This window comes from Podarcis bocagei (assembly GCF_964188305.1).
Source record: "Podarcis bocagei genome assembly, chromosome: 7".
NCBI lineage: Eukaryota > Metazoa > Chordata > Lepidosauria > Squamata > Lacertidae > Podarcis > Podarcis bocagei.
The window spans coordinates 13824568-13896656 of NC_138132.1; the positions used below are offsets into that span (position 1 = coordinate 13824568).

General features: G+C 45.4%; 1 protein-coding gene across 2 annotated transcripts; it reads left to right on the forward strand.

Annotated features, from left to right (window-relative positions):
• The first annotated feature begins 35825 nt into the window (after positions 1-35825).
• On the forward strand, positions 35826-53041 carry LOC308590564 (phospholipase A2 inhibitor and Ly6/PLAUR domain-containing protein-like). 2 transcript variants are annotated; one of them, XM_081200714.1, is made up of 5 exons: positions 35826-35922; positions 36487-36597; positions 42155-42301; positions 51961-52092; positions 52618-53041. In XM_081200714.1, exons 1-5 carry the CDS (start codon positions 35874-35876, stop codon positions 52779-52781), a joined length of 603 nt encoding a protein of 200 aa, XP_081056840.1. In that variant the 5' UTR covers positions 35826-35873; the 3' UTR covers positions 52782-53041. The 2 variants fall into 2 exon arrangements, 1 of the variants encoding a protein (XP_081056840.1); XR_014009791.1 differs by lacking the exons at positions 35826-35922; positions 36487-36597 and adding an exon at positions 39404-39730 and having other exon boundaries at positions 52618-53035.
• Positions 53042-72089: the final 19048 nt, after the last annotated feature.

Sequence of the window (72089 nt, forward strand, 5' to 3'; positions counted from 1 at the left end):
TCTTGTGATATTTTTTCTATTTTGTTGAGTGAATGAAACTTGTCAAGATCCCTCAGATTATTAGTGCCCAGTGTAAATCTTGTTTAATTGAGACTGAGGTGGAGAATGGATGTATATTACCAACAGTTTAACATGGACAATTCCATAGAAGCTAAAGAAGAGCAAGGAAAGCTCTCTAGCTGTTTAGCAGGTTGAAGGTTAGCTGTTGATGTTCTCAGTTCTGTCAGATGCCTGACTTCAATCACAGAAAGAATCACCTTCTATGCACTTGTTAATCTACGGGTCTCCATTTTGTGTGAGGTTTTTGTTCTCAAGCAGCCAAAGACAAAGGATGCACTCTTGGAGCAAACAGCTTTGGGTTGGAATGAAGGCCAATGGTGTCCATGTTCAGAGAGACAGATCTCTAATTTTTGGTCTGCTATAATGTTTTAAATATTTTTGTAAGAAGCTTAGCCTGTGCTAAGGGGGTTTATTCACCAGAAGGTGGAGCCTGTTGATGCTAATACAACTATAGGCTCTCTCCTAATGTCACCAAGGGTCGTGCCATGGCCTCCCGCCACACAGGCATCGGACAGGATCCACGACCGCTGGATTCCTTTAGCGGAATACCCAAAATTGTTGGGGAAGGCGATGGCCACACCTTGCCCCCCGAAACACCAACAACACATTCCAGTGCCTAACCGCCACCCGAGCCCAAAGGCTCGCCACCAATACCCTCACAGCTGCAACCAATCCCTAAGACTATTGGATACGTTAGCCAGCCATATGTCATTTCCCCGATCTGAAAGATGAACGCCGTCATCCCGGAATAGGGTCTAGTTGCCAATCCGGATATCATCATGAGATATAACTAGGCCATTCATAAAACGCACTTTGCATGCTACTGCGCAATTCCAGAGTCTCCTGGATTTCTCAATGGTCATAATGTTATGCGCACCTCGCCAAACCTTTCTCTTTAAGAGAGAGGACCAGAACAGGGTTGTTCTGGGAAATAAGGCAGCCAACTCATCCAAGTCCTTTCTCATGTTCCACAACAAGTCAACACTCTTCCTGCTAGCCCCCAGCTGAATGATTAGAATGTTAGGGGGGCCCTACAGTGCAGCTTTTGCCTTCAGCAGTGGCATGAGTTCTTGCCAGTGCATGCCCCTTCTTGAAAACCAGGAAACTCGCACCCACGATGGTAGCCCAGGTTAGGCATGAAGCCAGAACTTGCTGACCGGAGGCAGGCCCAATGCACGATACTGTGGCCGCAAATCCACACTTGACTACCAAAGACAGCTAAGAATAAAGAAATAACAGAAAAGACGGGTAAGCGGAGCATTCTCAGAATACTATCGGATGCAACTTTTGTAGGCATTGGATTTCCAGCAGCCCATCTCCTTGATCCTGTCTGCTGGGAGGCCCATGTGTGCAGCCGTTGTGGCCGCACCAATCCTAAATGAATGTGCTGCGTAGTCTTTGGAAGGGAAACCGCAGGCATCTATAGCTTTGCGAAGTACCCTGGTGAACTGGTGCCTCATCAATCGGGATCCATCCTCGTGAATAAAGAGCGGGCCAGGGCTGGGAGGTCTGAGGTAAAGGTATCACCTGGTGTCCTTTACTGGTCATGGGCCCTTCTGGCTGGAGGCGGTGAGTTGGACTATGGTGTTATTGGTTTCAGAACTCACAGGGTTAAGGAGTTCTGGTGACGTCTCTTTCCTGAGGCGTGGTTAGAAACTCTTATGGGAGTGGTTTGACTCTGAGAGTTTCAGTCTGGTTTCGCTTTTGCGGAGAGAGGATGCAAGATGTGTGCGTTGTCACCCGGAGAGATTTAAGAGATGTTTTACTTCATGATTAAAGGCTAACAAGATAAGGAACGCCTTTGTGTCTGCTCTGAATTTATTACCCACATGCTGCAATTGCTTCACCGCTGTGTTTACTCTGCTACTGGCAAGAGGCAGAGGCAGGAAGGACTTTTGGATCAGCACGGACAGGCAGCAGAGCTGCGTAGCGGAAGCGTGCCAGGCTCCATGTTTGTTTTTCTTGGCACTCATGGCAACTTTGGCCTCTCCGTTGCCATAGGTTATGGGTGCTTGCAAACGCTTTGAAGCTGTTGCCAGACGTACCGGTGTGTGGTGGAAGCCAGCAGGAAGGTTGCTGGGGCCAGCCGGAGCTGTCTTTGAGGCTGGAAGGAGCTCGCTGGGAGGAGAGCCGATCTGCCGGGAGCCGAAGGAAGCTGATGCCAGTCGTGAGTAAGCTTACCCCGGAGAGAGGAGGAGATGGCTCAGTCCCAGGAACATGGCTTTGAGCTTAAGCTGCCATGTGCGAAATTAACCACTCAAACGTGGCTGGAGTGGAGTTATTTAGCAGAGTTGTCCCTAGTTGGAGCCAAGCTCTGGGAATTGATCAAGCCGATGTCTACGTCAGCTGGGGCAGTTGCAAGCCAACGTGAAGCTGAGGAGCGTGTGCTTACTTTTCTGGCTGAGAATGTAAGTGCTGATTTAAGGCCTGTAGTTCTGGATGCACAGAAGCCTGAGGTCGCGTGGCTAGCTCTCCAGGAAGTGTGTAAAGCTGGGGGCGGAAGCAAGGGCCGGGAGATGGCTGCATCAGAACAGGGAAGGCAAGAGGGCACTAACCACCTTCGTGGAAGCCGGTGCACAGCTGGGAAAGGCTGTGGGACCCCTGAGGGGGGTGAATGGACTATTGCCACTGCTGCTGTTGCTGCCAGTTTTGCAGAGTCTAAAAGCTGCGTGGGTGATGCAACGTGTCTGCGTGAGGAGCTTGGAGAGAGGCAAGCTGCTGGGGGCCCTTTACCCATCACTGGGGGTGCAGGAAAGCGTCCTGGGAGCCCTGGGAGCAGTGGGGGGGGCGGTGAGCAGTAAAAGCACAGAGAAGCCTCTTTTTCCAAAGGCTGCCAAGAGTTGTTTGTGTCGTAAGTCGAAGCCTGGGAAACAAGAGAGAGCTGAATGCTTCAAGGCCAGACATCTGCTGCAGAGGGAGATAACGGCTGCAGAGTTGTCTGGGAACTCTGAGATAAGTCCAGTCTTCGGAGCAACGGGAGAAGTTGCGGTTTTTGAGGCTGCCAAGGACAGGAGGTGCAGCGGGACGTTTGTTGGCATGGCAACGCTACAGAACAATACCAGCAGGGACACAGCTGTGAGGTGGATTGTGGATTCGGGTGCGAGTCATCACCTCATTGGGACGCCATCTGCTGGGGAGCTGCGTAATTGCAGGGCTGTTTCAACTGGAACTACTGTTACATTAGCTGATGGCACAAAAATGACAGTTTCTAATGCTGCAAATGTATATGTTTTTGTTTTGCAGGCGGAGCTGGAGTATTTCATTGTACCAGGGATGAAGTGTTGCCTGTTATCGATACCTGCTCTCGCGAAACAGGGCTACAAAATTTGTTTTGAAAATGATACTTGTTCCATTTTCAGAGGGGGGAGACAACTTGTCAACGTGGCATGCAAGAACAATCTCTTTGTTCTGGAAACACCTCTGGAGGGTGGGGGGGAATGCTGGAAAAGCAGAGGCGCAGTGTGCTAGTGTTCCCAGCCATGATTCATGTGTTCATATATGGCACAAGAGAATGTCTCATGCTTGTTTGGAAGATGTTAAGAGGTTGCCCGGCTGCACCAAAGGTTGTAAAATCACACCATGTGAGGGATCCCTAGTGTGCAGGGCATGCAGCAAGGTTCAAAGGTGCAGGTTTCCCGGGGTAAAGAGGGTAACCACAAAACCTTTTGAGTTGGTTCACACAGACCTTACAGGACCAATGAAGTGTGAGAGTCTGGGTGGGGCCAGGTATCTGCTAACGATGGCAGATGATTGTTCTCAGAATTTATGGTGTTTCTCTCTCAGGTCACAGAGGGAGGCAGCGCAACTGATCCAGGATTGGGTTGCGGAGGTGGAACTAAGGTTCTCCACCAAGGTGCAAGAGTTCAGGAGCGACCGTGTTCACAGTTCACTGGGTCTGCTCTGAAGGAGTTCTTCAAGCAGAAGGGAATTCGTCACCAGGTGACGAGTGCAAAGTCTCCTCAAGAGAGAGGCGTGGCAGAGCACAGGAGTGAAGCACTGGCTGAAGCTGTCAGGGTTTTACTGTGTGACTCTGGGCTGCCTCAGAGCTTTTGGAGTGAAGCTTGGAAATTTGCCAGCTTTGTTTTTAACAGGTCCTACAATCACGATGTAGGTGACACACCGTATTTTCTGTTGCACAAGAGGAAGCCACAGGTGCATTTCTTCCGTTCGTTTGGTTCCAGGGCTTCAGTGCCAATACCAACAACGCAACGGAAGGAGGGTGGTCCTAGGTGCCAGGACATGATCTTCTGTGGGTATGATCCTGCAACAAACGGGTGGAAGTTTGCTTACCCAGAGGGTGATCAGACCAAGCTGCTGGTCAGCAAGCATGCTGAGTTCTTTGAGCAGGGTGGTTGGTCGCGGCCTAAGTTTGGTTCTGATTTTCTCTCAGAATGCTTGTCCGATTCTGAGGAGGAGGAAAGGGAGGAAGAAAGGGAGGAAGGAGAGGCAGAGGCGGAGCCTCTTGCTGAACACCAGGTTACTGATGATGGTCAAGCACAGGGGTGGGTTTCTCCACAGGTTAAGAGAGAACCCAAGAGCGAGCCTTCATCTCCTGTTAGCCAAGTGCAGGAGGCCCGAAGACGCAGCAAGTCAGAGGGGGAGTCTTTTGTGCTGGAAGACACACTTGCTGACCCCAGTGGGTCAGGAGGAGCACCCGAGGTTGTGCTCCAGCGGTCAACTCGCACCACAAAGGGGGTTCCACCTGAGAGGTTTCAGGTCACCAGTGCGTGGGTTGGTTTCGCACAGTGTGATTCTGGGAGTGTGGAAGGGATTCAACAATTGCCTGGGATAGATGCCAGTGGGAGGCAAAGGGCAATGGGAGGTGAGTTGAACTCAAAGAGGTCTGTAAATAGGGGTTCACAGTTTCCCTCAGGATTTGAGACGAGAGGGGGTGTTATTGGTTTCAGAACTCACAGGGTTAAGGAGTTCTGGTGACGTCTCTTTCCTGAGGCGTGGTTAGAAACTCTTATGGGAGTGGTTTGACTCTGAGAGTTTCAGTCTGGTTTCGCTTTTGCGGAGAGAGGACGCAAGATGTGTGCGTTGTCACCCGGAGAGATTTAAGAGATGTTTTACTTCATGATTAAAGGCTAACAAGATAAGGAACGCCTTTGTGTCTGCTCTGAATTTATTACCCACATGCTGCAATTGCTTCACCGCTGTGTTTACTCTGCTACCGGCAAGAGGCAGAGGCAGGAAGGACTTTTGGATCAGCACGGACAGGCAGCAGAGCTGCGCAGGGAAGCGTGCCAGGCTCCATGTTTGTTTTTCTTGGCACTCATGGCAACTTTGGCCTCTCCGTTGCCATATATGGTGCCCTTACCGCCCTGGTCCGTCTTAGACTGATGCACCTGCACCATCCTGCCTGAACTGGACACCTGCACGTCCTCCAGGAGGAGGCTGCGCGTTGTTCCACTTGAGGTAGCTTCTGCTACCACCTTGCCAACCCTAAAGGCACCAAAGAAGGCTATAGTGTATGCCGCAGAGAACAGCTGGACCTCAAACACCAAACAAGGCTATAGTGTATGCCGCAGAGAACAGCCGGGCCTCAAACTTTGACCAGCAAATTGACCTAAGTTTCATACGTTAGGGGAAAGGGACGATACTTTGGACCTGAAACCCGTGAAGTCGCACCATACTTTCTTATAAGACCTGAGGGTACGTAGCGGGGACCCTTCTGAAAATCACAGGTGGATGAAGCCTGTGATTGTGGGACTCGGCAGGCACCTTTAGCGCTCCCCAACCCAATAAGGAACCCAGAAACGGGCTCTGAAGTGAAGAGGGGGAAGTGGTGTTGTGCTGTGAGTTGACTGCTTTTTCTGCGGAGTGAAGCCGCATAGCCGTTGCCAGAGAGCGCTGCCTTTTTCCTGGGACAATTTGGCATTGAAAATAACTAACCGTGAGTACTGGAACGCTAAATAACTGGATTTTAAACAAGCATTGGCGAAATAAAAGGAACTTGGACTCTAAAATTTACTCTAGTTTGGTACTGAAACGGAAAGGGCTAAACAGGAAGTCACCCTTCCGTTTTCTTGTAGTCACAACAAAGCAAAGACAATGTAAACTAGAGCCTTAAAAATAACTTTTAAAGGATCTTCTTTCACCATTCAAAATTGTGGAACCCCCCTTCGGAAGCAGGAGAAGAAGGGGGATTTTTACTGAGTTATTTAAACCTGCGGAAATAAAGTTAAAGTAAAGTAACTTTCCACTGTCCTGACCCTGGAGCGGGGTGTCAGATTTGACGTTTGAAGCTCATTGACCAGAAATAAATGCTTTGACATATAGTTAAAAGGAGGGAAACATTGTGATTCCATTGTTTCCTTTCGCTTTTTTTAAAAAAAGAACAAATATGGACAAAATATCTTAAAGAAGAAACTCTGTTGCTATTGTTGTCAAGGAAAAGAACAATCAGAAGTCTCTCCCCCTAGAGGGGAACTATGAAATTGTAACTAAATCCTGGGAACTTGCGGCTGTTTACTGATTACAACTGTGGGAAAGAGTTTTGTGACCTTGCAGGACAATGCCTTCAGAAGCACTGTTAGGTGCTTTCTGTAATATAAGTGCCCTATTGGATCAGTTAAGTCAGAAGATGGATTTTATGACAAAAGCTGCCAGTGCCTTTGATCAGGTAGTGGAAAATTACATGGAGCCCACTCAGGAACTAAAACAGGAGTGTGCCACGACAGAACAACAGAAAGAAGAGGACCCTGCTGAATCTGGGACGCCAGGGATGGAGGGACTCTCGGCCCAGCAGGAAAGTGAGCTTTTGGATTTGGCAAATGAACTTGGAAAAAACCAGACTTGGAAAGATTTGGACTGAACTGGAAATGGGGGGTTGGATTGACCACTCTATGCAGGGATGTTTGGACTTCCCGAGTCTGGAAATGGGTCGCCAGAGGTTTGGAGCTGTTGGGACTTCCAATTTTGGAGGGAATCTGAAATATGCTTTAAAACATCATATGGAGCTTAGTCTGGACTATGAGAAAGGGGCTGATTTGTTGAAAAGGGTCAAAAACACTACAAAGTTGGAGTTCCCGCGAGTGAAAGGAAAATATGAAGAAGAGCTGCGAAAGGGACATGGAAGAGATTTGAAGGCCTTGGATATTAGGGCACCAGGTTAATGTGCCAGACTAATGGGGGAAAGAAAGGACTGACAACCCCGGGACCGGGGGGAGGGGACGCTGGAAGAAGATTGGATTGCTTTTATTTTATTGTATTTTCTTTTTTGTATTGTTATTACTAGAAATGTATGATGAATGTTGGGAAAATGTTGAAATTACTTGGCTCTTGCTAAAATGTTTAAAGAATTCGGTAAAAAGGTAATGGTTATGAGAAGTTGGTAAAAAATATTTAAGTTTTAAGCTCTAAGGCTGTTTTTATAAGACAAAACGAGAATAGAGTAAGGTAACGTAATGCTTAAATATTATGAATTATGGATTTAAGTTTTAAACATTAAGGTTTTTTATAAGATAAGATGATAATAGAGTAAGGTAAAGTAATGACAGAATATTATGAATTTTGAAAAGGATTTGCTGTGACAATTATTAATCAAGATACAAGAGATGGGAGGAGGAGGAGGTCATGGAAAGAAGGTAATGGAAATTGCAGAATTTGAAAAGGATGGTTCTATTTTTGTTTTTCTTCTTATGTTTTTGTTTTTCTCTCTTTTTTGTAATTTTGTCTTTTTTGGGGGGTATTTTTTTTTTTAAAAAAAATCTTTTGTTTCAATAAATATCATTATATATATATATATAAAAAGACCTGAGGGTAGAGGATGCAACAAACGCTAATGCTCCCTTGATAACTTCGCGTCTCCAAGGTTCCGTAGGTGATCCGGAAAGGGTTCTGGCAGCAGCTGAGCCCAAGGTGCTAACAACCGGAAGCAAGGCATTGGAGCACAAATGATCGAAGTAGGTGAGACCCCTCTTGGAACACAATGACTGCTAAGCCAGTATGTTAACCACCACCTGGTTATCAGTTCTGAAGCACACCCGGCGATTCCGGAACTCCTTGGTCCATATGTGAATAGCCACAACTATGAGAAAAAACTCCAGAAAAGTGAGATCCTGCATGATGGCCTTCCCTTGCCACTCTGCTGCCCATTGTTGTGCACACCAATGTCCCTTAAAGAACAGACCAAAGCCCAGGGACCCTGCCGCATTGGAGTGGACCTGGAAATCAGAGGCCAAATTAAGGATTTCCTGCCATAGGGAGACTCTGTTGTAGTGTTCCAGAAATCTGATCCACATCTCAAGGTCTGCCTTGACCGACTTGGGGAGTCTTACTCTATGGTGTGGATGCTTGAGGCCTGCTGACAGCCTGGCTATGCAGAAGCAAAATGGGCGGCCTGGTGAAACTACTCTACATGCGAAGTTGAAATGATCTAGCAAGGACTGAACCTGTCTAAGAGTGACATTTTTATTTTTATTTTATTATTATTATTATTATTATTATTATTATTATTATTATTATTAGGGAAGGGTTTGACGAATTGTTTCCTTAAGGGCAATTATTTTCTCCTCTGGCAGGCGGGCAGATTGAGCTGCTGTGTCAAGTTCTATACCCAGGTAAGTAAGATGCGTTGAGGGTCCGTCTTATCTGCCAGCTCCTGGTCCAAAGCTGAAAAGGCTTCCAGAAGGGAGGCACATTCGCCGGTATTGGGCTTCCCAACGAGTAGAAAGTAACCAAGGTAACGTCTCACCCCAGGTGAGTTGGTTCTGTAGCACAAGGCCCAGTTCCAAAAGGTGCTAAATGTCTCAAAGGCTGAGCAGGCTACAGAATAACCCATTGGCATAGCTTTGACAATGTAATATTTCCCTTGAAATTTGAATCCCAGCAAATGGAAGTCATTGGGATGAACCGGCAATAGACAGAAGGCTGACTCTATGTCACATTTTGCCAAGAGTGCCCCGTGACCAAAATTCCGGATAAGTCTTACTGCCTGATCAAAAGTGGCATATTTTACTGAACACAATTCTGGTGGAATGGCATCGTATACTGAGCCACTCTTAGGGTAAGAAAGGTTGTGAATTAATCTGAACTCATCAGGGGTCTTTTTGGGTACAATACCAAGGGGCAAGATGTGCAGGTTTGGGATAGGGGGGTGTACGAATGGACCAGCCACCCTCCCTGTGGCCACTTCCTTAGCTATTTTCATTTCTGCTACCTCTAGCCTTTCCCTTACTGACATCTGGTTAGGGGAAATCCTTTGCAATTAAAGAGTCGGTTACTGATATTCTGAAACCCTCTGGAAAAAACCCTTCCAAAGAAAGGATGCTGTGCTTTCGTCCGGATAGCTAGACAAGAGGTTGCGGAGAGGAGGGAGCTGGATCAGGAAAATGACTCAAATAAAATGTGTGTGCAATGGCGGGGAAGGCTGGCGCGGCCGCATTTGAATGGCAAGCCACGCCCCCTATTGGGTGCCCAACCGGGGAAGGGCGTGGCGGCCAGCCCCTGGAGTTGAAGCAGGGGGCGGAGTGCCCCCTGCATAATGCGGGAATCATTTCCCGCTCATAACCCCTCACCTCCGAGCGGAGGAGAGGCTCTTCTGCAATAAATCTTGGCCGGAATGTGTGTGGCCTGCAACTGGCAAACTATAATTCTGTCTTGTCACTCCTCCTGTTTTTGTGGAGTTTAACTGACGTATGTCTATGTTCTGCTGCTGTTGGTGGGGAGGGATTTTTTACCTATGGGCTGAAAATGTCAAAACATTTTTTTAAAAAACCTCATTTTTTCGTTCTTTGTCCTTAGAGAGGTTGAATCTTTGTTGCAACAAATAAATAACCAAATGCTTACTTAGCCTGCTTTGCTTTTTATATACCACTTTATTTCCCTGCTCTGACCGAGGGAACCTAGCAGAACATAGTGAGATTGTGTGTCTCTTAGTAGGGGGGGGGGAGGATTAGCTGTAGCAGCAATCCCGCTTTTTGTGTAACAAAAGGAGAGTAAAAAAGCCAGGGAGGAAGAAAAAAGTGAGTGATAATGATGTGTGTGCAAAGGAGACTGCAGAATAGGAGAGAAGAGAAGGGGAGGAAATGGGAGATCTGTCTGCAAGGAAGAGTTGAGGTAAGTAAAGTGCAGGAGAGGAAAGGAAGAGCAGCTGAAAACAGGTGTGTAAGGGGGGTTGTGAAAATGGGAGGCATAGCAGGCCTGGGGACATAGTGAATCAAAAGCAGGAGCATCGAAGAGGCTGCAGAATAGGAGGGGTTGGTGGCTTCATATATTGGAGAAAGGTGGGAAGAAGCCTTTGTAGTTGCAGTGTTAGGCAGGAAGTTACCACAGGCTGGTTTATCTCTGGGGGGTGGGTGGGATTGTACAAAAGGAGGGAGTGATAGGACATGGACATGGGTGTGAAGATGAAAAAGGATTACCCTTACCTCCCATGAATTTGCCCATGGATGGCTAGTAAACCTGATGGATATGTTCTACATCTGTTGTTGGGGCAGCATGGCTCTGAATGTCTGTTGCTGTGAACCAGTAGTGGAGAGAGTGGTGTGGCCCTTAGCTCCTGCTTTCAGGCTACGCACAGGCATCTGGTTGGCCACTGTGAAAGCAGTTTAGTTGAGCAGATGGCCTGATTCAAGAGACTGATGTAAGTTCTGGCCAGCTGAAGATTCTGGAAAATCTGCTTACAACAGCCAAACTCTTAATTGCCTCCAAGTGCTGTCCACACAGTGCACCTGCTGAAGAAGAGTCTTTCCATAATGTAGTTGCTGAAAAAGTGTGGTTTCAGAATTTCATCTCATTTGAGCCAACTGCTCATGTGGCTGAGTGTGGGAAGCCAAAAGAGAAAACAGGTTGAGACACCATGGAGCCCTTTTATAATCTGTACCTGGGGTTGAGAACCCCTGGCCTGGGAGTCAAGCGCAGCCCCTACATACCTATATACTACTTCATGTTTCATATTTCAAAGCAATCTCCAAGCGGCTTACAATATCATAAGGACATCACACAAAGTTAAAACAATACTGTACACCATGAAAGCACCCCCCTACTTATTAAGAGGAGAAAATTGAATAAAATTCTAAAACACAGTCCACTAAGGGCATTTGTAGCTGCCTTTCTGGAGATCTGCTACTCAGCACTAGACAGCCAGGGCAGATTACTACTGTTATGCAGAACTCTGGACAGCCACTGAGGGATTCAGGAGTCAGATCCCTGCTGGATCACCCCAAATGCCCATCTAATTCAACATTCTGGTAACACGGCTTTGGTGCACAGTTATTTGGAAATTTGCTACACAGCATTAGACAACCTGGGGAAATCACGATTATTTGATAAGTCTCTGGAAATGCACAGAAGGATTCAGGAGTCAGAGACATAAGAGGAACCCTGCTGGGCTTCCTGTTTCTGGTGGTGGGAAATGACTGGCTCCCATACGACCAGACCCCAGCCGTGCCGGTAATTCAGGGCTGATATGGGGGTAATTAGCCCTGGCAGACTCCCCATGTTGGGGGAGTACTGTCTCGTAGACCCACAGATTGTCCGAGAATGCCGACTTGCATCAAGGTGCAAGCAGCAGGACACTGGGTTGCAGAGCACAGTACGGCCAGCACTCTCCGATGCCATTCTCATAGCCGGGAACATCTGTTTGGAAAAAAATGAATAGATTTGGACAATAAACAGACATGGACTGTATAGAAGAAGCTTAAGAAAAAACCTGCAGAAGTGTACAGTCCTTGGGGGTTTAAGCTCGTACTTCAGAAACTTCCGGGGTGGCACCACCAGCAATAGCGGACTCCCTCTGAACTGGAGGGACCAGCTCCGCATGAAATGGGTCTTTCCCACTGCGGCGTAGCGGGGACCCTTCTGGAAATCACAGGCGGATGAAGCCTGTGACCGTGGGACTTGGCGGGCACCCTTAGCACCCCCCAACCCACAAAGGAACCCACAAACGGGCTCCAAAGTGAAGAGGGGGAAGTGGCGTGGTGCTCTGAGTTAACTGCTTTTTCTGTGGAGCGAAGCCACATAGCCGTTGCCGGAGAGCGCTGCCTTTTTCCTGGGACAATTTGGCATCTAAAATAACCAACCGTGAGTACTGGAACATTAAATATTTGGACTTCAAATAAGAACTGGCGAAATAAAAAGGAATTTTGACTTTAAAATTAACCCTAATTTGGTACTGAAACGGGAAGGTTTAAACAGGAAGTCACCCTTCCGTTTCCTTGTAGTCAGAACAAAGCAAAGACAATGCAAACTAGAGCCTTAAAAATACTTTTAAAGGATCGACTTTCATCATTTAAAATCACTGAACCCCCCTTCGGTAGCAGGAGAAGAAGGGGGACGTTTTCCTGAGCTGTTTAAACCTGCAGAAGTGAAGCTAAAGCAAAGTAATTTCCCACCATCCTGACCCTGGAGCGGGGTATCAGAATTGATGTTTGAAGCTCATTGACCAGAAACAAATGTCTTTGACAGATAGTTAAAAGAAGAGAAACATTGTGACTCCATTGTTTCCTTTCGTCTTTTAAAAGAACAAATATGGACAAAATATCTTTAAAAAGAAACTTTGTTGCTATTGTTTTCAAGAAAAAGAACAAGCAGAAGTTTTTCCCCCTAGAGGGGAACTGTGAAATTGTAACTAAATCCTGGGAACTTGCAGCTGTTACTGATTACAACTGTGGGAAAGGATTGGTGACCTTGTAGGACAATGCCTTCAGAAGCACTGTTGGGTGCTTTCTGTAAAATAAATGCCCTATTGGATCAGTTAAGTCAGAAGACGGATTTTATGACTAATGCGGCCAGAACCTTTGAACAGGTAGTGGGAAACTATATGGAGCCCACTCAGGAACAAAAACAGGAGCATGCCATGGCAGAACAACTGAAAGAAGAGGACCTTGCTGAATCTTGGGCGCCAGGGATGGAAGGACTTTTGGCCCAGCAGGAAAATGAGCTTTTGGATTTGACAAATGAACTTGGAAAAAACCAGATTTGGAAAGACAAAGTTTGGATTGATTTGGAAATGGGGGGTTGGACTGACCCCCCCCCCCTATGCAGGGATGTTTGGACTTTCCGAGTCTGGCAATGGGCCGTCAGAGGTTTGGAGCTGCTGGGACTCCCAATCTTGGAGGGAATCTGAAACATGTTTTAAAATACCACATGGAGTCTAGTCTGGACTATGAGAAACAGGCTGATTTGTTGAAATGGGTCAAAAACACTACCAAGCTGGAGTTCCCACGAGTGAAAGGAAAATATGAAGAAGAGCTGCAGAAGGGACATGGAAGAGATTTGAAGGCCTCGGATATAAGATCACCAGGTAAATGTGCCAGACTAATGGGTTAAAAAAAAAAAAAAGGATTGACAATCCCGGGACCGGGGAGAGGGGACGCTGGAAGAAGATTGGATTGTTTTTATTCTTTTCTTTCTTTTTATTATCAGAAATGTTTTATGAACGTTGGAAAAATGTTGAAATGAAATTACTTGGCTCTTGTAAAAATGTTTAAAGAATCAGGTAAAAAGGTTATGGTTATGAGAAGCTGGTAAAAATAAGACTTAAGTCTTAAGTTTTAAGTTTTTTTATAAGATAAGATGAAAATAGAGTAAGGTAATGTAAGGACAGAATACTATGAATTATGGAAAGGATTTGCTGTGACAATTATTGATCAAGATACGGGGGATGGGAGGAGGAGGAGGTCATGGAAAGAAGGTAATGAAATTTGAGAATTTGAAAGTGATGGTTTTGTTTTTTGTTTTTGTTTTCCTGTTTTTGTCTTTTTTCTTTGTAACTTTGTCTTTTTATTTCTTTGTAATTTTTTAAAAAAATCTTTTTTCAATAAATATCATTTTTTTAAAAAAAGCTCGGACTTCAAAATAATTCTCATGATGATGTTTGGATAACAGAGGTGTTTGGTATGGTTTGTTTCCTCTACTTAACATCTACAATTGGTTTTCAATGCCAAGCCTCATCAAGAACTTAAAAAAAAAGAAAGAGTACAGATGGACTTCTATTTATAATTAGGCATTTAATTGCAGAGCGTTATTTAATACTTGAAAGACTTGATAAAGATGGAAGAGGAGACAAGATGGCGCTAATATGACGCAGTATGGAAAAATATATTCCTCCCTTTCTCCAAGGAAAGCAGGAGTTATGTGCTGGCTGATTTTGCAATTATTTGAGATAACAACTTGGAACAATATGCAGTGCAGATCAATAAAATGATTAAAAGAAAAAAGAAAAGAGGACCCCTGCTGGATCACGTCAAAGGCTCATTTAGCACAGATTTTTGTTCTCAGGGAGTGGAAGCAGATGCCTGAGGGAAACCCAGAAAACAAGGCACAAGCCAAGTAGCCTCTCCCACCTGTGATCTCCAGCATCTGTTACTAAGAAGATTAATGGCTGCTATGTTGGAGGGGGATTTCCAGCTGGTGGCAGAGGACAGAGTGACTCCAGGAGACATAGGTGTAAAAACCCAAACTAAAACGAAGACTTTATTACTAAACAATAAACACAAACTCTGGTGAGTGTTATTCCTGCAGGCAGGCTACAAAACTCAGCTTTTTCCCTTTATAGCAATGGCCAGCTGTAGCTAATTAATCCCAGAAACTTCTTAAAGGTATACACCCATGTTTCTGTGCCGAATGTCCCCTAACATGCTATTCAGGGGGAAATATAAGCATCATGACTAGTTGCCTTCATTCGCATATAACACTAGAATTGGTGGGCATGCAATGAAATGGAACAATAGAAAATTCAGGATAGATTAAAGCAAAAATAGCCTCACACATTTAATTAATCTTGTGAATTTAATAATAATAATAATAATAATAATAATAATAATAATAATAATAATAATAATAATAAATTTTATTTATATCCCGCCCTCCCCAGCTGAAGCCGGGCTCAGGGCGGCTAACAACAATCAAACAATCAAACAGTCAAATAGTCACACAATCTAAAAATATTTCATTATAAAAATTAATTAAATCAAATTGATGGCAACCAATTAAGCAAAATTCTGTGCAGGTTGCCAGAGGAGGGAGTCAGGCTGCGCCCTGACCAAAGGCCTGGCGGAACAACTCTGCCTTGCAGGCCCTGCGGAAAGATGTCAGGTCCCGCAGGGCCCTAGTCTCTTGTGACAGAGCATTCCACCAGATTGGAGCCGCAGCCGAGAAGGCCCTGGCTCTAGTTGAGGCAAGCCTAGCCTCTCTGAGGCATGGGACCTTGAGGATGTTATTATTTGCAGACCGTAGGTTTCTCTGTGGGGCATACCAGGAGAGGCGGTCCCGTAGGTACGAGGGTCCTAGGCCGTATAGGGCTTTAAAGATTAAAACCAGCACCTTAAACCTGATCCTGTACTCCACCGGGAGCCAGTGCAGCTGGTATAGAACCGGATGAATGTGATCTCGCAGCAAAGACCCCATAAGGAGTCTCGCCGCGGCATTCTGCACCCGCTGGAGTTTCTGGGTCAGTCTCAAGGGCAGCCCCACGTAGAGCGAGTTACAATAATCCAGTCTGGAGGTGACCGTCGCGTGGATCACAGTGGCTAGTTCAGGGCGAGAGAGATAAGGGGCCAACTGCTTAGCTTGGCGGAGATGAAAAAATGCCGCCTTTGTTATAGCTGCAATCTGCGCCTCCATAGAGAGGGAGGTATCGAAGATTACACCCAAACTCTTCACGGATGATGCTGGCACTAATTGCACCCCCGCAAGAGATGGGAGTTGCCCCCTTGATCCCATATCGTCCCGCCCCAGCCGGAGGACCTCTGTCTTCGAAGGATTTAACTTCAACTGGCTCCCACGTAACCATCCAGCCACAGCTTCCAGACATCTGGTAAGTGTGTCTGGGGCCGAGTCAGGATGGGTGTCATCAGCATACTGACGGCAACCCAGCCCAAAGCTCTGGACAAGCTGGGCGAGGGGGCGCATAAAGATGTTAAAAAGCATCGGGGAGAGAATCGCACTCTGAGGCACTCCACACACCAAGGAGTGGCACGATGACAATTCCCCCCCAAGCGCCACCCTCTGTCTCCGACCAGAGAGAAACGAGCGCAGCCATTGAAGGACTGTGCCCTGGATCCCCACGTCGGCAAGGCGGTGGTCCAGGAGTTCGTGATCGACCATGTCAAAGGCTGCTGACAGATCTAGAAGAATCAGCAGCCCCGACCCACCTCGATCCAGCTGCCTGCGGAGATCATCTGTTAGGGCGACCAGAGCCGTCTCGGTCCCATGAGCAGCGCGGAAACCGGACTGGAATGGATCCAAAGCAGAATTTGGTAGCAAAAGAAGTAATGGTGGCCAACAACTAGGATATGTTAAATTTTGGATTACCTGTTTCCTCCATGAATATGTCTATAGGTGGCTACTAAACCTGATGGTTATGTTCTACCTTTGCTGTTGGGGCAGTATGGCTCAGAAAGTCTCTTACTGTAAACCAGCAGTGGGGAGAGTGGTGTCGTTCTCAGGTCCTGCTCGCTGGCTATGCACAGGCATCATGTTGGGCACTGTGGAAATAGTTTTCTTGAGTAGATGGCCTGATGCAAGTTCTGTCCAGGGTGATGCAAGTTCTCTCCAGCTGAAATTTGCAGGAAATCTGCTAACAACAGCCAGACTCTTAATTACCTTGAAGTGGTGCCCATGCAGTGCAGCTGCTGAAGAGGAGTCTTCCTGTAATGCACCTGCTGAAGAAGTGTGGCTTCATAATTTTATCTCATTCGAGCCAACTGCTCATGTGGCTGAGTGAGGGAAGCCAAAAGCAAGAACAGGTTGAGACACTATGGAGACCTTTTCTTATCTGCTCCTGGGGTTGAGAACCCCTGGCCTGGGAGGCAAGGGCAGCCCCTACCTACCTCTCTATCTTGAGTTTCACTAAACGAAACGAGAGGAAACTTTTATAGGCAACGCAGCCCCTTTATCATTGATATGAACCTGGACTGTTGATACTCCTTTTGTTATCTGGTTTACTTATTCCATTCTACAGGCTGGTTATTCAAATGGTTTGTCATAGTGTTTATCATGAAAGATTGCAGAGGAAGCTTCTATGTCATTGGATAAGAAGGCATTTTTAAAAACAGAAGAAGAATATTTACAACTTCGTACCAAATATAGCATGTATACGTATATCATACGACTTCCGTTCCACGCTTTTCCTGGTTCCTTTGCTTTTCTATTACTCTGTGTAATCCACATCTTTTTAATCATCCAATTTGTTATATATTAGTTACTCTATTTAAGTCAACTGTGCTGGATTTACTCTGTATTTGTCAGAAAGCCAGTTCAGCATATTCAAACATTATACACTGCCATTCTTCCTTAGAGGGTTCTAGCTGTGGCAGTGGCGTATAGTAATAAACACTTTCGTATACTGGGAACAACAACATCAACAGAGTTGTGCAGTATAGCCCACGAGTGGGGCACTGCCTTCCCACTGAAAATGCCAAACAATTTAAATGTGCTCTCAAATGTTAGAGGGAGTCCTTGAAGCACCCCACTATCGCCTAACCTTGACTCCCACAAGTTCAGGTAGGAGATCACTAGTAGGAGACTTCAGCCAGGAGATAGAAGCAAAACAGTGGCCTGTAGGTCCGATCTTCATGGTTGCAACAAGACTTCCAGCTACAACAAAGATGAAGCAACAAGAAGCCCAGAACAATAGTTGCATCAGTTTATAAAAGTTTCTCAAAGTTTCCCATATTACATTTCCAGAAGAATAATCAAACATTGTAAGTATGTCACAGAGAAGGTGAGGTGTCAGGGAGAATTCTGAGATCCAGACATGCCCCGTCATTCATGTTCAAGTACCCACTTCTCACAAGTTAATGAAAACATCTACATATCCTTTTGTCAGGAAGGCTTCCCTTGGTACCATTTTGGTTCTTCCTGGGTGTCAGTTCCTTCTCATAGCACCTAGTCTGGTCCCTTTGTCAGGGCTGTTAACACCTGGTTTGGCAGTTGAGCGGGGTATCCTCAGTATTTGATGGTACATCTTGAGGATTATGGTGTCCCTGCTCTATTCCTGCCACGAGTCAGGTCCTCTTCCCTTCATCATTGGATCACAATTTTATCACCTTTTGGAACCAAATAAAATCCTTCATTTGACGAATTTGGGTGAATTTCTGTGTTTCAGAAAGTGGTGTTTCCTTCCTTATTATGTCTAATGGAGGGAAATGTGTAGAGATCAGGGGTATCTGTAATATTACGTAGCAGAACCTTGTTTTGTTGTCATCAAAAGTTATGGTAGTGGGGTATGTGGCAACATGGGATGGGGAGCTCTCCAAATGGGTGACTGCATGGACCGCCTGATATTCAGCCCAGCTAGGAAGCCCAGGCTCTATCTGTTAGTATGAAACCTATCCAAAACAGGTACGAGAGGAGTCATGGCATACCCTCCAACATTCCTCAGATGAGAAGAGGAACATTCTCTTTTATATCAGTATCATGAAATCATAGAATTGTAGCCCTGGAAGGAAACCTGATGATCATTTAGTCCAGCCCCCTGTAATGCTGGAATATTTTGCCCAATGTAAGGTTTGAACCCACAAACCTGAGATTAAGAGTTTCATGCTTTACTGACTGATCTATCCTGCTGCTGGAGCATTTCCTGCTGGTTACAGAAACTTTTCAAGGAAACACAAAAAACCCACAGCATTTTAAGTACAGAAATCTTAAATAAAGGAAGAGACCACGGGGGGCAGAGGGACCCAGAGAAGAACGGTCAGGCGGAAAAGGTGGAGTAAGGCTAGGATATTAAGTTGGTGTACAGGAGGCGGGGACTCAGACAGAGCTTCGCCGGTCTAACCCTTAAGACGTAGAGCTGCACGCAGCCGCTTGAGAATGGAAAGTGTAACTCAATAAAGACTTTTACAAAGTGACCGCTGGCTAGCGTGATCCTCTGTGAGCTAGGATCTGGAGCAGCTCTGACAATTATTATTATTATTATTATTATTATTATTATTATTATTATTATTATTATTCTATTTCTGAGACATTCCTGGCAAATTGGGACACTGGGAGGGTATGGGATGGAAGAGTATCCATGTCTACTGACACCTCCAACTTTTGTGTTGATAGAATGCAGTCTCCTGTCACATCCATTACAATGGCCACATTTCCATTTTGCTCTGTCCAGCCTGAACATGTGGACCAGGATGATTGTTAAAAACTCCTAGCCAGTCCCAGGTGATGCCATCTTAAAGGTAAAGGGACCCCTGACCATTACGTCCAGTCATGACAGACTCTGGGGTTGCAGCGCTCATCTCGCTTTATTGGCCGAGGGAGCCAGCGTACAGCTTCCGGGTCATGTGGCCAGCATGACTAAGCCGCTTCTGGCAAAGCAGATCAGCACACGGAATCGCCATTTACCTTCCCGCTGGAGTGGTACCTATGTATCTACTTGCACTTTGGCATGCTTTCAAACTGCTAGGTTGGCAGGAGCAGGGACCGAGCACCGGGAGCTCACCCCATCATGGGGATTCGAACCGCAGACCTTCTGATCGGCAAGGCCTAGGCTCTGTGGGTTAACCATCTTAGGCAATGTTATTGACCAGTTGGTGGCCTGCCACTGATTTGTAATAATAATAATAATAATAATAATAATAATAATAATAATAATAATTTATTTGTACTCCACCCACCTGACTTGGTTTCTCCAGCGACTCTGGGTGGCTACCAACATATATAAAAACACAAGAAAATATTAAACATTAAAATGCTTCTCTATACAGGGCTGCCTTCAGATGTATTCTAAAGGTTACATAGTTACTCATCTCCTTGACACCTGATAGGAGGGTGTTACACAGGGTGGGCTCCATCATCGAGACGGCCCTCTGCCTGGTTCCCTGAAGCTTCACTTCTCTGAGTGAGGGAACCACCAGAAGGTCCTCAGTGCTGGCTTTAAAGGTCAGCACCAACACTTTGAATTGTACTCAGAAACATACTGGGAGCCAATGTAGGTATTTGGGGACCATTGTTATATGGTTCTTGTTACAACCACATCATCATCATCTCATCGTCATCATTTCATCATCAACCTTATGTTTATTATCAAAATCCTTAGTGTCTCTCCACCACTTTTTTACCTTCATTTTCTTTTAAGTGTCCTCCATCCTTGTTTTACTCAAATATCTGCCATTGTTAAAAACAAACACTTCCATTACTTTCAATGTCCCAATCTTCCTACTGTACCAAAATGTTTCACTTCCATTCCTCAGTTGCCTCATGTGTGTGAGAGACAAATGCGGTGGAGCACCCAAACATTTTATAGGACCAAATGCTTACTTAGCCTTCTTTGCTTTTTATATACTACTTTATTTCCCTGCTCTGACTGAGGGAACATAGCAGAACCTAGTGAAATTCTATGTCTCTTGGTAAGGGGGACTAGCTGCAGCAGCAGTCCCCCTTTTTGTGTAACAAAGGGAGAATTTTCAAAGCCAGGCAGGAAGAAAAAAAGAGAGTGAAATGGATAATGATGTGTGTTCAAACGAGGCTGCAGAATAAGACAGAGGAGAAGGGGTGGAAATGGGAGATCTGTGTGCAAGGGAGAGTCGAGGAGTAAGAGGAGAGGAAAAGGAGTGCAGCTGAAAAAAGGTGTGTAAGGGGGGTTGTGAAAATGGGAGGCATAGCAGGCCTGGGGACATAGTGAATCAAAAGCAGGAGCGTGAAAGAGGCTGCAGAAGAGGAGGGGTTGGTGGCTTCATATATTGGAGAAAGGTGGGAAGAAGCCTTTGCACTTGCAGTGTGAGGGAGGAAGTGCTGGCTTATCTCTGGGTGGGGGGTTTGTACAAAAGGAGGGAGTGATAGGACTTGGACATGGGTGTGAACATGAAAAAGGATTACCCTTATCTTCCATGAATTTGCCCATGGATGGCTAGTAAACCTGGTCGATATGTTCTACATGTGTTGTTGGGGCAATATGGCTCTGAATGTCTGTCGCTGGGAGCCAGTAATGGAGAGTGTGGTGTGGCCCTTAGCTCCTGCTTTCAGGCTACGCACAGGCATCTGGTTGGCCAATGTGAAAATAGTTTAGTTGAGCAGATGGCCTGATTCAAGAGACTGATGTAAGTTCTGGCCAGCTGAAGATTCTGGAAAATCTGCTTTCAACAGCCAAACTCCTAATTGCCTCCAAGTGCTGTCCACACAGTGCACCGGCTGAAGAAGAGTATTTCCATAATGTACCTGCTGAAGAAGTTTGTTTCATAATTTCATCTCATTTGAGCCAACTGCTCATGTGGCTGAATGCGGGAAGCCAAAAAGAAAACAGGTTGAGACACCATGGAGCCCTTTTATAATCTATACCTGGGGTTGAGAACCCCTGGCCTAGGAGTCAAGTGCAGCCCCTGCATACCTATATACTACTTTATGTTTCATATTTCAAAGAAATCTCCAAGTGGCTTACAATAACATAAGGACATCACAAAAAGTTAAAACAATACTGTACACCATGAAAACTTACCACCCTACTTATTAAGAGGGGGATATTGGATAAAATTCTAAAACACAGTCCACTGGGGGCATTTGTAGCTGCCTATCAACCTTACTGTATGCTTGTGAAACAGGCGAAGTAATGTCAGTGTACTGGAAGAAGCAAAGTTCATCAATGTCGAAACGATGATTGTTCTACACCAATTTTGTTGGCCTGGTCATGTTGTCAGGATGACTGATTATCATCTTCCAAAGCAACTCTATTCCAAACTTACAAATAGAAAGCGTAATGCCAGTCATCAACAAAATAGGTTTAAAGAATCTCTCAAGGCAAATCTTTCAAAAAAAAAGGTAGTATAAACACCAACAATTGGGAAACACAGGCCTGTGAGCTCTCAAGTTGCAGAACAGCCTTTACCAAAGGTGTCATGGACTTTGAAGACGCTCGAACTAAGGACAAAAGGGAGAAATGTGCTTAGAGGAAGCCACGCTTGGCAAACCCTCACCATGATCAACTCCTCCCTGCAAACCTATGTCCTCACTTTGGAAGAGCATGTGGATCCAGAATTGGCCTCCATAGTCACTATGTTCACTGTTAAAACCGTGTGTCAGAGCTGCTTGAAGATCCTAGCTCACAGAGGATCACGCTAGCCAGCGATCATTAAGTAAAAGTCTTTATTGAATTACAGTTTCCATTCTCACGCTGCTGCGCGCAACTCTACGTCTAGTAGCTAGATCGGCGAAGCTCCGTCTGAGTCTCCGCCCCTTGTGCACCAACTTAATATCCTAGCCCTGCTCCACCTTTTCCGCCTGACTGTCCTCCTCTGGGTCCCTCTACCCCCCGGGGTTTCTTCCTTCCGGGATTCTTCTGACGCTGACCCGGACCCTCCTGCCTGCTTGCGCCGGGCTTTAGGACCTGGTTCCCTTTCCGGGCTGCTTACTGCGCCGCCTTCCTCTGCATTTGAACTTGGCGCGCGCGCCCAACCTTCCACTTTCCTCTTAACCGTTTCTTCGCTCCCCGATGGAGGTGTGGCCACTCCTGACTCATGCCCTCCCTCCTGTGGTGAGCTGCCAGCGCTTGCCCCCTGGCTCCCTTCCTCTTCCCTGCTCCCTGGCGGTGACGCTGGTCCCGATTTCCAACTGCTCCCCCCTGAGTCCCCTCTGGCTCTATCTTCCTGGGGTGCCCCCCTAGACTCCCCCCTTGCCCTGGCCACTGGTGCTCCTTTCTGTGAATCCTCTGATTCACTGGAAAGACTAGGAGATCTCGGGTCGTCGTCATCACTCATCTTCTCTTCTGCCTCCTCCCCCTCGCTCTCTGTTTCCTCCCTTGGCCTTGCCTCTGCTCCTAAACCCCTGACATCCATCCCCCCCTCGAAGCCCCCCATTCCCCCCTCCCCTCCTTCCGGTGCTGGAGCTGGGTGCTGCTGTTGCAAAGGGACGAACGTCGGATATCGTTCGCTTCCCGTGGCGGGCCGCCATCTGAAGTCTCGCGGGTCTTCCTCCCTGCTCTCGTCGACGACGGTCACCTCCGCTTCCATCTCTGTGCCGCCGTGCTCGAAACCAGGGTCGTCCCCGAAAACGTCCATGTCCGTCTCTCCCTCACTTCCTCCTGGCGGTGTTGCTCGTCCTGGGCCTTCCAGCCACCTTCTGCGGAACTGCTCCTCTGGTCTATCGTCCCACCAATACGAGGGTTCTGATGCAGATCCCGAGGGTGACCCCTCCGGGGAACGGACGTCTCGTGTCGGGTCCTCGTCCGAGTCGAACCCCCGGAAAGTGCTGGCCGAAAGCGTGGGCATGAAAAGCCAGTCGTCGAAAAAGTCTGCTGGCATAGGTCTATGTGGGAAGAGGGCATGAAACTCGTCTTTGAGTAGAGGTTCGTCCAAGGCGTAGCCCGGCACCCAGCTGTTCGCACTGGCCGGGGTGCCCTCCTTGGCGAGAAAGTATTCTACCCCCTCTTCCCCCCATCTGGAGTCCAAAATCTTCGTGACTTCGTTGATGCGCTCCTTCTGTGCCACTCCCGCATGCCCTGTTCTGTCTCTGACCGGACTCGGCGCCGTTCCGGGTTCCTGGAACCTGTGCGGTGCCTTGTAGGGAGTGAGCACCGATCTGTGGAACACCGGATGCATTCTGGAACCCTCCGGAAGTGCCAGTCTGAAAGCTACTGGGTTGACCTGCTCTTCGACTTGGTAGGGCCCCAGTTGTTTATGCCCTAGTTTCTTCTTGGCCAACGACCTGGCCGGCACTGCGTGGGCTGCTAACCAGACCCAGTCTCCCACGTGGAGCTCTTCGCCAACCCTTCTGTGCCTGTCCGCTTGTACCTTGTATGCGTGTTTGGCCAGCTCCAGGTGGCGCCGCAGCTGATCGTGGACTTCCTGCAGCTCCGACGCGAACGCATCTGCTGTCTGCGGCTCCCCCTCCCCCTTTCTTTCCAGTCCCGGGAAGGTTCTGGGGTGCCTCCCGTTGTTGGCGAAGAACGGCGTGACCCCCGTGGACACGTGCTTCGTGTTGTTGTAGGCGAACTCGGCAAGCGGCAGGTAATCCACCCACGTCGCAGGCTGTTGATTCGCATAGCATCTCAGGTACTGCTGCATGATGGCATTGACCTGCTCCGCTTGCCCATTGGTCTGCGGGTGTCTCGCCGACGCCAGGTTGATCTTGACGTTTAGGAAGCCCATCAGCTTCTGCCAGAAATTCGAGATGAACTGCCGCCCGCGGTCGGACAGAATAGACCGTGGCAGACCGTGAACCTTGAACACGTGGTCTATGAACAGTTTGGCGGTTTGCTCCGCCGTGGCCACCTTAGCACACGGAATGAAATGTGCCATCTTGGAAAACAGGTCCACCACCACCAGCACTGCCGTCTTGCCCCTCGAGCTGGGCAGATCTGTGACAAAGTCCAGAGCCACCCTTTCCCAAGGTTCGACCGGAGTTTGCAGCGGTTCCAACAGTCCGGCCGGCGGTCTGTGCACTGGTTTGGCCCTCTGGCAGGTGTCACACCTCGCCACGTAGTCTGCGACCTCCCCTCTCATTCCAGGCCACCAGAAATCACTGGCTACTAATTCCACCGTCTTCTCCTTGCCAAAGTGCCCGGCCGTGGGCGCGTCGTGCAGCTGCTGCAGCACCTTGGCGCGAAGTTTGTCTCCCGGCACGTAGATGGCCCCTTTACGGATGAGCAATCCATCTCGTAGCTGGAAACCGTCGGCCGCAGCCTTGCCCCTTTGCACCTCTGCCATCTTTGCTTGCGCGAAGGAGTCATCCTGCAACGCTCGTCGCACCGCCTCCAGGTCCACGGTGGCCGCGGCGCACGCCCATACTGTTGGTGCGAAGATGTGCATGGCGGCCGCTGGCGTTGCGTCCTCCAGATACTGTGGCTTACGGGAGAGGGCGTCCGCCATGATGTTAGTGTCCCCCGGGACATACTCTATGCGGAAGTCGAAGTTCGCAAAAAACTCAGCCCAACGTATCTGCCTCTGGTTTAGGAACTGTGCCGTGCGCCAGTGCTCCAGATTCTTGTGGTCCGTGCAAACCTGCACCGTGTGCTTGGCGCCGATCAGGAAGTGCCTCCACGCTTTGAACGCTGCATGAATGGCCAGCAACTCCCTGTCCCAGATGGTGTAGTTCTGCTCAGACTTGCTGAGCTTCCTGGAGTAAAACGCCCCCGGTCGCCACACCCCCTGCTGGTCCTTTTGCAGCAGGACCGCCCCCACGGCTCTGTCCGAGGCGTCTGTCTCCACCCTCATCGGCCTGCTGGGGTTGACGTGAAGCAGCTGCTCTTCCGACGCGAAGAGACGCTTGAGTGCCTGAAAGGACTGCTCCGCCTCCTCTGTCCAAACGAACTTCTTTTTCTTGGAGCTAAGCGTGTCTGTGATGGCCGCTGTCTGCATAGCGAAGCCCTTGATAAACTTGCGATAGAAGTTCGCAAAGCCTACAAACCTTTGGACCTCTTTCCGGTTGCGTGGACTCTTCCAATCCAATACCGCTCGAACCTTGGCGCTGTCCATGGCGAGCCCCTTGTCAGACAACTTGTAGCCCAGAAAATCCACCTCCGTCACGTCAAATTGGCACTTCTCCAGCTTGGCGTAGAGCCTATGTTGCTTTAGTCTGGTCAGCACTTCCTTGACGTGCCTGTCATGCTCCTGCTGCGATTCCGAAAAGATCAGGATGTCATCTAAGAAACAGACGCACGTCTTGTAGAGAAGTCCCGCCAACACGTGATGCATGAAAGCTTGAAAAACGTGGGAGCCATTTTGCAATCCAAAAGGCATAACTCTGTATTCGTAGGTACCCAGTGGCGTGAACATGGCCGTCTTCCACTCATCTCCCTCCCGCATGCGAATGAGGTTGTACGCCCCTCGCAGGTCTAACTTGGTGAACACTTTTCCCTTCCGCACCTTCGCCAGGAGGTCGTCGATTCGGGGCATGGGGAAGTCCGACGGCTTGGTCCCATTGTTTAAAATGCGGTAATCCACGACCAGTCTTTTTTGGGGCGTGTCTCGCTTTTTAACAAAGAATACAGGACTGCCCCCTGCTGCCTTGGACTCTCGGATGAAACCGCGCTCCAAATTATGATCGATGAACTCTTTGAGTTCCTGCAGCTCGTCCTCTGACATGGAACACAGTTTCCCTTTAGGCAGCGCCGCCCCCGGCAGCAGGTCAATTTTGCAGTCATATGGTCTGTGAGGGGGTAGCCTGTCCGCCTCCTTCTCGCAGAAAACTTCCAAAAATTCTGCGTACTTGTGGGGAATCGCTTGCAGCGTGCCTAGCAGCAGCTGTGACTCCTCTTCCTCCCCTTCCTGCCGGTGCACGATGCAGTGTTCAGCACAAAAGGAAGAGCCGAAGATCAGCTGCCTCTGGTACCAAGCCAGCGTTGGGCTGTGCTTGTCCAGCCAACTCATTCCCAATACAATGGGCGTATCCGATAGTTGAGTGACATTGAAGCTGATGATTTCTCTGTGATTCCCAAGTCGCATCGCCATTGGCGGCGTCTGCTTCACCACTTGCCCCCCTAGCAACTCCCTGCCGTCCACCGTGACAACCTGCAGGGGCAGTGTGGCCGGCAGCAACTGTATAGCGTGCTTGTCGACAAAGTCCTGCCCTATAAAGTCCGCGTTGCTGCCCGAGTCAACTGTGATGGGCACGTCCATGGTGATTCCATTGGGCAGCTGGAGAGATGCGGTGAGCCTCACCACTGGTTTGGGCGGGAGGGGGTTCACGGGCTGTAAAATCTCTGGGGACTGCGTCACTAACACGTCTGGCTGGGCCCCAGGGCCTCTTCCTCCAGCCAGACTGCGTCGTTTCCCTGCTGTGGTCCTCCTTGCTGCGTTGCTGCAGTCACCATTGCTGAGGCTGCAGTGAGCTTGTGGAGCCTCTGGGGACACTCTTTTGCCATATGCCCTGGCTCCTCACAGACGTAACACTTCCTGTTCCCTCTAGGAGGCTTCGCTTTCACTGCTGCCGGTGCTAGGGCTCTGGTTGCTGACTGAGCCCTTGCACCTCCAACCTCCATAGGTTCGGCTCCTCCTCCTGGCGGAGGCGTGGATTGCACCCGCGCTGCTTCTCTGGGAAGGAAGGAGGGGCCCCTGGCTGGTTCGCGCCCTCCACGCCCTTCGTCCCTGCTCCACGGACGTTCTTCCAGCCTCACCTCCACTGCCAGTGCCCTCTGAACGACCTCCTGGGTGGTTCGGGGTCTCTCCCCCCTCGCGATCTCATCTTTAATCGAGCTGTGCAGCCCTTCCCAAAAGAGGTCTCTTACAGGGGCCGAATCTCTGTCCCATTCCAGGGCACTGACCAAGGCGAAAAAGCGGGCATGGTACTGCCTGACGCTGGCCCTCCCTTGTCTTAGCCCATGCACCTCCTTCCGGGCAAGATCCACGTCAATGCTTGATAAAAAACACCCATCCATCGCTTTAATAAAGGCATCTGCATTCTGGAGCGCCGGATCCTTATCTCTCCATAAATTGCGTAGCCATGCTTTAGCATCCCCATGCAAATGGGACATGATGAATCCCACTCTCTCTTGCTCATCTCTAAAGTCTTTATGCAGCAGTTGCAGTGCGCACAGTACGTCTGCTCTAAAGTTGGGATACTGTTGCAGGTTCCCATCGAAGTGAGAGACCAGCCCGCCTGTTCGTCTCGCCAACCCAATTCCCTCCTGCCGGGGTGTCTGCTTTGTCAGCACGTCTAACCTGACCTGGAGATCCCTGCAGGCGGCAGCTGCCTCCTCCTCTCTCTTCCTGGATGCGAGAGCCTCGGCATTCAGTTGTGCCACTGCTTTTCTGAGTTCCTCTATCTGCTGCTCAGCCGTCATGTCGTCTGCCGTTCGTGAGCTCGCTAGTGGGCACCTGTTTCTCTCCCCTCCTCGAGGCTGTAGATGCCCACAATTGTGAGACGGAGCTTACTGTCAGAGCTGCTTGAAGATCCTAGCTCACAGAGGATCACGCTAGCCAGCGATCATTAAGTAAAAGTCTTTATTGAATTACAGTTTCCATTCTCACGCTGCTGCGCGCAACTCTACGTCTAGTAGCTAGATCGGCGAAGCTCCGTCTGAGTCTCCGCCCCTTGTGCACCAACTTAATATCCTAGCCCTGCTCCACCTTTTCCGCCTGACTGTCCTCCTCTGGGTCCCTCTACCCCCCGGGGTTTCTTCCTTCCGGGATTCTTCTGACGCTGACCCGGACCCTCCTGCCTCCTTGCGCCGGGCTTTAGGACCTGGTTCCCTTTCCGGGCTGCTTACTGCGCCGCCTTCCTCTGCATTTGAACTTGGCGCGCGCGCCCAACCTTCCACTTTCCTCTTAACCGTTTCTTCGCTCCCCGATGGAGGTGTGGCCACTCCTGACTCATGCCCTCCCTCCTGTGCTGAGCTGCCAGCGCTTGCCCCCTGGCTCCCTTCCTCTTCCCTGCTCCCTGGCGGTGACGCTGGTCCCGATTTCCAACTGCTCCCCCCTGAGTCCCCTCTGGCTCTATCTTCCTGGGGTGCCCCCTAGACTCCCCCCTTGCCCTGGCCACTGGTGCTCCTTTCTGTGAATCCTCTGATTCACTGGAAAGACTAGGAGATCTCGGGTCGTCGTCATCACTCATCTTCTCTTCTGCCTCCTCCCCTTCACTCTCTGTTTCCTCCCTTGGCCTTGCCTCTGCTCCTAAACCCCTGACACCGTGTTTATGTAAAACAACCTTACTCGGCTACAAGGGGTCACCAAAGAAGAAAACATGATGTAAAATGGCAGGACGGGGTCCAGTGCTCCCAGGCTGCAACTCTGCAGATGGCCACCTTTACCCAGCCAAAGCTTCAGGGAACTGGAAGGGACAGCATGAAGGCTTTGCCCTTGTTTGGTCCTCCTTGGGACTGGAATGCAGAGAGGGAGCAGAAAAGAAAGGAAACGGAAAGAAAGGAAAGGAGGATAAGTTTCTCTGGCCAAGCAGGCAAAACCTTCACTGCATGAGCAGAGGCAAGCAATTGGAGAGGATCCTTAAGTTGGCACACAAGAGAAACAGAGAATCAGAAATAGGAGAAATAAAGGGCAAACTGTTCTGTATTGAATCAATATAGGACACAACTTTTTACTTTGAAATGAGGGACAACCCTGTATTAAACAGGATAGGTGGCAACCCTATATCCCAAAAATTGCACCAACATTTTCTCTCCCCTTTGATAATTCTGTAAGGAAACTTCAGTTCTAATTAATTGTTGGATAATACTTTTTTTAAACAACAACAAAAAACCTTAAAGGGAATTTTGTTATTTGTAAAATTGATACATTTAAGCAACTCTCTAAGCTACCATATTTTTCACTCTATAGGATGCACTTTTCCTTCTCTAAATATTAAGGGGAAATGTGTGTGCGTCCTATGGAGCGAATGCAGGCTCCCTGGCTTCAGCAATAGCAACGCGAAGCCTCCGAGGCGCAGAGGGAGCGCCCCCTCCGCACTCCTTGGCTTCACATTGCTTTTGCTGAAGCCTGGAGAGCTGAAGCCCTCTCGCTCTCCAGGCTTCAGGGATAGCCACCTGAAGCCTCCGGAGCACAGCGGGAGGTCCTGCTGCACTCCGGAGGCTTCGGGTTCCTTTTGCTGAAGCCAGGAGACCAAGACTCTCCTGGCTTCAGCAGAGAGGGAGAGCTGCGCAGCGCCCCTTCAGCGAACGGGAGGAGAAATGGAAGGGGCTCCATTTCTCCTGCCACTTTGCTGAAGGGGCGCTGAGCAGAGAGGGGAAGATTTTTTTTTTCTTGTTCTCCCCCTCTAAAACAAGGTGCGTCCTATGGTCGGGTGCGTCCTATAGAGCGAAAATATGGTATTTGGTGACCCTCTTGTTTATTCTCAAGTGGTGCTGACCTGGCCTTCTAACCTCAAAGTGCTACCCTGGGGGAAAGACCCCCCTTCCACCATCTTTTCTGTGATCCAAAGCAATGGGTGGCATTTCGCTCCTGTCCCTGGAGAGAGAGGTTCCGGGGTTTGCCCTGAAAGCACTTCATGGTGGCATTAATCCACGCAGGTAACATGCTGCGCCCCCCTTTCATAGCCCTCTTATAAGGCAGAAGAGTACCTACGAAATCAAGTGGGAAACAACAAAGCTGTTGCTTGCTTGTTTCTTTTAAGTTCACATTAAATGCGAGGGTGTGGGAATCTGGAGCCCAGAAAGGGGTGGGCTTCATTTGCGCCTTCCCAAGCCTGTTGCACTTTTGCCAGCCCTCCGCTTCCCATGGGGCAATGACGGTCAAAACCCTTGGGGGTGGCTGGCGGCAGGGTTGGGATCCCCTGTCCTGGGAACCAAAAGCAGCTCCATATCTCTCTATCTGGGGTCTCAATAAACCATAAGAGAGGAAACTTTGACAGACCAAAATTAGTTCAGAGGCATGACTAATGTTTCAGACCCTCCAAGTGTCCCTATTTTCCAGGGGCTGTCCCAGATTTTCAGAAGTTTCTGATTTGATCCCAGAATATCCTAATTATATATATTTGACCAGGAAGGAGGGGAGATTTTGTGTTTTTGTCCCCCTGTCAAATTATGAGCAAATGGATCCAATTTTGCTGAGTTCTTTCACAAAATTGTAGAGGAAAAGCTAAAGGATACCTATTTTGGACAACTCCAAGCACGCCTGGAGGATGCGGACCATTTGGATCCCTTCCAATCGGGATTCAGGCCTCACCATGGGACCGAAACTGCCTTGGTCGCGCTGGTTGATGATCTCCGAGCTAGGGACAAAGGTGAGAGCTGTTTCCTAGTTCTGCTGGATCTCTCAGCGGCCTTTGACACCATCGACGATAACATCCTTCTGGACCGTCTAGAGGGGCTGGGAGCTGGGGACACTGTTATACAGTGGTAATACACTCTTATACACTGTCATACAGTGGCAGTTTGGCTCTTAATGTCTGCTTCTGGGAACCAGCTGTGGGGAGAGTGGTGTTGTTCTCAGGTCCTGCTTGCTGGCTATGACAGGCATCTGGTTGGCCACTGTGAAAATGGTTTTCTTGAACAGATGGCCTGATTTAGCAGGCTGATGTAAGTTCTGGCCAGCTGAAATTTCCTGCATATTTTCTTACAGCAGCCAAACTCCTAATTGGCTTCAAGTGGGGCTCACCCAGTGTACCTGCTGAAGAAGAGTATTTCCATAATGTACCTGCCAAAAAACTGTGCTTTCATAATTTTCTCTAATTGGATACAATTGCCCATGTGCCTGAGTGAGGGAAGCCAAAAGAGACAGCAGTTTGAGAAACTATGGGGCCCTTTTATAATATGTACCTCATCCTCCATGAATTTGTGGATTGATGGCTACTAAACATGATGGTTCGGCGTTCTGTGTGCTGCGCTGGCTCGCCAGATGCAGCTTTGTCACGCTGGCCACATGACCCGGAAGTGTCTGGGGACAGCACTGGCCCCTGGCCTATAGATGTGAGATGGGCGCACAAACCCCAGAGTCTGTCAAGACTGGCCCGTTCGGGCAGGGGTACCTTTACCTTTAAACTTGATGGTTAAGTTCTATGTCTGACATTTGGGGCAATTTGGCACTTAATGTCTCCTTCTGGAAACCAGTTGTGGGGAGATTTAGCAAGCTGATGCAAGTTCTGGTCAGCTGAAATTTACAGCAAATCTTCTTACAGCAGCCAAACTCCTAATTGGCTTCAAGTGTGCCCTAATGTACCTGCCAAAAAACTGTGCTTTCATAATTTTCTCTAATTGGATACAATTGTTCATGTGCCTGAGTGAGGGAAGCCAAAAGAGACAACAGCTTGAGAAACTATGGGGCCCTTTTATAATATGTACCTAGGGTTGGGATCCCCTGTCCTGGGAACCAAATGCATCTCCATATCTCTCTATCTGGGGTCTCAATAAACCATAAGAGAGGAGACTTTGACAGACTATGCACACCTTTTATAATCGACATGGAGCAGGACTGTTGACACTTCATTTTTTATTTGATTTTATTTATTAAAGTTCCATCCCATCATTCCTCGCAAAGGAACTCAGGCTGAATATTCAACTGGTTTTTCACAGTGCAAGACTCCTGAGGGTGCCTAGCTGTCATTGGATAAGAAGCCAGATCTGTTAAAAATCTGCAGGAAGCAGAATTAGGTGTTAGATGTACAATCCTTAAAGGATCAGTATTTTGTTTTCAGCCATATTCATTTATTAATATGTATTGCAACCCCACCATTCCTCCGAAGGAACCAGGACAGGTGACAACAGAAAAAAGACACTAGTAAATATAAAAGTAAAACGTATATTAAGAAACTGTTTTTTAAAAAAAATCTGAAAAGGTTGAGAAACATTAAGAACATTGAAAATTAGCAATAACTGGTTCCAGATTATACAGTAAATTCAAGGCTACTAGGAGCAGTGCTTTTCAGCTTTTAAATGCCTGGGAAAATAGGAATTTTCAAAATCCTCCAGAAAATGAAGAATGAAGGAGATGAATTTCCTTCAGCAGAAAGGCACTCCCTGTCAAGGGTTTATTGCTCATTTACGTTCAAGAAAACAGGCCTCTTTGTTGTGAAACAATTCTTCTTGGGGGGTCTAAAGTTAAATCTGCTTCAGAAAAAGAAGGCATCATTCCTCCCCCCTCCCTTTCATTATTTTGGAGGAATAAAAACATGACTATATATAACTAATGCTTTGGAAGTTCTGACCTCACCTCAGATATCTCCCCTTCACTTGCTCTCTGTATAATCTGGTGGCCACTGGCAGACTTTGGGGTCAAATTTCAGTGGGAACCTGTGAGACACCAAAATTTGTCGCCTCCCCCCATCTCCCTCCTTGCATTCTATGTTGTTTAGTTATTTAGTTGTGTCTGACTCTTCATGACCCCATGGACCAGAGCATGCCAGGCACTCCTGTCTTCCACTGCCTCCCGCAGTTTGGTCAAACTCATGTTAGTTGCTTCGAGAACACTGTCAAACCATCCCATCCACTGTCGTCCCCTTCTCCATGTGCCCTCAATCTTTCCCAACGTCAGAGTCTTTTCCAGGGAGTCTTCTCTTCTCATGAGGTGGCCAAAGTATTGGAGCCTCAGCTTCAGGACCTGTCCTTCCAGTGAGCACTCAGGGCTGATTTCCTTTAGAATGGATAGGTTCCATCTTCTTGCAGTCCATGATCCTCTAAATCTGCCTCTGTGGTGCTTCATCATTGGCTAAATACCCAAATGCTATACAGCATACATAGCGATTCTGCTATTTCTGCTTTTTATAAGCCTTGAATCACACGAGGATCTGAATAGGTATCCTTTAGCTTTTCTTCTACAATTTTGTGAAAGAACTCATCAAAATTGGATCCATTTGCTCATAATTTGAGAGGGGGACAAAAACACAAAATCTCCCCTCCTTCCTGGTCAAATATATATAATTAGGATATTCTGGGATCAAATCAGAAACTTCTGAAAATCTGGGACAGCCCCTGGAAAATAGGGACACTTGGAGGGTCTGAAACATTAGTCATGCCTCTGAACTAATTTTGGAAAGGATCCAGGATAGATGGGCCCTGAGTTTGTGGGGCTGGACTGTGGCCCAGGTTCAATTCAGTTATGTACATAGATGCATTTTCTGGTGTGTATGTTTTAAATCATCCAGGGTGAGTGTGTGGGGGTGGTTGGTGGATGGATGGCAGCTGACAGATTGAGGTTGAATCCTGACAAGACAGAAGGACTGTTCTTGGGGGATGGGGTGTGTGGGGGGGGAACTCCCTAGACCTGAATGGGGTAACTGTGTACGCCTGGAAGAAGCGGACTGTTTGGATCCCTTCCAGTCGGGATTCAGGCCTCATCATGGGACTGAAACTGCCTTGGTTGCACTGGTCGATGATCTCCGGCGGGCTAGGGACAAAGGTGAGAGCTGTTTGCTAGTTCTGCTGGGTCTCTCAGTGGCTTTTGACACCATTGACCATAATATCCTTCTGGACCATCTAGAGAGGCTGGGAGCTGGGGGCTCTGTTATACAATGGTTCCGCTGCTTCCTCCTGGGCCATGTTCAGAAAGTGGTGTGGGGGTGCTCTCACTTCTGGGGTGCCTCAGGGTTCTGTCCTCTCCGCCATGCTTTTCAACATCTACATGCAACCACTGGGAGAGATCATCAGGGGGTTTGGGCTAGGTTTTCAACAGTATGCGAATGATACCCTGTGTGAGTATCTGGAGGTGGTTGAAGGATGGATGGCAGCTAACAGATTGAGGTTGAATCCTTACAAGACAGAAATACTGTTTTGGGGGGACAGGGGGCGGGCAGGTATTGAGGACTCCCTGGTCCTGAATGGGGTTACAGTGCCCCTGAAGGACCAGGTGCGCAGCCTGGGAGTCATTTTGGATTCACAGCTGTCCATGGAGGTCCAGGTTAACTCTGTGTCCAGGGCAGCTGTCTATCAGCTCCACCTGGTACGCAGGCTAAGATGCTACCTGCCCGCGGACTGTCTCGCCAGAGTGGTGCATCTCCCGCTTGGACTACTGCAACGCGCTCTACCTGTGGCTACCTTTGAAGGTGACCCAGAAAGTACAACTAATGCAGAATGCGACAGCTAGACTGGTGACTGAGAGCAGCCTCCGAGACGACATAACACTGGTCTTGAAAGACCTACACTGGCTCCCATTACATTTCTAAGCACAATTCAAAGTGTTGGTTCTGACCTTTAAAGCCCTAAACGGCCTCGATCCAGTATACCTGAAGGATCGTCTCGACCCATATCATTCTGCCCGGACACTGAGGTACAGTGCCGAGGGCTTTCTGGCGGTTCCCTCGCTGCGAGAAGGCAAGCTACAGGGAATCAGACAAAGGGCCTTCTCAGTAGTGGCACCTGCACTGCAGAATGCCCTCCCACTGGATGTAAAACAGAAAAACAACTACAGTGGTACCTCGGGTTAAGTACTTAATTCATTCCAGAGGTTCATACTTAACCTGAAACTGTTTTTAACCTGAAGCACCACTTTAGCTAATGGGGCCTGCTGTCACTGCTGCGCCGCCAGAGCACGATTTCTGTTCTCATCCTGAAGCAATGTTCTTAACCCGAGGTACTATTTCTGGGTTAGTGGAGTCTGTAACCTGAAGCGTATGTAACCTGAAGCATATGTAACCTGAGGTACCACTGTACCAGACTTTTAGAAGACATCTGAAGGCAGCCCTGTTTAGGGAAGCTTTTAAAGTTTAAAAGACAATTGTATTTTAATATTTTGTTGGAAGCCGCCCAGAGTGGCCGGGGAAACCCAGCCAGATGGGCAGGGTATAAATAAATTAATTATGATGATGATGATGATGATAATAATAATAGTAATAATAATAGTAATAATAATAGTAATAATAATAATAATATGTTTGAGATAACTAAATTCCTGGTATGACTCAGCATTCCTCATTAAAAATATAGCCTTGTATTAGTGGAGTCATGATGAGATTAATGAAGATAGGGAAATTATTTTGCTGTGCATAAACAACATAAGTGGCTATACTATGTAACTAACACCTTTGAAATCTTTGCTCAGTATTTCCAAGATGATGTGTGTTCTAGCCACTTGAACCTAGAAGGAAATATTCTAATAGCAGTCAAACTCCAATTGTCTCAAAGTGGTGTTCATTCAGTGTACTTTCTGAAGAAGAGTGGTTCCGTAAGAGTGGCTCCCATTGTGGTGAAACTGGGGTGGGATAGACTGGAAAGTTATTTGGTGAATTTTCCTGGGCTTTCCAAAGGTGACTTAAGGATTTAAAATATATGTTTCTTATCCCTGAGAATGCAAAAGAAGAGGCAGCTGTCAGAATTTCATACAGTTCCCAAAAATGACTTGATGCAATTTCTACTCCATGCTTTGTGTTCCAATATAAAATTACAAGATGTTTGGGAAAGCATGCAATCTCTACTGTCATCATTTCCCACCCCCTCACTGGACCAGTTCTGCCCAGGGCTCCTCCTCTTAGCCTATAAATCCCCCAAGGCAGCCTCTTCCTCCATCAGTTGCCTGATTCTTTGAACTGAGTTCTCCTCAGCTTTTGGTCTCTCCAGCACTATGAAGATCTTCTTGAGTATTTGTCTCTTCTTGGCCATCCTTTCTGAAGGTGAGTAGGAAGCCGCAATCTTGAATTGCTTTTTCAAATGGAGGGGGGGATATGCAGTGGGCTAGAGAAGGCAAACTGATATTGGCTCTAGGAAGGATAAAGGAAGCTAAAGATATTGGAATACTGAGAATATGGACTCCAAATTCTGAAAGACAGCTTTGTGGAGTGTAATTCTGTTTCATGAGGTTGGCTTTCTTCACATACAACATGTGTGCTGCCTGTGAAAGTATGCAATGGGACTGCTAAAATCCCATTGTGCACCTCATTGTGTGTTGTGGGGGAGGACGTCCCTGCTTTAATGTATGCATTCATAATAGTAAAATGGATGAAGACTGTGTGTCTCTACATCTTTGTGTCTGGAGATGTTCCTGTGTGTGAGATAGGGGAAAGATATGTGTCAGTGTGTATACCTACATCAACCCACCACTACATGTGGATCCTGAGACCAATAGGGTTGCTCATGTCCGGCTTGGAAGATTGTATCCAGGTGGGAATGTAGAGTCCATTTCTCAATGCCTGAGGAACTGATGTATTTGGTGCTGAATATTTCTTTTGTCTCTGCAGTGACAGCTGAGAACTGTAAAGTAAAGAAACTAAATGACAGTGCTTCAAAAGGCACCTGTGAAACTTCCAAAGGCGGCAGTTGCTTTCTTCGTATTATTGACAGAACATTTAGTGAGTATAAATCATTTCTGTCAGATTAAACCTGAGTGTGTGGGTCCATCATTTGGACCCTGACATATCCGGGGGGAGGGGGACAGAATGCGGATCTCACCCAGTGTTGAGAAATTCTTTTTTCCCAACAATTAATTAAATATTAGTAGAATTAAAACTATATAAAATATGTGTAAACTGTATCAATGATTACAATAAAAGTGGTATCAACCTTTTCAATAAAAACAGTAATTCCCCAAAAGCCTGTTGAGACTAGGTCTTCACCTACCAGGAGTAGGACAAGAAGGGAGGCTATCTAGCTTCTCCTGGGAGGGATTTCCAGTGTTGGGAAGCAGGCAGTGAGATGGCTCTTTTCCATGTCAATAACTAATAAAGTGTGCAGCCTCCCCCACACCTTTCCATAGGGCAGCCTCTTAGCCTTAGAGAACCACTGGCAACCTTCTTCTGAGCTTTGCCACCTGATTACTGTTAATACATTATGCATGAATATTTAGGCCTCATCTTTCTCTGGCTTTTGCCTTACAGCTCCATCACCAACTGGTTTTCCCAATGGCCAAATCCTAAGTAACAATACCTCACTGGCAGGTCACTCTCCACTCATTAGTACCCAACATAATCAGAGTCTACTCTTTGTGGGTTCAAACACAAGTGATGCAGTGGTCAAGTGTGTAGCCAGTGATGAATACAAGAAGACATGTGTTCAACCAATGATCAACCAGTCCTCCTGTTGGTTGAAAGACAGTTGGGAATGACCAACGTTAGAGTTCACCTATGGCAACATCTAGCAAACCCCAAGAAGCTACTGGTAAGGGTTGCTCTTTTCCCTGATCCCCTGAGCTGGGTGTAGGGACAAAGATTGCAGTCTTTCCAGATGGCATGATGTTTTGGGGAAAATCCAATCCCATTGTTGGGAAAATTTAAAGGGTTCATAGGCTGGAGGTATGTCTCCCAGAAAACCATAGGTCCTAGGCTCAAAAGAATATGGAATAATCCAAATGATACAGTTCCATGAAATTAATATTTTCCCAATCGTTCCCCCATTTTATTTTATTTTTGGAAAGGAATGATTCCATATTCATTTTAAGGCAGAATAATTAATACTCACACAGGTGGAAGTACCTACATTACATAACAAATGCCAATCAATATGGGGGAAATACTCAGACTCATTCCCCACATACCCAGTAGTGACATCTCAATATTTTCCAGCTTGCAGCAACCATATGATGGTTGGACAACATGGAATGACTGTGCTACTTATGCCACCCTCAAAAGTATTTTATGGGACCTATGTTTGATTTATGGGTGGTGTTTGCAGTGACTTTATTAAACTCACAATTTAAGATTTTATTTGGGATAAACCCAGGGGCATAACTTGCACACTGCACACAATTTACCCTTCCTTGACTAATGTAATTAGCAAAACCAAGAAATTACCTTGTGTTATGTGGCATCTATTGACAAACCCAGCATAACGCACAACAATATTCAATATTTATCATTTTCTCCCTTTTCCCACTCTTGTGGCCTATGAGACACTTGAGCATGCTTATGAACCAAGAGCAGGAATAACATTTAGGTTGACATAAACATAGAAATCTTTTTAGTTATAAAGTATAAAAAAAATCATGAAACAGCAAGGAGCAGAGCCAAGAGGAGCTGCATGTTTGGCTCTCCTGTTTCCTAAAAGCAAAATATTTTCATTTTAAGATATAGAAAAAGGGAATAAATGAGGAACCAAAGTATGTATAGAAAAATCCACAGAAATAAGAAAATTCATCTCCCCCCCACATTTTGGCACACAGAATGGTACAGTATCACAGGAGATAAACGATTCTCCAGGCTTGGTGTAGGCATGAATAGAAGTGATGACTCAGGAATTTGGGCACCTTTTAATATCTGAAAGGAAATAAACTTGAAGAATTTCATAGTCAGATACCACAACATAACCAGACATGAATTTAATATGGTCATTTGTTTTACAAAAGTCATTAATATACAGAATCAAGTTGAAGAAAGGAACATCATTAAGATCTGCATGAGGTGTGACACTGAATCGGAACCTTGTTTGCTACTTTTACAGGCGCTATCAATCTATAAATCAAATCAGGTTCAGGGTAAAAACAAGAAAAGGAAAATGAACTAAATTTCATGGCGGGGGGAGTTGTAAGAATAGGCTGATCCAGCAAACAGTGGTTACAGTAGTAAAAGCTAACAAAAAATTAAATTAATTTTTATTAGTTTTCAGAATTTTAACAAATCAATCCAGATCATTTAAATTTAATACATTTATTTATTTATTTTACAAAAAAGGTTTCCTGCTCCTTTCACAAACATATGTCCATTGCTTCCTGATATTGCCACATTCATTCTTCTCTTTTAATCACCTCCTTCTATTGGTCGTAATCCATTTTCCTAGCTAACATTCTTGGTTTTTTTTTACAGACAGCATCATTGTTATTTTCCAAACATATAAAATAACCATCTCACATGTGCAGCCTTTTCAGAAGTCTGTTCACAGACTTAGTGTGGAGAGAGATTAATTGCCAACTTTCTCAGTCCATTCCATTCCTTTGAAAACATCCCTTCTGTTTTTCAAGGACGTTCCGAGTTATAAATAACTCCCAAAAAGATGCCTTCTCTGCCATTAAAATCCTGGGGATTGTTCTCCACAGCTCGCAGTTAAAAATCAAAATCAAATTTATAAACTCCTGGGAAGTCTAATTACCGTACTTTTGTCTCTATAACATGCATATTTTTTCTCTTAAAAAGTAAGGGGAAATGTCTGTGCCTTTTATTGAGCGAATGTGTGTTCCCTTGAGCCAACTGGCCCGAGTGCAGGGGCAAAAATTAGGCAAAAATCTGATCGCGCATGTGTCAGGAAGGAGGGACGCCTGAAGAGAGGAAGCTGTTGCTTTCCTGCATTCTGCCTCAGGGTCTTACTGCCCACCCTCTTCTGTTTTGGTTGCTGTTTGCTCAAACAGAACAAAGAGCAGGGAAATCCCCTCCCCTCCAGGCAAGCAGAGGGGAACGGAAAGGATCACGTCCTTCCTTCTAATTCCTCTCCCAGCTTCGGTGCTGCTGTGTCCAGGGAAGCATTTTAGGGACTTGCAGGCAGCCGGAAAACATGCAGGTGGGAGAGAGAGGGATGGCTTGGGTGGTTGGGTGGGGGAAAACTTTTGCCTTCCTTTCCTCCGTCCTGTTAAACCCCCTCCTGCATTCTTAGCCAGCGGCTTCTCTGCACACCCCTCTCGTGCTCCGTGTTCCTTCTGTGTTTTTCCTTCCCTCCCCACTTAAAACGTGGTTACAAAGCACGGATCCACATGGATCCTCAGGATCATTGCATTGGGTCACCCTAAATTCACCATCAGATCACATAGCATGTCCATGGCTACAGCCTGCACCAAAAAAATCACACACCCACTGTTGCCTGGGGCTGCAATGATGCAAAAACATGGTTACAAAGCATGGATCCACATGGATCCTCAGGATCTTTGCATTGGGTCACCCCAAATTCACCATCAGATCACATGTCTGTGGCCACAGCATGAGGCACAAAAATGATACACCTACTGTTTCATTCAGAATCCCCCCCTTGTTTTCCTCCTCTAAAAACGATGTGTGTGTTATGGTCAGGTGCGTGTTATAGCGAAAAATACAGTAGCAGTCCTTAGGAAACCACTCTCTCATCCACTTTTTTTTCATCCAGTTCAAAGAAACTGTATATAAAATCCATTCCTCTTCAGTCGAGAGGGGAAGATATATATCATTGGTCCTCTCTGTTCCTCCAGATAACAGATAACCTCTAAATGTCTGCACATTATTCTTTTGTGTTGCAGGAAAGGTCAGGGGGGGGAGCCATTTAGAAACCTTCAGAGTAAACATTGCTTTGCCTCCCCTCCCATTCTGGCTATTGTAAGTCTTTTTGCGCTTGTTGAAAATCTTTAAGATAACTCCAGGGCTCAAGTCCAGTCCTTTTGGCAGCTGATTAGTTGCAGCCCTTTACCATATGCCATTACAGGAGTGCCCCATAATCAATGCAATATTCTGAATTCTTGAAGAACAGATCACAGATCATGCCAGAAATGGAGGTTTGTCCATGGCAGGGACACATTTCCCAGGCTGCACCCGCACTGCCTTTCAAGCTGGAAGATATGAGTTTAAGTGACACCGTGGGATACCGTGCACTCCCCAGACCCCTGAGAAGCATTGCCAGGTATTTTACCTCATAAATCCTGGCTTTCCCCTGTCCAGGCAGCTACCCTGCCCTGGAGGGCAGAAGAGCTCAACCACCATGGCCATGATGTCAGGCCGGAAACCAAAACCTAATTAGTTTTAATTAGTTTTGCCTTTTGTAATTTTTAAATCATTTTTATTGAAAGTTTTCAGCATAAAATACAATAAAAGCCAAGCTAATCTAAAGAAAAAGGAATCATAAAAGCAAGCATAAGAAAGGGATAAAATAAAGAAGTGAAGGAACAAGAAATGAAGAAGAAATACAAAGCTCTCTATCACAGTTATCACACGCCTGACATTTCAAACGAGTTTCTTAGAATGGAGGCTTTCCTCCCAGAAACCTAAAAGGAAAGGATGTAGGCACCAAGTGAAAAGATAGGCCTGTAATGAAATGCAAATCTGCATAGGCACAGCCTCAAAAATAAGGAGGAGACTGTAAAGAACCACATCCAAATCAATGTTGGGTTTTTTTATACACTTCTAGATTACACGTGATTTCATTTCACCAATCAAAGGATCAAAGGAATCTTAATAGTTGAAACCAATTCTCTTTCTGTGCATACAATGGCCACAATAGATTCTAACAAGTTGTCCTTTTCACTGTTATGGAAAGCACATTTGCTACATACCATACCCAAAAGTAGCTAATTCTGTACTCTAAAAGGCAGGCTGATTGGCTCCCTTGTCCTTTTGAGTTTCTCCTTGCACAGGAATGTCTGCAAGAAACCCATCAGACAACCAAACCAAACCCATCCACAGTCATGCTGGACTGCAAACTGCACTCCTGGAAAGGAGGGATGGAATGGAGATTCTCAAACCAATCAGAAAGAATCTACCCGATCCAGGCCAGCCCACCTCTTGTCAAATAGGCCTGTAATATATAGAAGCAGCACAAAACTCCAGACCCTTTTGGTTACAATCTGACAGCAGCTGAACCTACAAAAATATTTTTCATGAAAAAGGAAAACTTATTCAGACATTTCCCCATAGAAAGATGCATGGAAAAAGATTTATTCCCTTGAGATATGCAGTCAGAAGTTAGATCAAGAGAAGGAGAAAATTAGAGGAAAGAGAAAACTGTATTCTCCACTCTCTAAGAACTATCCTGGAATATTCACATGGTTTGGCAGAGTAATTTATACCGATTCAGGAAGAAACTACTTTAACGATTAGCTTGCTTAATTCAGTACTTGCCAGATTCTTTTTCTTTATTCACCCATTTGCACAACGTATGTTTATAAGGGAGCATTGAAAAAAAATCATTCAGGAGAGTAATGATTTGAATTTTAGCTGATCTAGGTATTCAAATTATCTCTCACAGATGGCTCTTCAAAGCTTGAAACTGAAACGGGATGTACTACAGATTGCACCTCAGGGAACTACATTTTCACTTCAGGAAAAGATAATTTCTTGCGGGATATCAGGTTCTGCTGTCATGGTAGAGACTGCTACATGAAAATTTTTCAACGTAAGTATATGCGTGTTTGTATATATCCTCAAGCATAAATAGCATTGAGGCTTTAAGGGTTTTCCTGGGTTGCCGTTAGACAAACGATATCAAACAGATGGCATTGGAGATCTTTGATGAAGCCCAAGATAGATCACAGCTTCCCTGTAGCTGGTTAGAGGACACCAAAGGTGGTCCCCATGATACCTCATAGTAAGGAAAAATGTAAAGGTAAAGTACCCCTAGACAGTTAAGTCCAGTTGAAATTAACTATGTAGTGCAGCACTCACCTCACTTTTTTAGGCCGAGGGAGCTGACATATGTCTGCAACAGCTTTCCAGATCATGTGGCCAGCATGACTAAACTGCTTCTGGTGCAATGAGACACTTTGATGGAAGCCTGTAAAGGTGGTGTTTCCCCTTCGCAGTAACACTCCAGCACAGTCAGCTTCGTATTGACAGTCTTTATTACATATATACAAGAAATAGCTACTGTTCAGAATAATACTTCCAAACCCGTTGAGTCAGATTTGGGGAGTGGCTTCCTATGATTCCCATGCCAACAAAGTAGGTGTGGGAATTGCGTGAGACATCTTTGATCCTTGTTTCATTTCCCTCCTTGTCTGTGCTGATTTGAAAGCCCCCTCCCTTCCTGAGTCTGAGCTTCCTTCCGAAGCCTCTGGGTGCTTGCAGGGCGCTTCAGCATTCCTGAGCCCCTGCTCTCCCTGGCGACTCTCCACCCCCTCTTCTGCTACCTCTGTCTCTGGGTGGTTGCGGGGCTCTTCAGCATCCCCGAGCTCCTGTTCTGCCTCTTCTGCCCTTTGCTCCTCCAAATCCTTCTTGACATAACCCTCCATCTCTAAGACCTCCCCAATCCCCTTCCTCCTCTCTGTCTGCAGGGGGGAGGTCCAAATCTTCCGGTAGCTCTATCTCTTTGTCACTGTCCAAACTACTCTCTGGCTCTGCCCAATTCCTAGGTTTGGGCTTGTGGGGGTGTCTCCTATGAAACTCCCTCTGCAATCGTGGCACATGGACATGCTCCAACAGTTCCCAGGAGTTCTCGGCTGATGAAAAGCCTTTCCAAGCTACAAGGTATTGTAGTTTCCTCCTGTGCCATCTGGAATCTAAGATTTCCTGAACTTCGTACTCCTCTCCTTCTACCAGTGTAGGAGGGGGAGGATGTTCTGTCCTCTCCCCCTGGTACCTGTGTGCTGGAATAAATTGAGACAGCAAAGCCCTGTGGAATACTGGGTGTATCCTCATTGTCTCTGGCAACCAGAGCCTAAAGGACACCTGCACCACCTCAAACGGCCCCAGCCTTCTTGGCTCTAGCTTCTTGCACCTCCCTTTGATGGCAACCCCTTTGAGGACAACCACACCTTGTCTCCTACCTGGATTTTCTCTCCCTTCTGCCTATGTGCGTTTGAGGTCCTTTTGTAAGCTGCCTTCGATGTTTCCAGGTTTTCTTTCACTATCTTATGCAAGTACTCCATTTCCTCCACAAACTCCTCAGCTGCTGGTACTGACAGCACCTCTTCCCTACCCAGAAAGGCCCTGGGATGCACATCCTAGTTAACCACAAAAGGTGCCATGTCCATGGATGTGTGCACTGCCTTGTTGTCCACAAACTCGGCCAGGTTCAACTTCTCTACCCAATCGTCTTGCTGGTAGCATGTATAGCACCTCAAGTATTGTTGCAAGGTGGCATTGGTCCTCTCTGACCTCCACCCCTAACAACTGCATTAACTTCATCCAGAAATGCAAAGTAAACTGACTTCCGTGATCCGTGATTAGCCTTAATGGCATACAGTGCAACTTAAACACATGATCCACGAACAACCCTGCTGTCTCCTGTGCGGAAGGTATCTTAGAGCAAGGTACAAAATGTGCCATCTTTTTCAGCACATCTACCAGCACCCAAATAACTATTTTTTTCTGTGACACTGGCAGGTCGGTAATAAAATCCATGGACACCACTTCCCACAGTTTACTTGGGGTGGGTAACAGTTGTTACAGCCCAGCTGGGGCTGTCCTTTGCCTTTTGGCTCTCTGACAGACTTTGCACCCCCTCGTGTATTCTGCAGTATCCTCCTTAATCTTGGGCCACCAGAATTCCCTAGTGACTAGGTATATGGTCTTGCTGTGACCAAAATGCCCTGCAGTGGGGCTACCATGATGCTGCCTGAGAACTTTGACTCGTAGCTCATCTCCTGGTATATACAGCGCCCCCTTGTAATAGAGAAAGCCTCCTCTCTCTTCAAAACCACCTTCTCTACTTCTCCCTTGGCTCAGATCAGCTAACTTCTTCCTTGCATACCCATCACCAGCAGTTAACATCTGTAGCTCCCTATCATTTACTACCGTTGCTGCACACTGCCACTGCTCTGATTCAAAGGTGTGCTTTACTGTTGGAGGCGACTGCTCCTCCAAATACTCCGGCTTTCTCAACAGCACATGTGCCCAAGCATTTTGCTCTTCTGGCACATACTCTAGCTTAAAATTGAACCCAGCAAAGAATTCTGTCCACCTGATTTGCCTTTGGTTTAACTGCCGAGCTGTTTTCCAGTATTCCAGATTCTTATGGTCTGTGTGAACCTTTAACTGCCATTGCACACCTGCCAAAAATGCTTTCAATTTCTGAACGCTTCAACTATCGCTAACAGTTTGCATCCCAAATCATGCAATTCTGTTAAAAGCGGTTTAACTTCCTAGAGTGAAAGGTGTATGGTCTCCAGTTTCCTTCCCTATCCTGCTGCAGTAACAGCGCCCTTATGGCCTGATTTGATGCATCTGTTTCTATTCTCCCTGACAAAGCCAGAAGGCATGAAAAAACTGTTTACCTAGAAATAACTCCACTTCTGGAACACCAGTTACATTGTGGCATCCTGGCCCTTCTAATATGGTGTTGGCACAGTTTTTTTCTGAGGGGATGCAGGGGTACACATACTTAAGCAAGTGTTCAGAAACTTAATACATGAAGATCAGACAGGAGTTCTTCCAACAAGAGAATTAAAAGATAAAGGTAGAATTGTATGGAATGCTATTTGAAAAAGAAAAAGTGATTAGCAATTAGCTATGGTTTTAGATGCAGAGAAAGCATTTGATAATATTTCTTGGTGTTTTAGGGGGAAATTACTGGTTATAATGTGGTTTGGGGATAGATTTGTGCGAGGAATAAAGGAATTATATATAAGGAGCAATTTGCAAACATAATAGTATCTATCAGAAAAATGCATTATTGTTAAGGGGACAAAACAAGGTTGCTTTCAATGTTAATGCTTATTATAGGGTAAGAAGTGGTGTGTATTAGAGAAAATAATGATATATGAAGCCTCCAAGTGGGCCTTCAAACTTACAAACTGAGGGCATTTGCAGTTGATGTGGTATTGTTCCTGGAAAACCTGATGGAAAGTGTGGTTAAGGTATTGGATGTAATAAAGCAGTTTGGTAATTTAGCAGGAATTTTATATAACTAAGAATAAGACTAAAATCTTAACAAAAAATATAAACCAGCAAGGTAAAGAGAAGCTGCAAGAAATAACTATATTAAGATAGAAAAGAAAGTGATATATTTGGATATCTGGATAACAAATATGAATGCAAATCTGTTTCAAAATTATTCCCTGAATAATTTCTTCCCTGAAGAAATAGGAAGAGGGAGTAGAATGAAACTTTCTCTTTTGGGAAGAATCTGTTGGGATACTGCCAGGGAGACAAAGTCCATCATGGCCCCCAAGCCGTGACAAACACACACGGATCAGCTTTGCCCTGGTGAAAACCTAGAGAAAGCAATGTCTCAGTGAGTTTTGTGTTCCAACACCTGGCACTCTGCTTGAGACCATATAAGGATTTCTGCAGTTTACAGACCATTCCCTTCTGTATCTGCATTCCAACAGGTGGAAGCATAAACAGCTCCTCCCCCAAAATTCCGTACAAAAAAAGCTGTATTAATGTCATGATGGGAAACATGCAGTTTCTCCTCCGCAGCGATCTTGAGCATAAGCTGAATGCTCTCATATTTGACTGTGGGAGAGTAGGTCTCGTGGTAAACCTGTCCTGGTACCTCTGGCAACCAATCTGGTACACCAAACCTCTGGCATCCAATCTGACTTTGTGTCTAACTACCTTGCCATTCTGGTCTGTATTGGCCTTGAAGACCCATTTGCTGCCAACCAGTCTCATTCCTGGGACTACCGGTACCAACTTCCTATTCAAGGAATCAACTTCAGGCTTCATGGCAGTTAGCCAAGGCTCAGCATCTTTAGAGGTTAACTCCTGAACCTCTTTGAAGCTAGAAGGTTCCCACACCTTCTCTGAGCTACTAAGAACAGCAGTTGCTGTCTTAGCAAACTCATCAGCAAATCTCTTTGGAGGTCTGCCTTTGGTCGCCCTTTCAGATCTGTGTACTAGATGCAAGTCTTCTGGACTCATCTCCTCCTTCTTAGGAGAAAAGTGACCAATGGTGAATAGTGGTTCTTCCAGTTCATTGTCAGATGTATCAGATGGTCTGACTGAGGCCTTTGCGCTCTTGTAGTCTGCTGTGTCATCAGTGTCGCTGACACCAGCAGCAGCGCCGCCCACTGAGTTGGAATCCAAACTCTGATCATCATCATCCTCAGCTTCCTCAACATTATCTGCTTTCTTCACATCACCTTCATCCTCCTCTGGGTAACTCTGGAAAATTCCCACACACACACACACACCACTTAGGATTGTACTCAACACTCTTTGTGAACTTAATGGACTTAGAGTCAGTCATCCATACCCTGTATGCACCTTTTTCGTACCCCATGAACAAACCATGTGTCCCACGCTTCCCAAGCTTGTTGCTCTGTGGGGTGTGTACCCACATGTCAGAACCAAAGATTCTCATGTGCTTGATGTTGGGTTTCTTACCAAACATCTTCTCATAGGGGGTACAACCAATAGGTGATGACAATCTGCGATTAAAAGTGTAAATAAAAGTCGACAGAGCCTCCCCCCAATACTTATCAGGGAGATTGGCATCATGCAACAATGTTTTCTATTTTTTTTTAAAAAAGATATATTATTATATTTTCACAATGTATGGTGAAGCTGTGCCAGCAAACAAAGCCTTGTTTTCCACTGGCGTGGGCTCTTCACCCCCCTTCTGCTTCGGGCCATCTGCAGGCATCTGCCTCTGTTTACCTCTGGCCTTCCGGCCTCTGCAAAGGCGATGACCTTGGTTCTCACGAGAAACAGAGTTCTCAGCTGCCGACTCCTTGGCTCCCCCTGGAGGCTGGAATGCTGCCTGGGATGACATCACAGTCAGCTCCCCCTGCAGCTTGCAACTGGTGCCCTCAGCATCCCTGCATTCACTCGCATTCTGGGAAACAGCCAGGACCTCTGATGCAGTCAAACTCTGGGCTGGGATGATTGGCAGATGGGCTACTTTCAAAGCATTCCACATCTTACGTGCAGTTGCATTGCCAGCTAACGTTTTAATTTCCTCCAGAGAGACGGACAAGACTATTACGTTCATGGCCTTCGAATTTTCAGCCCTCCATCTATCTGTCAGAGGAACTGGAGGGGCTTCAGACACAGTATGCCACACTCCAAACTGACGCAGCAAACTCTCACACCACACAACCCAGGTCTCATAATTGTGCCCATTTAACTCTGGGCACTCAGCAGCTTCTGAGGAGTGTAAAAGATCCATCTCAGCTATTCACTTGAGCCGGGAGCCCTATTCACTTCAGAGACTCCTTATCTTGGCACCCATAAATCATGAAGCCTCTGGCACAGCTCCCAGACCAATTAAGCAAGCCAGACATCAAAGAGACTTTGCCGCGGCAATGAAAAGCCTCACTTTCGCTTTTCCTCCACATACCTCTCAGCAGTCCGTCACAGTCTTACTCTCCTGTAAGTGCCGTGAATCTGGGCCCAAAACCTGTTGTTGGGATACTGCCAGGGAGACAAAGTCCATCATGGCCCCCAAGCCGTGTCCGGTCCATCGATCTCCCGTAGACACGCAGTATCAGCAATTAGCGACATGAGCTCCAGAAATAGCCTGCCACATTCTATTTTTTTTTTTTTAAATATTTTTATTGGGTTTTCACATTTTATGTAAACACAAACAACACACCAAAACAAACATAAAAAACAACGAACATGAATAGATCCCGAAAATCTTATTTTCTAACCCTAGTCCTTGACTTCCCCCCACCCCCTCCCCTGCATCCCTATTCCCAAACTTATGTCAGCAAGTTGGCATTTCTTCCATCTTAATATTAGACCTTTTATACAAAAAAAAAACAAAAATAAATTTTCCCTAAGTTGGACCCCAATTCTCTTCCCTCGATTTCTCATTTTTTCTTACATAATTTTCTTAATACTAAACCCCCTGGTCTTGAGTGTTGTTTAAATTTGATTCTTCCCTCCCTCCCCTCCCCGCTTTGCGTCCTTTCCCGAGACATGTCCAAATTAACAGTTTTTAGCCTGGATTCCGGATATCCGAGGCTCTCAATTCTCTTTTAGTCCCTCTCCGCCGGTTTTGTTGGTAGTCCTTTTTGTCTATCATCGAGTCTCGAAAGATTTCCTTAACAATCAATCCAATCAGTCCATAGTCTCTTCCCATATTTAAAGGCAACTGCTGAGGAATTTCCACAAGGCCTAAGTCTTGTTGATAGTCAAAATCAAAGTCTATGTGGAGGCCCCAATTGTACTTCTTTATTTCGAGCTCCTGAATTCCATAAAGTCCCAGGGCCTCCACTTTCATCTTCTGTATCTTTCGTAGGCTTTGAGTGGATTTAATCCAATAGTCTCCTTGCTTGTGTTCTCCAGATGTCGGCTTCTGGTTAATACTTCCCCAGATAACTTGTTCTCTTTCTTGTTTTGTCTTCTCCTCTTCTTTGTTTATTGTTTCAAATTCAGCTGTGGGTTCTTTCTCACTCAGGCCCTCATTACTTTCAGCAGAACTACTTGTTTCCAAATCCAAGGTCGTCAATTGTTTACTCATAGCTGTAGTCTGCTCCTGTAGGGTTCCCACCAGTGAGAACATTCTTTCGATTTCTCTCAGTATCTTTCCACCCACAGCCATTGTAATCCCACAGAATTCCCCCTAGAGGGAATCTGGTTACTGAGTAACCTTTTCTCCAACAATCCTCTGTCCTATTGTTGTTTCTTTGTTTCTCAAAATTTTAGTTCAATTGTAACTCCTTTTAATCCGGAGAGGTCTTAAACAGCAATTTTTTTCACTATTAATAGTCCATTTGACAGCTTTTGACAGCTGTCAAATTCTGCTCCTCTATACAGGCTCCAAAGCAGGTCGCTCCCGGGCCCGGGAGGGAGGGTTGTTTACCACAAAACAAAGACTCTTCCAACACTCCACTCTCCTGCTCAAATTTACCTTTCTAAATCTTGGAAGTTACTGTCTTTTTAAAACTCACCCTTTACAGGGTAGGCACTCCAGCTTAGATCTTATTTCGTTGCTCTGGATCGTCTGCAAGGGGGGGTGTGGGGACTTCCTTTTAGCACACCCCCCGGTCGTCTCAAATTCAAAAGGTAAAAGTTTTAAAGTTCAGTTCCAAATTACTCACGGGTTCTTTTTTCAGTCCGAATTTCAAGGAAGGAAGTCAGCGCTCTCCAGTTATGGCTCGCGGCTTCGCTCAGCGGCGGTAGCGGTCGACTCTCAGTGCCACGCCGTCCCCTGTATCCCCTCCGTAGCCTTTAAAAAGGCTCATTGCGAATCAGGGGGGGCGCTTAAGGCACCCGCCGAGTCTTCAGTCCGCAGGCTTCTGCGCCTGCGGTTTTTAAGGGTCCCCGTGTCGCCGGCACGGCAAAGACCCATCCACCGCTGAGCCGATTCCCTCCGGAGCTCGGAGGGAATCCGCCATTTCCCGATCGCGCCAACCCGGAAGTCCAGCCTGCCACATTCTAGAGCCGATGCACGCTCTCTATCAGCAGATAATGCACAGCAGAAGTTGCACGCAGGAGAGCATTATTTACAAGTTTTATTCAGCGTTGATCAGAGCAAAGAAAAACATGACTGCCTGCTTCAGTGTCTCCAGACACACAGAGAGAAAACGAAAGACACAACAGAAACATCCTGTGAAACAGGAAATACGCAGACTCTGACTCACAAAGCCTGCTCCCTTTTAAGGTGGAACGGAAATATCCTAACAGGATCTTGGTGATAAAAATGAATATTTTGCCTAAGATGTCATTTCTACTTCACACAATTCTGGTAATAAGTAACATGGAGTTCTTCAAGCAATGGAAAAAAGAATTATCGAAATTCATCTGGCAGGGGGAAAGACCAAGGATCAAATTTAAAATACTAACAGATGTTAAGGAAAGAGATAGATTCTCATTGCCAGATTTAAAATTATATTATGAAGCAGCCTGTCTGATTTGGTTAAAGGAATGGATATCTTTACAGAATACAAATTTGTTAGATTTGGAAGGATATGGAAATCGGTATGGGTGGTATGGGCGGTATGTTCACCTGTGGTGAGAATTTTTAAATAATTGTATAAGTAGAAGTTTGTATAATGTGTGGACCTGATATCAAGACTTACATGAAAGGAAGACATATCATGTTTTTTTAGGAAATGCAGGTTTGGAAAAGTTAGAAGAAAATGGAGATGGGTGATACCCAAGCTCACATTTCTTCTGACTTTTCCAATATTTTCAAATTAATGTGTATTTTTGAAAACATGTATTAAAAGGTCTTGTGGATCGAATTTCTGACGTTGAAAAAGTTCTGCTTTAAGGAAAAGAAAAAATGATTTAAAATGTATGAAATGTTACTAGAATGGACAACCAAAGATGAGTTGGTTAAATCTGCAATCATGCAATGGGCTAAAGATCTAGCACATAATATAGAAATGGATGCATGGGAAAGGTTGGAAAAAATTGATATGAAATGTACTGCCTATTATACTCTCAAAGGAAATTACATGGAAATAATGTATAAATGGTATTTATCAAATTGGCTAATAGTTGTAAATAATTGTTCGAAGTATAAATGGGTACATGGAACTTTCGTTTATAAGTGGTGGACTTGTAAGACAGTGAAGTTTTTTTTGGAAAATGACGTATGATGAGATAAAAAAGATGTCTGAAGTAATTATATACAAAACAAAATCTCCTGCAGATTATGGGGAAAGAAGTTCAAAAAAATAAGATAAATTAATCTTATTTTTTTGAACTTCTTTCCCCATAATCTCCAGGAGATTTTGTTTCTGTATGTAACAGCAGGGGTTAGGATTCTCTATGCACAAAAATGGAAGGAAGTAGAAGTTACCACCAAAGAAGAATGGATAAGTAAGGTGATGGATTATGCAGAATTGGCAAATTAACAGGCAAAATAAGAGAATCTGAGAATGATTGCTTTGTGGAAGAATGGAAGCCCGTTTAAGACTATTTAAGGAATTATTGTAGGATGAACTCATGAGCAGGATTTGAAACATGAGCAGCATAAGAAATTAAAGAATAAAGTATTGATGTGTTTGTATATACGATAGAAGGTATTGTGCAGCAGAGGGAAAGAAGTAAAAACACCATGGAAAATGTGGTGGGGAGTCTGAAAAATTGATGCATAGATATCAATTTTTTGAAAAGGTAATAAGAAATTATTACACTGCAACAAAAGGAAGGTAGGGAGGGTGGAGAAATGGACCAAAACTGTGTGTTGATTTTAGTGGTTGTTTTCCACAGTGCGAAAACCTGAGTTAAATGGGCAGGAGTGTCCGACCTGTTTTCCTTATTTCTCAAAAGCCTGTAAGGGCTCAGAGACCATCAAGTGTTATGATGATCAGACCCAGTGCATAGAGTTTGTTCTTGATCATGGTAAGTAGCACAGCCTGCCAATGAGGTGGAGACAGGGTGGTGGGCTCTGTTGGTGGATTTCTGCCAGAAAATACACTATGTGTGTGTAGGGTGAAATTATCTTTTTCTGAAAATATAACTGCGTTAAATTATCTTTGTTCTGCATATATATAGATAAGACACCATATTTCTGGGGCAGGGGTATGAGAAAGGAAGCAAAATAATCTGTTTAATCATGTGTAAAACTGCCTTTTAAAAGAAAGTTTTCACTAACCTTTTAGAAGAAGTAAAGACAGCCATGGACCACCAATCTGGAAAGCAATATTGATGAAGATGGGCCCCTGTAACATAATAAAAAATGGATATTTCTTTTTTCTAAATTTTAAACATTGTGTCAAATTGATCTCATCTATGATTCTGAGATGCCTTCTATACTTGCTCAATACACTTCACAAAAATTAAAATGCTCCTATTCTCTCTTCTGCACACAAACTCTCCTGTTACTACCCAGGAACTCATGTGAAAATGTCTCTTTTTCTTTACTAGATAACAGTACAATTCCTGAAAAGGATTTCTACGGCTGTGCATCACCAACCTTTTGTGCAATGGCCAAGAATTCAATGCATTTTTATGCCTTTTCAGGCACTATAACCAAAGCACGATGCAGTGATACTCTGCCTCTCCTAGAGCAGCTGAACTTTGAAGGGTAGTTAGGAGAGAACAATGTCTTCTTCCTTTTGGTTCCCACTGTTTCTTGCAGCAGTGGAGGTAGAGGTTGCTTGCCTGGTGGTGGGAGAGGAAGAGCTACTGCACAGGACTCCTGAATCCTCTATTTGGCTTTTAATGGAGGGTGAAAGGGATTCAGGGATGCAGGGAATAGATAAGTAGGAATGTGGGGCTTGAGGGCTCTATCTCATGATAATATGGTATAGGGTTAAATTTATCTTTGTTCATAATCAAAATAAATTGGTGTGGCAAATAAAAACTGTGTTTTGTGTCTGTATTCATCAAATTAATAATATTTGTTAGCTGCAGTGGCAAAGAGGAGTTTTTTTAAAGGAACAAATGGGTAATGATTAGTTATTTTATTGATTTATGAAATGTTTATACCACTCTATATTTCAAAGAAATATTTGAGTGGTTTACAATATCATAAGGGCATCACAAAAGATCAAACAAATACAGTAAAAAGGTTCCCACCCAACTTATCAAGAGGAAAGATTGAAGAAAGCTCTAAAATGCAGTCCACCGAGGGTATTTGTAGCTGCTTTTTTGGGAGATTTGCACCCAGTGCAGCCTACTACTGTTTAGCAGAGCTCTGGAGAGCCAGCGAGAGATTCAGGAGTTAGGATTTTTGCTGGATTGCATCAAAGGCTCCTCTAGTTCAGCATTCTGCTCCCAGAGCGCCTAACAACAGAAAAGAAGACATGAGCCCAATAGTCCTCTTTCACCTGGGATCGCCACTAACTAGTTTAAAGAGTGGTGGAAGCTGGTCACCATGTGTGGCATAACCCTCCCACTGAAAATGTCAAGCAATTAACAAGAGGCACTCCCAGAAATCCCAAATCTACACACTATGTTTCCATGTCTGACAATCCCTTATTTTCTGGCCGACCAACTTTTTGCAATGCAGGAATCTTTAGCCCAACATGGGGTTCGCACCCACAAACCAGTCTCATGCTCTGCCAAGTGACCTATCCCACTGCTTGAGCATTTCCTCCTGGTCTAGTGCAAAACTGCAGTATTTCAAGTGCAGAAATCTTTTAATAAATGTATTGCAATTAGGGAAGCATGGGGGGGGGGAGAAAGCCCCAGATTAATAAATGCAACTAAGTGTTAGTTTCTGACTGCCACTGAGCAGTGCTTTAGAGTCACAAGGCTCTGTTTCGATTCCACACATTCCATACTGTTGGAAGTCACACGGGAGACAGGAGATGGATGTGACGTTAGTGGTTTCCTGTTCCTTTGTTCCTTTGTTTCAGTTGCTCTCTGCTTTCATTGAGAGAGGATGTATTTTTCTTTGCTGTCTGCGTAGAAGATAATAAAACTCTTTAGCCATGTGGCTCATACTATCTCATCCTTCCGCATGCTGCTGGAAACTCTGCTGAATGGGGGAACATGCCTTGGAGCCTTATCAGAGGCTCAGGTTGTTAATTATAGTTGGCATGGTGATTCCAGAGGCTCGGCCGGAGGAAATGAGCTTTATCAGCTCGGTCGTAGCACACTAACTGTGTGTTTGAGTGTGTGTGTTTTTGTACACAAACACATTAAACAATAAATACAACTTTATAAAAACAAACATTAAAATACAACATACATACATACATACATACATGCATACCCTTCAACATTTCTCCATACAGCAGTCTTGAAAAAGGCAAATTCCACACCTAGACTCATCAGGAAAGGAATTGAATATAAAAATGTCAATATCATTGAGACCAGTATGGAAATATATGCTGTGACCATACTTGCATTATTGTGTACATTCACCTCAACTCAAAAAGGGTATTGTAGATTTAGAAAAGTTGCAGAAAAGGGGAATCATGATGCTGAAGGGGATGGAATAACACCCACACAAAGAAAGGCTACAAGGTTACAAGATCTGAGACATTTTTTTACAGGAAAGACAAAAGAGAGAGATGGGAAACGTATTTAAGATTATGCATGCAGAGTTTGAGTGTAATCTTCGACACCTCCCTTTCCATGGAGGCGCAGATTGCAGCTATAACAAAGGCGGCATTTTTTCATCTCCGCCAAGCTAAGCAGTTGGCTCCTTACCTCTCTCGCCCTGACCTAGCCACTGTGATCCACGCGACGGTCACCTCCAGACTGGATTATTGTAACGTGCTCTACGTGGGGCCCTTGAGACTGACTCAGAAACTCCAGTGGGTGCAGAATGCCGCAGCAAGACTCCTTACAGGGTCCTCACTGCGAGATCACATTCGCCTGGTGCTATACCAGCTGCACTGACTCCCAGTGGAGTACAGGATCAGGTTTAAAGTGCTGGTTTTAACCTGTAAAGGCCTGCATGCCCTAGGACCCTCGTACCTACGGGACCGCCTCTCCTGGTATGTCCCACAGAGGAACTTATGGTCTTCAAACAAAAACCTCTTGGAGATCCCAGGCCACAGAGAGGTTAGGCTAGCCTCAACCAGAGCCAGGGCTTTTTCGGCTCTGGCTCCGATCTGGTGGAACACTCTGCCACAAGAGATTAGGGTCCTGCGGGACTTGACATCTTTCCGCAGGGCCTGCAAGACAGAGCTGTTCCGCCAAGCCGTTGGCCAGGGCACAGCCTGACTCCCTCCTTTGGCAATCTTCACAGAACTCTAGCCCGATGGTTGCCATCAATTTGATTTGAAGTAATTTTTTAATGAAATGATTTTAGAATGTTGTATTATTTTATTGTTGTTAGCCGCCCTGAGCCCTGCTTCAGCTGGTGAGGGCGGGATATAAATAAAAAAATATTATTATTATTATTACATAGGCAATATCAGTGAAAAAAATAAATATGGCTACGTATAGAAAGTTGTTAACAGAAATAGGAAACCAATTAAAATTGAAAGAATTTAATGAAATTAGCGAGAAAGTAACAAAGTGGCAGCAATATTTTCAGTTAAATGAAACATTTAAAAATGATAAAAAGAAAGGATTTCAGTATGAAATTTCAACTTTTCAGAGAGAAATAATAGAAAATGATAGGAAATTAATATTGAAAATGTACAATCTGTTGCTAGAATGGGAAACAAAAGATGAAGAGGTTAAATCAATCATGATTAAATAGGCACAAGATGTGGGACACAGTATACAGATGAGGAATGGGGAAAAACTGGGGAAGAATGAGATAAAATTTACGGCATGTGTAGTGATGAAAGAAAATTATATGAAAATTATAGATAGATGGTATCTAACTCCAGTAAAATTAGCAAAAATGTACAAAAATAAAGAAAGTAAATGTTGGAAATGTGAATTAGCAGAAGGGACATTTTCCTATATGTGATGGGATTACAAAATTGTAAAGAAATATTGTTGTTGTTGTTTAGTCATTTAGTTGTGTCCGACTCTTCGTGACCCCATGGACCAGAGCATGCCAGACACTCCTGTCTTCCACTGCCTCCCACACTTTGGTCAGACTCATGTTTGTAGTTTCAAGAACACTGTCCAACCATCTCGTCCTCTGTCGTCCCCTTCTCCTTGTGCCCTCAATCTTTCCCAACATCAGGGTCTTTTCCAGGGAGTCTTCTCTTCTCATGAGGTGGCCAAAGTATTGGAGCCTCAGCTTCAGGATCTGTCCTTCCAGTGAGCACTCAGGGCTGATTTCCTTAAGAATGGATACTTTTGATCTTCTTGCAGTCCATGGGACTCTCAAGAGTCTCCTCCAGCACCATAATTCAAAACATCAATTCTTCTGCGATCAGCCTTCTTTATGGTCCAGCTCTCACTTCCATACATCACTACTGGGAAAACCATGGCTTTAACTATACGGACCTTTGTTGGCAAGGTGATGTCTCTGCTTTTTAAGATGCTGTCTAGGTTTGCCATCACCTTTCTCCCAAGGAGCAGGCGTCTTTTAATTTCGTGACTGCTGTCACCATCTGCAGTGATCATGGAGCCCAAATCAAAGAAATATTAGGAAATTATTTACAATGAAATAAAGAAGATGTTTAAAATAACTTTTGTTAAGGGACTTCCGGGTTGGCGCCATCACCTAATGGCGGATTCCCTCCGAGCTCCGGAGGGAGTCTGCTCGACAGGGGTTGGGTTCTGCCGTGCCAGCGACGCGGGGACCCTCAAAAACCACGGGCGCGGATGCCCGTGGACCTGGTGACTCGGCGGGCACCGTTAGCGCCCTCCCGCCCCACTAAGGAGCCTTTTTAAAGGCTACGGAACGGGGGACGGGGAGTGGCGCGGTGCTGAGTCTACTGCTTCCCCTGCCGAGCGAAGCCGCATGCCATTCGTCGTAGAGCGCTGACTTCTTCCTTTGAAAATTTGGACTAAAATTAAGAACAACAACCCATGAGTAATTTGGAAACTGGACTTAATTTTTTTTCCTTTTTGTGGATTTGGCACGAGCGGGGGAGGTGCAAAGAGGAAGTCCGTCTCCCCCCCCATTGTAAACATTTTAAAGCAAGGATTTGACAACTAAGGTCGAGAGAAGAGTCTTTTTTTCCTTTTTGGATAAAAGTTATTAATTCCACGGATTTAAAAGTATAAGTTACTGTGCTGGAGGATAAGAGCTTATTTTCTGATTAAGTGCCACCCCTCCCGGGACCGGGAGCGATCCGCGAGAGAAGCCTGCTGAGGGGATACAGAAGATTTTGACAGCTGTTAAATTAGCTGTCAAAGTCAGAAAAATAGAAAGCTTTGGTTTAGCCGGTTATATTGTTACAAGTTGTTGAAAATAAAGAGGGACTGAAACAATTTAACTTAACTTTTGGACTGGAAGTGAAAGGAATACTAAATAACCAGAATCCCTCTAGAGGGGGTTCACGGACATTACAAGAATGGAAATAGGTCGGAAAATACTGGCTGACTTGGATGAGGTTGTTTTTCTCATGGGAAAGCTGCGAAAGATGTATGAGCAAGGTCATGTTTTGTCTACAAGTGCTACAAATTTGAAGTCAACAGCAAATATATATATTGAGCTGGAAAAGGACTTGACATACAAAACCCAGGCAGCTGGACAAGAAAAGAAACTAGAGACTGAAGAGGAGGAAGAGATATATGTTGAACAGGAGGACCAGAAAGGACGGGCTGAAATGTCACAGGAGGCAAATGAGAACCGGAGGCCTGCCAAGATGGATATAAAAGAAAACAAGGATTGGAGGAGGAAAATTTGGTTTGAACTTAGAAATGAGGAATGGAAAGATCTTCTTTTGTGGGGATCTGAAGATTTAGGGACTATTAATTTGATCAAGGTGGAAGCTGGAGCTTTTGGGACATTTGGATCTAAGAAACAGGACTTGAGCTCCACCTTTAAACTAGGAGGCCTGGCTGGGAGGAATATGGACATTATAGAGAGAGTGCCCCTTTGAGACTGGGCGTTAAATACAAGGGACTTTCAAAGACGCCGGCAGAAAGGGACTGAGAGAGATTTAAGGGCCTCGGATGTGAGGTTGCCAGGCTAATAAATAAGTGGACTAATGGACTATGGTTTTGGGATCGAAACCGGGGAAGGGAGGGTGGGGTCTGGTAATCCAAAGGGGGTTTGATCTTCATTATTTTGTGTTTAACTTTATGTTGCTACTAGTATAAGAATGGGGAATTCGTGGAAGGGAAATAGGGTCGACCTTAGGAAAAACTTTCTATAAATGATTGAGGTATATAAGTTAAAAGTTGATAAGTTTTCTTTAAATAACTGAGGTACATAAGTTAAAAGTTGATATATAAATTGAATTAAATATAATAATGAATTAAGGTTAAAAATTTAATATATATATAATTATAATAACAAATTAAGGTTAAGAAATTAGAGATAAGAACTTGTTGGATAAATATTTGGACTGGGAATACAAGAAGGGGAGGTGAGGGGAAGTCGCGGAAAAAAGTTATGAAAAATGGGACTGTAAAAGATGAACTTTTTTTCTTTCTTTTTTTCTTTTTGCTTTCTGTATTTCTGGAAACTCTAATAAATATTACTTTAAAAATAAAAATAAAATAACTTTTGTTAAAAAAACCCATCCAACTAGGAGCCTGCTGAGCAGCCTACTTCCCCAAGGCATTTGGCATTTAGGGTAACCAGTCTCCTATAATTCTGCTCACCTTATATAGTGGACAGTGCTTTGGTTGGACTACGGGCCCAGTAATTCTTCTGGTACATCCCAATGATGTCCATTTGTTGGGCTTCAATTTTGAGGGCAACAGGTACATGGATAAGGGTATGCTTACGGGTTGTTCAATTGCATTCATGGCCTTCAAGGCTTTTGGAACATTCATTGACTGGGATCGTTTCCATATAGGCTTATCGGGGATCATCCATTATCAAAATGATTTTCTACTGCTTGGGACGGCAAACTACCCATCTTGTAGTAATGTCTTGAGGGGCTTGGCTTCTCTGGCAGAAGAACTATGAGTTCACCTGGGCACAGAAAAAATGGGGAGGGGTGAGATAAAATTATGGAGTGATTCTTCAGCAGGTGCAGCAGGTGAGCACCACTTGGAGGCAATTAGGAGTTTGGCTGCTGTAAGAAGAGTTTCCAAAAACTGCAACTGGCCAGAACTTGCATCAGCCTGTTAAACCAGGCCATCTGCTCAAGAAAACTAGGCCAGGTAAACTTCTTGCTTGGCAGATAAAGAAAAAAAAAAAACAGAAAGAGAGACAAACAAAGTAACTCATGAAGGGAAGACACTTGATACGGAAGAAAAAGTAAATACCATAAATGTTTTGTAAATTACTTTGCTAACCTATACAGTAGAGGATCAGAAACAGAACAAAAAATAATAAAAATATACAGGGCAAACAGATTCCCAAAACAAGTGAAAATAAAATGGAAAAATTACATGCACCAATCACGATAATGAAAATACATCAAGCAATTATTAATCTGAAATTAGAGAAAGCACCAAGCCCAGATGGGCTTCCTGCAATACATTTTAAAAAGTTAGAAGATTCTATTATGTTAACTTTAAAAACATTAATGAATGCTATAATGAGGGAAGGAAGAACTCCAAATTCTTGGCAAGAAGCAAATATTACTTTAATTCATAAACAAGGAACAGACAGAGAATCAATTAATAATTACAGACCCATATCATTGCTTAAGGCATTTCCGTGCGCTGCTCTGGTTCGCCAGAAGTGGCTTAGTCATTCTGGCCACATGACCTGGAAGCTGTACGCCGGCTGTCAGCCAATAAAGTGAGATGAGTGCAGCAACCCCAGAGTCGGCCTTTACTGGACCTAATGGTCAGGGGTCCCTTTACCCTTTATCATTGCTTAATAATGATTATAAGCAGGGGGGCCGCTAGGGGTACCTTGGAAGATGGCCGACAATACCATCTTTCCGGCTCGCACAAGGTAATTTAGAGGCTGATTATGGGGAGTATATCAGCCTCCCTTCGTCTTCCCAGGGAGTGGGAAGATGCTGCCTTGCCCACGGTTGCCCATAAATCTCCCCCGAGTTCAAAAGAAGGAGGGGGTGGGGGCACTGGGCAGAAAGCCCTCACGCGGCGAGCTCCGGAGCTCCCGGACGTAGCTTTCAAGAGCGAAACTAGTTGCATTGCTTAATATTAAAAAATTGGAGAAAGTAAATGCACGTTTCGAGTGAAGTCAGGGGTGTATTATGTGCTAAACAAATCTACCACTGAGAAGAGAAGAGAAGAGAAGAGAAGAGAAGAGAAGAGAAGAGAAGAGAAGAGAAGAGAAGAGAAGAGTGATGGGACGGAATGAACAGAAGATTACATCAAAGAATCACAGCCATGTCGGTATGTTGAACGGAATGGAAAGGGGGGGGGGACTTTCTTTTTCATTATGATTTACCTAACAACCCCCCCCTTAGAAGAACCGTCACAATGACTGATAGCAAGTGAGACTGAAAAATAAACTGTGTGGAAACAAAAAATACTAACAAAAGGTTTTACTTTGTGAAAGATATGGAAAGAAGAAAGGCTTTCTTGTGGCTTCGTTATTAATGTGATCCACCATTAAGAGACAGACCTTGTTGCAAGATTTACAGTCATGGGGGGGGTGAGCCACGGCTCTGGTATTAGGCTTGGATTGTAAATTTGAAAGGGAAATAACCCTCCTGGAAAGACTGATTTATGGTGTAACTGGTCTGGGACAATTAAGGAGTGGATGCCTAGACTGTATTTCACCGGAACTGACTAAAATGGCGACGGCCGCTTGAACAGGATTTTTGGACTTTTGGATCTACTTGAGATAAATTACGGGAGAGCATCACAAAGTTCACACAGAAATATAAACAACGTTCCTTTTAACTCGCTTGTGGAAACAACTCAGAGGTTATTAAGAAGAAAAAGGATAACAACAAGGAGATGGGAAGATGGGACTGTGAATATCAAAGCAGCAGAAATATAAGATGATTGGACCCCTACCGAACTCGAAGCATGGGTACCCCCCACAAAAAAATTAAAATTTAGTTGAATATTTGGACTCTGTGATATGTATTGGCATAATTTGGAATAATTAATATGATATGATTGGTTTGGTAAATGGAAATTTAACAAAAATTATGTTTTTTAAAAAATGATTATAAGCTGTGAGTATTCTAGCAAACAGATTGAATTTTTTAAAGGACAATATAAACCAAGATCAAGCAGGATTCCTTCCAAACAGGAATATAAAGTCAAATATGAGAATAGTGATTGATTTATTGGAATATTTAGAATTAAGAACAAATAAAAGAACGGTGTTTATGCTAATAGATGCCAAGAAGGCTTTTGAAAATTTATCAAGGGTATCTCTAAAGAAAGTATTGGAACTAGCATCATTGGGTGAAAATTATTGCAGAGGTATAAATGTGATTTATGAGAAGCAGCAGGCTAGTCTAATAATTAATAGTGTCAAGACAGAATGCTTTCCAGTAGAGAAGGGCACCAGACAAGGATGTCCTCTCTCACCTTTACTTTTTATATTGACATTAGAAATATTGTTGTCGGAAATAATGAAAGACAAAGAGATCATAGGAATAACATTGGGGAAAAAGGTTTATAAGATCAGGGCCTTTGCGGATGATATTTTGTTAACAACAGAAGAACCAGAAGCAAGTATTACTAAAACAATAAAAATAATATATTATTTTGGCAAGGTGTCTGGCTTTAAAATGAATATGGAAAAGATAAAACTTATGGTAAAAAATATGCAAGAACTAGCAAAAAGAACTTCAGGAAAAGGTTGGCTTACAGATTGTTAAGAAAGCAAAACATTTGGGTAAAGAATCATAGAATCATAGAGTTGGAAGAGACCACAAGGGCCATCGAGTCCAACCCCCTGCCAAGCAGGAAACACCATCAGAGCACTCCTGACATATGGTTGTCAAGCCTCTGCTTAAAGACCTCCAAAGAAGGAGACTCCACCACACTCCTTGGCAGCAAATTCCACTGTCGAACAGCTCTTACTGTCAGGAAGTTCTTCCTAATGTTTAGGTGGAATCTTCTTACTTGTAGTTTGGATCCATTGCTCCGTGTCCGCTTCTCTGGAGCAGCAGAAAACAACCTTACTCCCTCCTCTATGTGACATCCTTTTATATATTTGAACATGGCTATCATATCACCCCTTAACCTCCTCTGCTCCAGGCTAAACATGCCCAGCTCCCTTAGCCGTTCCTCATAAGGCATCGTTTCCAGACCTTTGACCATTTTGGTTGCCCTCCTCTGGACACGTTCCAGTTTGTCAGTGTCCCTCTTGAACTGTGGTGCCCAGAACTGGACACAGTACTCCAGGTGAGGTCTGACCAGAGCAGAATACAGTGGCACTATTACTTCCCTTGATCTAGAGGCTATACTCCTATTGATGCAGCCCAGAATTGCATTGGCTTTTTTAGCTGCCGCGTCACACTGTTGGCTCATGTCAAGTTTGTGGTCAACCAAGACTCCTAGATGCTTTTCACATGTACTGCTCTCAAGCCAGGTGTCCCCCATCTTGTATTTGTGCCTCTCATCCCCCCCCCAAGTGCAATACTTTACATTTCTCCCTGTTAAAATTCATCTTGTTTGTTTTTGCCCAGTTCTCTAATTTGTCAAGGTCGTTTTGAAGTGTGATCCTGTCCTCTGGGGTGTTAGCCACCCCTCCCAGTTTGGTGTCATCTGCAAATTTGATCAGGATGCCCTTGAGTCCATCATCCAAGTCGTTGATAAAGATGTTGAATAAGACCGGGCCCAAGACAGAACCCTGTGGCACCCCACTAGTCACTCTTCTCCAGGATGAAGAGGAACCATTGGTGAGCACCCTTTGGGTTTGGTCAGTCAGCCAGTTACAAATCCACTGAGTGGTAGCAGAGTCAAGACCGCATTTTACCAGCTTCTTTACAAGAATATCATGGGGCACCTTGTCAAATGCCTGGCTGAAATCAAGGTAGGCTACATCCACTGCGTTCCCTTCATCTACCAGGCTTGTAATTCTGTCAAAAAACGAGATCAGGTTAGTCTGACATGACTTATTTTTCAGAAATCCATGCTGACTATTGGTAATCACAGCATTCCTTTCTAGGTGCTCACAGACTGTTTGCTTAATGATCTGCTCCAGAATCTTCCCTGGTATTGATGTCTTACTGACTGGGCGGTAATTATTTGGGTCCTCTCTTTTCCCCTTTTTGAAAATAGGGACAACATTTGCCCTCCTCCAGTCTGCCGGACTTCGCCTGTTCTCCAGGAATTCTCAAAGATGACTGCCAGTGGTTCTGAGATCACATCTGTCAGTTCTTTTAATACTCTTGGATGCAGTTCATCTGGCCCTGGAGACTTGAATACATCTAGACTAGCTAAGTATTCTTGTACTATCTCCTTAGTTATTCTGGGCTGTGTTTCCTCTGCTGAATCATTTGCTCCAAATTCTTCAGGTCGGGCATTGTTTTCTTTATCGGAGAAAACTGAGGCAAAGAAGGCATTGAGGAGTTCAGCCCTTTCTGTGTCCCCTGTTTGCATTTCACCATCTTCTCCTCTGAGTGACCCCACTGTTTCTTTGTTCTTCCTTTTGCTATGAACATACCCATAAAGGCCTTTTTTGTTGCTTTTAACCTCTCTAGCAGGCCTGAGTTCATTCTGTGCTTTAGCTTTTCTGACTTTGTGTCTACACGTGCTGGCTATTTGTTTGAATTCTTTTTTGGTGGTTTCCCCCCTTTTCCATTTTTTGTACACATCCTTTTTTAATCTTAACTCAGTTAAAAGTTCTTTAGATAGCCACCCTGGCTTCTTTAAGCACCTTCCATGTTTCCGTCTCATTGGTATTGCCTGACGTTGTGCTTTTACTATCTCCCTCTTAACAAACTCCCAGCCATCATGAACTCCCTTTCTTTTTAGTATTACTGTCCATGGGATCTCACCCAGCACTTCCCTAAGTTTTATGAAGTGGGCTTTCTTAAAGTCAAGAAATTGAGTCCTAGTATGCTTGGCTGCTCCTTTCCGCTGTATAGTAAACTTCAGAAGAGCATGATCACTCTGTCAGCATCGCCCTAGAGCCAGTGTACCAACTGGACTCATGCACCTCAACCCCGACTGGGCTAGGCGAGCTGGGTAGCACCGCCAGAGACCTCCTTTCTCACAGGAACAGGTTACAGTGCTGTGGACTCACAGCTTAGAGCTGAGAGCACCGGATTCACTGTCTCAATAATACAGTCGTTGCGCAGCAGAGTTTTGCAGAGTCTTGCAGAGTATAAACCACTCGGAGAGCAGCTCTGTAGAATATCTTCCTTTTATTCTGTAACTACAACTATGATACAAAGCTATATACAGAGCTGAATATTCTAAGCATAAATCAATGCTACACTGAGAGTCTGCAGCTGCTCTTAGCAGCAATCTTATCTCTAGGATCTCCAACACTCTCACTCTCTCCGATACACTGACTGACTGACTCTCTCTCACACACACAGATATGTTACTGGGCAGAATAAGTAGATAGGCAGGACACGCCTCCTCTTCTCTGTGTAGAGTCAGCAGAGACCATCAGGAGATGGTCAGGAGATTCTTGGGTATGGGAGGGGTGAAATCTCCTCATCCTCCCCCATTTCATCCGACCATTTCAAGAATCTTTAACATAACTGCAATTTGCACACACACTCCAAAAGTTGTTCTCAGCTTACAACCTTGGTTAACATATCTGCAGGTATCTCTTTTCCTGGCTTATAAAACACTTTTACAATACCATTGAATAAGCAGCTTCTGGAAAAATCTTCACATACATTTCTTTCTCTCAAATGCAAATTGACATTTCTAATTAGGCAGATTTGAACAAACCATTTTCAGAACTCAAATACACGCTTTCCCCTTCAAATATCAGGTAAGGAAATAAATACAACGTTTTGTGCTATTACTCTCAGCACACTTTATGCCTGGTTTAAAAACTCCACCAGAGTTGCTCGTGACCGCAGTCTTTGCAAACTCTTCAGAAAACCTTTTCGGTGGTACACCCTTGGTTGTTCTCTCGGATCTGCGCAAAACTCTTTGATCCTCTTGTTCTGGTGCTTCCTCCTCTTTGGGAGAATGGGGAGCTAAAGTATATGAAGCTGCTAAGTCTGAGTCAGCGTCAGACTCACCTGAGGCTTTTGGGCTCTGATAATCTGTGCCACCATCTGGAACTACATTGGCATCAGGATTATCACCACCAACAACACTTGCCTCCCTCTTAACTTTCTTTGCCCCTTTTGCACCATCATCACAAATGGGATGGCACTGAAAAACACCAACTCTGTCCCATTGTGGATTGTCATCAATACTCCTGGTCAGCCTTATGGTTTTCATGTCTGTGATCAGAACACGATAAGACCCTTTCTCATATCCTAGGAAAACACCACGTTCTCCACGCTTGCTCAGTTTGTCACCTTGCGAGGTGTGCACCCAAACCTCCGAACCAAAAATTTTAAAATGCTTTACACATGGCTTTCTTCCGTGAAGCATCTCATATGGGGTGCAATTTACACTAGACTGGTATCTCCTGTTATACACGTGACAGAAAAACGAAAGAGCTTCAGCCCAAAAAGGATTGGGTAGCCCCGAATCATGTAACAGCGTTCTGATTCCTTGCTGCAGGGTCTGGTTTACTCTCTCACATAAACCATTCTCCCAGGGTGATCTGGGCGTGGCGGTCCTATGCTCAATGCCCTGTTCAGAAAGAAAACTCTCAAACTCTTCTGAACAAAACTCTCCACCCCTGTCTGTGAAAAGACAACGTACATTCTCATTATGTACGTTTCTGAACCATTTACAAAACTGGCGAACCTTGGTAAAGGCTTCAGACTTTTTCTGCAGCATATAGACCCAAACATATTTCGAATAGGAGTCTATCAGAACCATGAAAAACCTTGAATTGCCTCTAGAGAGCGCTAGAGGCCCCACTAAGTCTGCATGAATGACTTCATATGGTTTCTTGGCCTCTCTCCCAGACTCTGTACCTTTGGGAGCTTGCCTTGCCTTACTTTCAGCACAAGAAACACATTTCATGTGGTAGGGACATTCTTTCAACTTCATACCCTGAACCATATCAGGCATTTTTGCCACAGCCTGGAAATTCAAATGACCATAAACGCGATGGTAATAATGAATACATTGGTCATGCAACTTCTCATTCTTATCTACAGACAAATTGCAACACTCTTTCTCAGTTGCTTCTACAGTGCCTGTACCTGAAACAAAAGGCAATTGGTACAATCCATTTACACATTTTGCATACAAAATGAGCTTGCTATCTCTAAGAATTTCACAGCGAGATTTAGCAAACACCACCTTAAACCCTTGACGATCAAGCTGGGAAACACTCAACAAATTGTCCTGAATATCAGGCGCATACAGGACATTCTTAATAGTTGCATTCAGGCTCTTTAAGAACACAGTTCCCTGAGCCACACTCGTGAGAACTGTCCCATCTGCTTGATGAATTTCTTTCTCTTGCTTCTCAAGCTGGACAAAGAGATTCTTATCTTTGGCCACATGGTTTGAACAGCCAGAGTCGACCACGAAGAAACTCCGCCCACGTTGACTGGAACAGCGAGAGATCAAGGCCTTTGAAGTAGCAGGTGCTTGGGGATTTCTTCCTCCTCCCCCTCTGCCTCTGAAGTTTCCCTTCTTCTTTGAAGACTTCTTGCACTGGAAACTCAAATGGCCTTGTGCTCCACACGAAAAGCACCGCTTCAATTTCAAAGCTTTAACAGCAGCAGTTTCACTTTCACTTTCCCCTGCTGAAGACTCAGGCACATTTTCAAGCACATTTTTAACAGCACAGTTTTCCCGGCTTTCTCTAACAGCCTTTCTGCGATCCCACTCATTCAGAAGCACGCTAGACACATAATCTTCTGTTAGCCGGTCAGAAGGCATTGTGGAAATCTGGGCAGCCACTCCATCATAAGACTCATCTAGGCTATTGATCATTAGCATTGCAAACACAGCCTCTGAAATAGCCAGGTCTCGCTGAACAAGGTCCTGTCTGAGACGCTTTAATTGAGATAGATGGCTAGGCAAATCACCACCTTTCTCTAACTGCAGCCTGCACAGCTGCTTAAAGAAAATCACACTGGAACCAGCATTCTGCCTCAGATGCATATCTCTCAACTTATGCCAAACAGCTTGTGCAGTCTCTTGACCCTCTAAGTTCACCAGCAAGTGGTCTGAAACACTCAAAACAATTGTCCCTCGGGCTTTCATATCTGCAGCATGCCATTCAGCCCAATCATCATCATCTTTATCTGGAGGGTCATCTTCTATCGTGTGAAATAGCTTTTCCCTCTGTAAAAACGCTTTCATCTTTACTTGCCAAACTCCATAGGTTTCAGGCGTGAGGAGAGGAAAGGACAGAGCCATCTGGCCAGAATGTGCACAGGCCATGTCTGCTATTACTTAGAGCAAGGCACTTCCCTCGTGCAACACAGATAAAGCCTTGACTCCTTCAGCCACTCTCTCCCCCACTCAGAGCGCAATTAACAGGCAAACAGGGATGCTATCTTCTTCCTTTGGCAGTCAGCAACATACCTCCATAAATCAAGCAGCAGCAACAGCGGCAGCTTGAATACTCTGCTCCAAAACAGCTCTGCTTCTGGGCACCGCAAATCAGTCCAGCATGCAGCGTCCGTTCCACCGTCCGGCAATCAGCAACAGAAACCTGGGACGACTGGGACGCCTGGGACAACGTCAGGTCAGACAACTGGAACAACGACTGGGCCCATAACCGATGTCAGCATCGCCCTAGAGCCAGTGTACCAACTGGACTCATGCACCTCAACCCCGACTGGGCTAGGCGAGCTGGGTAGCACCGCCAGAGACCTCCTTTCTCACAGGAACAGGTCACAGTGCTGTGGACTCACAGCTTAGAGCTGAGAGCACCGGATTCACTGTCTCAATAATACAGTCGTTGCGCAGCAGAGTTTTGCAGAGTCTTGCAGAGTATAAACCACTCGGAGAGCAGCTCTGTAGAATATCTTCCTTTTATTCTGATACAAAGCTATATACAGAGCTGAATATTCTAAGCATAAATCAATGCTACACTGAGAGTCTGCAGCTGCTCTTAGCAGCAATCTTATCTCTAGGATCTCCAACACTCTCACTCTCTCCGATACACTGACTGACTGACTCTCTCTCTCACACACAGATATGTTACTGGGCAGAATAAGTAGATAGGCAGGACACGCCTCCTCTTCTCTGTGTAGAGTCAGCAGAGACCATCAGGAGATGGTCAGGAGATTCTTGGGTATGGGAGGGGTGAAATCTCCTCACACTCGCGCCTAATGATCCTTCCACTTCTACCCCACTAACCAGGTCATCAACACTGGTTAGGACCAGATCTAAAATGGCTGTTCCTCTTGTTGCTTCTCCCACTTTCTGGACAATGAAGTTGTCTGCAAGGCCAGTGAGGAATCTGTTTGACCTTAAGCTCTTGGCTGAGTTTGACATCCAACAAATATCCGGGTAATTGAAGTTCCCCATTACTACTATCTCCCTTCCTTTTGCATGCTTGGCCATCTGTTCCAGGAAGGCATCATCTATGTCCTCCATTTGGCTTGGGGATCTATAGTAAACTCCCACAATGAGATCTCTGTTATTCTTCTCTCCCTTAATTTTGACCCAAATGCTCTCACTTTGGCTTTGAGGTTCTAAATCTTGGATCTCTTCACAGGTATACACATCCCTGACATATAACGCCACTCCTCCTCCTTTCTTGTCTGGTCTGTTTCTCTGAAATAGATTGTATCCCCCCATTATTACATTCCAATCGTGGGACTTATCCCACCAGGTTTCAGTGATGCCTATTATGTCATATTTAGTTTGCTGTACCAAGAGCTCAAGCTCATCTTGTTTATTTCCCATGCTTTGCGCATTAGTGTACAGACATTGAAGTCCATTAATCATTCCCCCGTGTCTCTTATTTAAGGATTTTTTCCTCCCACCACTAGGTCTGCGTGCTGTTTGCTCCATTTGGTCTATGACATTTGGATGATCATCTTCATCAATTGATAGACTCCTACCTTCAGGAGCACTGTCTCCCTCCCCCACATTAGTCAGTTTAAAGCCCTCCTGATGAGGTTTCTGAGATTTTTGGCAAAAACATTCCTCCCAACCGTTGTGAGGTGCAGCCCATCGCTTGCCAGAAGTCCATCTTCAAGAAACTGCAGTCCGTGATCTAAGAATCCAAACCGTTCCTGTTTACACCATTTGCGAAGCCAGCTGTTCACTTCCACTATTTTTCCCCCTCTCCCTGGGCCACGTCGTTCAACTGGGAGGACAGATGAGATGACAATTTGTGCATTTAGTTGCTTCAATTTCCTGCCGAGAGCCTCGTAGTCTCTTTTGATCTTCTGGAGGCTATTGCTTGCAGTGTCATTGGTTCCCACATGAACCAAGAGGAAGGGGTATTTGTCAGTGGGTTTTATGATTCCTTGCAGTCATTCAGTTACATCTTGGATCTTAGCCCCGGGGAGACAGCACACTTCCCGAGACATCTTGTCAGGCCCACAGATCACTGCTTCTGTTCCCCTCAGTAGGGAATCCCCTATCACCACTACACGCCTCCTCTTAGGTTTGGTCGGGGTTCTTCCGTGAGCTGTCCGTTCCAAGGTCGCCTGCACATTCCCTGAGGACTGACTTTGCTGCTCGTCTTCATATACCTGATCGACTGTAATGAGGGAGAGATCCTCAAATGGAGTCTGCTCTTCGTCTTCCATGCTAGGGGAGAGGACCCCAAAGCGATTGTGTATTTCTAAACAATCAGAGTGAACCCTGGGCCTCCTACTTCTTTGAGTCACGTTTCTCCATATATCTGGCTCCTGTGTTGGTGAACTATCCTCCTTCTCAGGGGAGTCCCCTGTCTCCTCCTTGGTGGAGACCGTGTGCTCTGTTGCTTCCAAGAAGAGCTCCAGCTCTCTAATTCTTTGGAGCGTAGCTACACGTTCCTCCAGTTGCTGGACTTTGTCTTTTAAGAGGGCAATCAACATGCAATTGCTGCAGGTAAAGGTGCCTGCAACCTTGGCAAGATGGCAAACATTGCGCAGGAACCACAGGCGACTGCAGCTGTTCCCTCCCCCTCCATCCTGAGAATGTGTCGTTGGGGGGTGGCTACAGCGGTCCTCCATCATAAAAAGCGTGAAGACAGGACAAATAACTCCCCCCACAAGAAAAAAACCTAGGTCTCCCCCAACAAACGTTTGAGACTAGCTCCCCTAAATCTAAAAGATGGATCAAACTGCTGCCCTGCAAGCTCTGATAAGCTCCTCCCACAGCTAATCCCCTGCCTCAACAGAAACCCTGCCCCCTCTGACCTTTGCACAGGGAGAACAGCTAATCAGCCACAAAGAAACACACACACACACAAGAAAACCTTTTTTGCTCCTTCTTCAACTGCTGTCCTGCTAGGTCTGATAAGGTCCTCCCACAGCTAATCCCCTGCCTCAACAGAAACCCTGCCCCCTCTGACCTTTGCACAGGGAGAACAGCTAATCAGCCACAAAGAAACACACACACACACACACAAGAAAACCTTTTTTGCTCCTTCTTCAACTGCTGCCCTGCTAGGTCTGATAAGCTCCTCCCACAGCTAATCCCCTGCCTCAACAGAAACCCTGCCCCCTCTGACCTTTGCACAGGGAGAACAGCTAATCAGCCACAAAGAAACACACACACACACACACACACACACACACGAAAACCTTTTTTGCTCCTTCTTCAACTGCTGCCCTGCTAGGTCTGATAAGCTCCTCCCACAGCTAATCCCCTGCCTCAACAGAAACCCTGCCCCCTCTGACCTTTGCACAGGGAGAACAGCTAATCAGCCACAAAGAAACACACACACACACACACACACACACACACACAAGAAAACCTTTTTTGCTCCTTCTTCAACTGCTGCCCTGCTAGATCTAACTATGAAGAATATCAATCTGTACAAAAATAAGTATGAGAAAGTTTGGAAAGGAATAATGAAAGATTTTGAAACCTGGAGTAGATTAAAGTTATCATTATGGGGAAGAGTCTCCGTAATTAAAATAAATGTCCTGCCAAAAATGCTATATTTGTTCCAAATGATACCAATTATAAATAAAGAGAATTACTTTGAAGAATGGAGGAAAGATATAATGAGATTTGTATGGCAAGGAAAAAACCCGCAGATAAAATATAAATTATTGACAGACAGAAAGAAAGGAAAGGGGAGGATTAGCATTTCCAAATTTAAAATTATATTATGAAACGGGACTTCCGGGGGCGGCGCGAAACTGTAATGGCGGTCCTCTTCGAGCTCTGAAGAGGGGCTCCGCGGAAAAGGGTCGTTCGCTGCGGCATAGCGACGACCCATCAAGATAAACCACGGGTAGAGTGAGCCCGTGGCCGTGGGACTCGGCGGGCACCAGAAGCTGCTCCGAAAACACAGAAGGGACCCCGTAAGGAGACCCGGAGTGAAGGAGGGGTAGCGGTGCTGTGAGTTCATCGCTCTTTCCGCGGAAGTGAAGCCGCGCGGCTGTTACAGATGAGCGCTGATCCTTCTTCCTAAAATCAACACCAAACTGCAAGCAACATACCCGTGAGTAAAGGGGTTTAAAATTTGGCAAAAGAATTTCGTAAATTTGGCTGAAAGCGGGAGACGAGAAAAGGGAAGTCCGTCTTCCGACATTGCTGACAAGATCAAAGCAAAGCTCTAAAAAGCGGAAAGCGCTTGAAACGGGACTGTGGGAAGCTTTATCCTTTTCGTGCTATCAGATCTGCTTGTTTTTTTTCTTCTAAACTGAAGGTGGAAAGGGACATTGACTAAAAGAAGTAGTAAATGGGGATCTTCCTCCTATCTTTTTTCGTCTTTGGGCTGTATTTTTAAGGAGCCAGATCGTCGGGCTGCCAGAGAGGGAGACTGTGTCAAACTGCGGAAACAGTTGCAAAAC

Coding starts and splice junctions, on each gene's coding strand:
- LOC308590564 (XM_081200714.1), top strand. CDS start 35,874: ATGAAGATCTTCTTGAGTATTTGTCTCTTCTTGGCCATCCTTTCTGAA. Junction 42,302..51,960: donor CTACATGAAAATTTTTCAAC/GTAAGTATATGC, acceptor TGTTTTCCACAG/TGCGAAAACCTGAGTTAAAT. Junction 52,093..52,617: donor AGAGTTTGTTCTTGATCATG/GTAAGTAGCACA, acceptor TTTCTTTACTAG/ATAACAGTACAATTCCTGAA.